The 72089-nt window shown below is 24.6% G+C and overlaps 6 protein-coding genes across 6 annotated transcripts; 1 reads left to right on the top strand and 5 right to left on the bottom strand.

Annotated features, from left to right (window-relative positions):
• Positions 1-8683: 8683 nt before the first annotated feature.
• On the top strand, positions 8684-10010 carry LOC134836858 (uncharacterized). The gene is made up of 2 exons (XM_063852115.1): positions 8684-8999; positions 9650-10010. Exons 1-2 carry the CDS (start codon positions 8684-8686, stop codon positions 9919-9921), a joined length of 588 nt encoding a protein of 195 aa, XP_063708185.1. The 3' UTR covers positions 9922-10010.
• Positions 10011-23685: 13675 nt separating this feature from the next.
• On the bottom strand, positions 23686-24842 carry LOC134836766 (pickpocket protein 28-like). The gene is made up of 4 exons (XM_063851984.1): positions 24588-24842; positions 24347-24538; positions 24209-24296; positions 23686-23975 (listed from the first exon to the last, which is right to left on the bottom strand). The coding sequence occupies exons 1-4, from the start codon at positions 24840-24842 to the stop codon at positions 23686-23688; spliced, it is 825 nt and encodes a 274-aa protein (XP_063708054.1).
• Positions 24843-25725: 883 nt separating this feature from the next.
• On the bottom strand, positions 25726-26897 carry LOC134836759 (pickpocket protein 28-like). Its single transcript, XM_063851972.1, has 5 exons — positions 26628-26897; positions 26469-26564; positions 26236-26320; positions 26067-26180; positions 25726-26015 (listed from the first exon to the last, which is right to left on the bottom strand). Exons 1-5 carry the CDS (start codon positions 26895-26897, stop codon positions 25726-25728), a joined length of 855 nt encoding a protein of 284 aa, XP_063708042.1.
• A 2775-nt stretch (positions 26898-29672) lies between these two features.
• On the bottom strand, positions 29673-31406 carry LOC134836728 (pickpocket protein 28-like). The gene is made up of 4 exons (XM_063851936.1): positions 31036-31406; positions 30695-30973; positions 30433-30634; positions 29673-30377 (listed from the first exon to the last, which is right to left on the bottom strand). The coding sequence occupies exons 1-4, from the start codon at positions 31404-31406 to the stop codon at positions 29673-29675; spliced, it is 1557 nt and encodes a 518-aa protein (XP_063708006.1).
• A 9434-nt stretch (positions 31407-40840) lies between these two features.
• Positions 40841-42428, bottom strand: LOC134827688 (rhodopsin-like). Its single transcript, XM_063840451.1, has 2 exons — positions 41889-42428; positions 40841-41666 (listed from the first exon to the last, which is right to left on the bottom strand). Exons 1-2 carry the CDS (start codon positions 42326-42328, stop codon positions 40994-40996), a joined length of 1113 nt encoding a protein of 370 aa, XP_063696521.1. The 5' UTR covers positions 42329-42428; the 3' UTR covers positions 40841-40993.
• A 12301-nt stretch (positions 42429-54729) lies between these two features.
• On the bottom strand, positions 54730-57008 carry LOC134836802 (rhodopsin-like). The gene is made up of 2 exons (XM_063852029.1): positions 56118-57008; positions 54730-55394 (listed from the first exon to the last, which is right to left on the bottom strand). The coding sequence occupies exons 1-2, from the start codon at positions 56829-56831 to the stop codon at positions 54987-54989; spliced, it is 1122 nt and encodes a 373-aa protein (XP_063708099.1). The 5' UTR covers positions 56832-57008; the 3' UTR covers positions 54730-54986.
• Positions 57009-72089: the final 15081 nt, after the last annotated feature.

Genomic DNA, 72089 nt, shown 5'->3' with positions numbered 1-72089 from the left:
AATTTGTTAAAATCATAAAAAAAAAGTTTGCTGAATTGCTGAAAATGAAATTTGCTGAATAAAAAATATTTCATATAAAAATAAAATAAATTCAAAAAATTATATTCAGCAAATTTTATATTTATTAAATTTTAATTCAAAGAATTTAAAAAAATATTCTCAGCAAATTTTGCTGAATTATAAAAATCTTAGCTGAACTACTGAATAAAAATTTAATAATTAAAAAGTTTTGAGTTTCTTAAACAAAGTTTGTTGGAAATGATTTTTTTTAATATTCTTTGAACAAAAATTAAATAAATATAAAATTTGCTGAATTCATAAAAAAAAGTTTGCTGAATAAAAAAATATTTCATATAAAAATTAAAAAAAAATTATATTCAGCAAATTTTTCAGATATTCAGCAATTTTTTACACAATTGAAAAAAAATAAATTCCTTAACTAAAATTTTTAATTCCATTACAAATCAAAAAACGATCAAATTTTCTATCAAATCAAGTAAAAGCCTCTCGAGACATCTTCAACAAATGCCTTCAAAACAATTCATGATTGATCCAGCTCCTCATCAAAAGGTATCTTCATCATGCCCTTTTTTTATAGCAATTCGAATATTTCTCTCTTTTGCATTTTTAACTACGTCCCAGACCAGTTTCATGTCAAATAAATAAATTTTTCGTCTGTAAATTTCTGTTTTGTGTGTGTGTGAGAATAAAAAATTTACATTTAAATGATAAATGTCAAAAATTTCAGACGAGAGTGAAACAATGAACGTATATAATATATAATTGAACAAATAACATTTGAATAATGGAATAAAATGATTAAACTAATTTTCTGGCTCCCTTGATAGAAAATGTAACAAAAAATTGTATTTCGCTCCGCGCGGGTATTCGAAAAAAAATTTTCAGTGCACTTTCTATCCACTTGCAGACATATGTTCAAACAAAATGATAGACAAGCATGAATGCGAGTTAAACCGTGACAGACTGAATGTTCTGTCGCGCTCACTGTACGCGAAGGGAGGCATTTAACTTTTTGTCTGTGCTCGGAAGGAACATGAAAAAACGATGATAATGATGACGAATGCTAAATAGATTGGTTCGTTTGTGAGGTTAGCATATCGTAGTTACCGTGAAACTGCGTTACAAATTTAATTTTTAGTTTTATTTAACTTTTTTTTTAACATGCGTTAATTTTAATAAGCTGCCATGACGATTTTTTCTGTTTTTATTTGCTCAGGAGTTCGTTCAACAAATCTCTTAGCTTGAAAATTTGGAAAGTTTTCAGACAGTCATTGCCTGAAGGAATTCTTCAAGTCATTCAAGAAAAAATTGTTTTTCTCATCCTTTCGTTCATATTTTCTGTCATTCGCAGGATTGTCTTTGCGACAAAACGAAAAAGATGAGAATCTCAGACATCAATAATATTGTTGATTTTAAAAATAAATACGGGCAGAGACAGAGACATAGACACCTATTGACACAAAAGAAAATTGATTCGGAAAAAATATATCAAATTTTTTCATTTCCAGACATTGTCTCTCGTGATGATGGCGATGATATTATGCCATCCACTGTTATTATCGTCATTTTTTAACGCATTTTGGAGAAAAAAAATTATATTTTTACCTCAAACTGAAGTCCGTCGTTTAATTTAATTTTAAAATGTGCATTGGGATAAAAATTTAAAATTTGCATTAGGAAAAAATATAAAATGTTAATTAGGTAAGAATTTCATTTTCAAAAAAAAAAAAAATAATAATAATAATTTTAAAAATCAAATTAAAAATGAAATAAAAAAAATTAAATTAAAGAAGTAAATCTAAAATATGCATCGGGTCAAAAAATTTAAATGTTCATTGGGACAAAATAATTTTAAAATATACATGGGGTCGAATATTCAAAATTTTACTTAAAATGTTAAATGTATTAAGACGAGATCCAAAATTTTATAAAATTAATTGAACTATATGAGATAATTCAAAATGTGTATTGGGTAAAAATTTTTAAAAAAGCAAAATTGAACTAAATTTTTTTTAATTTTTTAAAAAATTTGAAATACGCTTTGGGAAAATATAATTTTTCCTTTTATGAGAATAATTAATATTTAAATAAAAATAAAAAAAAAATAATAAAAACTCTAAATTGTGCATTGGGCTAAAAATTTAAAATTTGCATTGGGAAAAAATATTAAATGCAAATTTGGTAAGAATTTAATTTTAAATTTTCATTAATTTTAATTTCAAAATTAAAAATAAAATGAAAACAATAAAATCAAATCAAAATTTTAAATAAAAAAGTAAAATATGCATTGGGTTAAAAATTTAAAATTAAACCTAAAAAAATATAATGAAACGAAATTCAAAATTTTCAAAAAAAAAAATTAATTTATGAAATATTTCAAAATGTGCATTGGGTAAAAAAATTTAAAAAGCAAAATTGAATTAAATTTTTAAAAATTTTTGAAATGTGCATTGGGAAATTTTTTCTTAAATGAAAATAATTAATATTCAAATAAAAATAAAAAAAATTAATAAAAATTTCAAAATTTGCATTGGGCTTCTTTAAATAATAATTTAAAAAAAATCAAAACCCGCTTTTAAATTTTTTTTCTTATAAAAACTTTTTTACTTTAAAATTTTTTTCACATTGACTGACATTATCGGAGGTTTTCCTTCAACTTTTCTGTCTATCTATGACAACTTTTTATTTTTTTGAATATTTTGTGTGTGACATTATCTAATCAAGACGACGCCGTGTCGTAACGCAAAACGACAAGAATATGACGAGTGCAATGACATCTTTTTTTTGCAATTTTTTGGTTGACTGTGCGATAAAATTCATATTTATTAAAGAATTTTTTACTCGTTGACGCTTGATTTGAACTCTGTCTAGACGACATTTTATTTATAATTTTGGGTAATATTTAATCATTTTCTCGTTTTTTCTGTGCAAAAAATAATTTTAATTTAATAGAAATTTTTTTATAAAAAGGATTTTTTTGTACAAAGAAAAAAAAAATAAAATAAATAAAAATCAAGGTGAAAAGGTAAAAATATAAAATTATATAGTTCAGTTAATAATAAGTAGTTAATATATAATAAAGTCCGATTTAATCCTAAACAAGAGTCTTTCTTGCATTAAACGATATTTTAAAGAAAAAAACTTACAGATGTGTCAATCAAGATTTTTTTCCTGTAGCATTAAAAAAATCTGTATTATTTTTCAATTTAAAGGTAAACAACAATGGAAGCTAATAATATTAGAGTAAAAAGTTTTTTATTGTGTCTCTCAGTTAATCTGTAATTTTTTTTTCGGAATTTGTTGTTGTTGTAAATAAGTAGATAAGTATCGCACTAATAGGACATAATAACCCTAATGGAGTTGAACTTTAAAAAAAAAATAAATATGTTTAAAATTGAATGATGAATGAGAAAAGAATTGTTGTGAGAAATGCTGGAATGCTTTTAGACACACAAAGAGTCTACAAATAATTGGTTCGAAAGGTGTTTCTGATGCAATGAAGTTGAAGGGTGATAAACAATTTTATCTCTCGGCAGGATCTCATTTTTTTATTAAATCATTGAGACTTTTAGGGTTCTCCATAAATTTCTACATGATATTCCAAATACGAAGTATCACGTCCTGTTACTTCAATCGTTACTCGGTCTTTGCCAATGCCTCCTTTGATAATTCTTGCTTCGATGTCTTTGCTGTCGCTTGTGACTTCGAGTTGGATTTCTGTGACTTTTTCAATTCCGTCGTATTTGATGTTTAAACGTTTTGTTCCGTTTCCTCCGCGGCGAGTTCGATCATTTTTTCGCATGATTCGGTAATCTCCTGAATTTTTTAAAAATTAAATTATTTTTTTTTTCACAAAAAATTAAGAAAAAAATTCTTACTTCCATGACGACTTCCCCAAGTGAATTCTTTGGTTTTAGAAAATAATTTTGAAACTTCAGGAATTTCGTCTTGAATTGTTTCAAGGGAGTTTGAGTCATTTTCTATTGTGAAAACGTATGTCCTTGCGGAACAGACAACGCCTAAACTGATGAGAAGGAAAAAAGTTAATGAGTTTTTGAAGAACATTCTGGATGAACTGAAGTTCAATTTTTAATTGATTCGACTTTTTATGGGAAATTATAGAGGATTTAATGAGATTATTGTAAATTTTAACGGAAGCACGAGTTTTTTTTAGATAAAAAATGATGTTAATTAATCATAATTAGGGTCGTTAGAATATTTTTTTTAATTTTTATTTATATTGTTTTAAAAATAATTTTTGTAAATTTAATAAAAAAAAGTTAATTAATTATAAAATTTAAATAATTTAAAATTTTATATTAAATTTAATTATTAAATTTATAAAAATTATTTTTTAAATATTTTTTAATATTTATTTAAACAATTTAATTAATTAGTTAAATTTAATTTAATTTTTAAAATATTATTATTAAAAATAAAATTAAATAATTTTTTAAATTATATTTAATTTTAGTATTTCGCTTTTATTTTTATTTTATTATTTAATTTAAATATTTTAAATTTCAGGTTAAAAATTGAAAAATAATCATTTCTTTTATAAATAAATTTTTTTAAAAATTATTTATTTATTTTTAAAATTTTTAATTTTTTAAAAAAAAAAATTTTTTTTTATTTCAAATTATATTGATTAAAATAGTTTTAATTCAAATTATAAATTATTTAATTTAATTTAAAAATTTTTAATTTTAATTTGAAAGTTTTTAATTTAAATTTAAATAATTTTTTTAAATTTTAATTTAATTTTTTTTTAATTTTTTTATTTAATTTTAAAGATTAAAGAAAAAAAAAAAAAAAATAAAATTTGTAACAACCTTACCTCCCATTTCCTATCTGAATCTCTCTCCAACACAGGAACAATTAAAAATCCCCACATTCCAATGGCGTTTCATCCATCGTTAACCGCCTTTCTATGCACAAATTCATTTTAATTTATTTTATTATAAATTATCTGACCAGAAATTGATTGACGTGAATCAATACAAATTGACCATTTCTGACCAAATGTTAATATTTGATGCGATGTACCTACTGCATGTTTGAACACGGAATCGATCCGATTCATAAAACACGAGATTTACACCGAAAAAAACTGCATCAACTGCATTTGTGCGATTGCGAACAAACAATTAATTAAAATAAAGGCACGAACAATGTAAATATTAGTTGGAAAAATTTTTGTTTTTTTTTGTCTTCGTGTTGCTTTTATTGATTTAATATATCAGTCTCTGCGAAGCACAAAATTTTTCATTTTTCATACATAATTAATTTTTCGATTTTTTGTCGTTATTTTTGGTTGTTGTTGCGATATTTGCCCTAAAGACCCAAATTATTCAAATATTTGCGAGTTATATTCGTGACGTGGTTGAATGTTTGAGTGCATTCAATTACTGCAGACATTTATTTTTTTTTTGTGAGTGTCGATGATAAATTTTTAAATAATTATTTATTGTTTAAACTTTCTTTTAGGCAAATTTTTTAGAATAATATTTTAACAAATTTTTTCTTCTAAGTGCAAAAAAATTTTTTTTCCAAAATTTTCATAAGAAATTCAAATTTTATTTTAAAAGCGCCCTCTAACGTATGTTTTTTTTATAAATTTTTCATTAGAAATTAAATTTTGATTTTAAACACCCTTTAAATCAAATTTTACTTCAGAAATTCAAATTTTTTTCGCCCTCTACAAAATTTTATCGAATTTTAAAAATTTATTTAAGCGCCCTCTAACGAGCATTTTTTGTTTAAAGTTTTTTATAAAATTTTAAAAAACTTAATTTTTTACATCAAAGCGCCCTCTAACGAGCATTTTTTGTTCGAAATTTTACATAAGAACTTTAAATTTTATTTTTAAAGCGCCTCTGTAAATTTTTAATTAAAATTTAGGACATAAAACTAAATTTTAAATTAACAGCGCCCTCTAACGTATAATTTTTAACAAAATTTTCATTAAAAATTAAGTTTTGATTTCTAAAGCGCCCTCTATTTTATTTTTTAAATAAATTTTACTTCAGAAAAGCAATTTTTCACTTTAATGCTCCTTCTACAGATTTTTTTATGAATAAAATTTCACTCCCTCGCAATATCACGCCTCACCAAATTAACATGATCAGCAATGCAAATAACTCCAAAGCAAATTAATGACTTTGCACCCTTTTTTCATGCAATTCCGCATTAAATTCGTCACAATTCCTGAGAGAAATTTCAGACTCAAATCCCTGATTGATATAAATTGATGTCGAAATTGGCTTCCAATATCATTAATTTTTTCTCTATTTACTAAATAAAGCATGGCAAATCAACACAAAATTTATATATGACTTATTACTTATCCCTCATTTCGTCTCCCGCACTTTCTCGATGTTACATAACAAAAAAAAAATTTAAGGTAAAAAAATCGAATTGTGACAAACCACCGTCGTCCTGTCATTGATTACAGCAGAACATTGACTTTTTTTGTGCTTTGATAAATGTTCCGAACGTATGCGTTATAAATGTTACAATTTATATATATTATAATAAATAATGGTTATTGCATTCTGTGACGCAGTACAAGTCGGGCAAAGCAAAAAATGTTCATATAGGGGTTGATGCATGTCCCGTACGTACAAAAAATATTTCGAATCAATACAGAAAAAACGCACACAAGAGGAAACCAAAAGCATGTGTGATCTGCTCTATTGCATGTGTCGTATTGCAATATTGCCTACAAATTATTTCGGAAAAAAAATGTTGAAATCGATTTTCAATGTTTTTCAGCCAGCGAACTGCCTCAATAGCGCCAAAAGTGACTGTATCATGTTCATGTCCATTCATGCATAAATTTTCTCGTTCGTGGAAGGATTTTTTTCTTTTTCTTTTTTTTTGTGATTGGAAGCAAGCACGAATAGTCATTCTCTCAATCATCGAGAACGATGACGACGAAGGCACGTGGCAAATATGATTCTTCTTTTTTTTAACAACTCACTTTTGCTCTGTGGAAATGGCGGAACACGAAATGAAAGTAAATTAAGAGTCGAACGTTGGTAGAATTCGTCATAGGATCAACTTTTGCCGTTATTAATCGACTTTTTTATGGTAAAAGTGAAATTGCAATAAAATATTGTGAGAATTAAGGATTAGAAGTGCATGAAATAATTTTTGATATTAAAAAAAATATTTTTATTAAATTTAATTTTGAATTTAATTAATTTTAATTTTTAATTTAATTTTTAATTTTTGAATTAATTTTAATTTTAATTTTTCTTTTCAAAAACTTAATTTTTTAAAATATTAGGTGAAAAATAGTAAACATTTAAATTAAAATTTAAAAAGACAATTATTATATTTAATTTTTTTTTATTATTAAAAGTTCAATCTTTTGATCAAAATTGAGTATTTTAAAATTTTTAAATGATATTTTTTTGAATTTTTGAAAATAAATTATTTACTTACAGTCAAAAAAGAAACGAAAATAAAATTTTTATTTAAAAAAATCATTTAATTTAATTTAAAAGAAAAAATTAAACAAGAATTTTTTTTTTAAATATTTAAAAAAAAAATAAAATAAAAAAATAAATATTCATTTTAAATTAAAATAAAATTTAAATAATAAGAAAAAAAAATATAAATAAATGTTAAACTTGAAGAAATTTTAACTATAAAAAATTCATAAATTAAAAAAATGAATAATTTAATTCAAAAAATTATTTAATTTAATTTAATTTTTTTAAATAATTAATAATTTAATTTAATTTAATTTAATTTTATTATTTTTTTTTAAATTACTTTAGTTTTAATTTTTTAAAAATATTATTTTTGTTAAAAATTTATTAAAAATATTATTTTTGTTAAAAATTTAAAAAAAATTTTTTTTTGAAATCAAAGTAAATTTTTTAATATTTTGTCACTTTTTGTTTTGATTAATTTTCAAACACGTTTCAATTTTAGGCTGAATTTTGACACACAACAAATCAAAATATTATTTTCTAATCAAAAATTTCCAAGAAACATCCTCCATCAAAGTCCTCTAGAGCGCCATATGACGTCAACTTCTCATCTAAACTGCACCAAAATTTTACATGTCAAGTAAATTCCTCGAACCATTCGATCGAACGAGAACAATTGAAAACTTTTTGAGGTAGGTCCACGTTTTATTTTTAACAAAATAATTATTGGGTATATCTCTCATTCATTTGTCAGATACCATTCAAATGCATTTTGCACTCTCGTCGTAATTTTAACGCAGCAACAACAATAAAACTGAAATAAATGTTGTTGAAAACAGGGGGGTGTAATATAATATTATTTTGAATGATTGGACAATTTTTCCATTGTTGTCCAATGTTGACTCTCCTCGTCTTTCTCCGTGCATCGAATGACATGCAACAAACACAAAAGAAATTGCGGTCATATGTTTCGACTAAAACCAGCATTTTAAATCATTTTTATTTACCTTGTTAGCGTTATTTGAATTTCATGACGAGGTTTGGGTTTTTTTTTTGATAACCGCAATAATTTGTTTTATTTTTTTTTTCGAGATATCCGTTGATGATGACGAAGCAAAGTGCTCAGGAAATGTGATATCTTCGCCCGAATGATAAAAAATTTCGCTCCGCGTGACTTTTCTACGATGATGAAACACGGGGACAGTTGATTTATGGCAACAATGAAAGCAAAACACGACGTAAAGTACTCGCAACTCGACATGAAACCCGTCGTTATCGAACGTGTGGTTCGCCAAGAACGACAAAAACCTGTTCAAGGTTTGGGCATCTTCAAATGGTTGATGCTGATTTTAGCAGTTTTTGCGGTTATGATGGTTTGGAAGCATAAAATGGTGAGATTTCAAGTAGAATTTGGCGATATAGCGATGGAAAAGGCTGAAAATAATGAAAAAATTGATAAAAATTTGTTGAATTTTAATTCAGAAGTTGCTTTTAAGCGTTACAATTTGACGTATAATCATGGAAAGAGAGTTAAAGGTAAGAAAATTTTAGTTTGATTAAAAAATTTAATTTATAAAAATATTTTTGTGAAGAATCGAATTTTTTTTTTTATTTTTCCAATAAATTTTTCAAAATTATTAAGAAATCTTAAAAATAAAAATTTTAACTTCTAAATAAAAAATTAATTTAAATTTTAAAATAATTATTTTAATTAAATTATAAGTAAAATATTGAAAAAAAAATAAAATGCTACTTTTTTTATTAATTAATTTTTAATTTAATTTTTTTACATTTTTTTATTTTTAATTTATTTATTTATTTTTTTTTAAATTAAATTTTTTTCTTTTATTTAAATAATAATTTTTTTTTTTAATTTATTTTTTTATTTATTTATATTTTTAAAATAATTTTTAATTTTTTTTTAAATGATTAATTTTAAAAATTTTTTTTAAAATAATAAATTTTGATTTATTTTTCAAATGCTTTTTTTTAATTATTTTTTTTTAATTTTATAAAAAAAAAAATTTTTATTTATTTTTTTTTAATTTTTTCAAATAAATAATTTTTAATAATTATTTTTTTTTTTGTATTTTTGATTTATTTTTTAAAATTATTTTTTATTTTTTTTTTAATAAATAAAAAAAAATAAATTTTTAATTAATTTTTTTTTAATAAAATTTTTTTAGGCGACAGATTAATTTACCATTTGCGAAAACATCACGTTTTTCCGCACATTCGTAACTTTTCCTTCGCTATTCGTTATCCAAAGCGCAGGCTTTTGGGCAGAGCAACAATCTCCGCAATCAAGCTCAATGTGCTCCAAACATCGAAAGCTGGACAAGCGATCATTAGAGGCGGCGGCGTCGGTTATCGCAATGTCACCATGGATGTCACTTCCTACAATACGACACAATGCAGATACACAATTCGCATTTACGGGGTGAATAAGCGGCAGTGAGTCATTTTTCATTCGCGTGCAATAAGTGATAATATGGTGTTGTTATCAGGGATCAGCAGTTGTCGTTTCTTGACTCGCACGACGACGACGACGACATAATTGAAATAAATGGAATTTTGCATGAAATTTATTTATTTATAGTTGTTGACTTTCCTTCAGATGGCTTGTTTCATTCATTTATTATGATTAATTCGGACCTTTTTTCGTGTCTCCTGTTTTGTCGCACAATGGGGTTAAATTATTTTTTAAGTTAAAAAATTTTTTTTTAAATTTTAATCGAAAATTAATAAAAATTTCCTATTTTATAGTTTTTTATATTCACAGTGGTCAAAAATTGAAAAAAAAATTTCAAAAATTATTTGGTTATTTTTTTTTATTTTTCAGCCCACTGTGCGAATATGAAAAAAAATAAAATAAGAAAATTTTTACAAGTTTCGATTAAAATTTTATTATTTATAAAATTATAATTTATTTTAAAATTATATTTCAGCCCATAGTGAGTCTTCAAGAAGCTTTAATTCCTCGAAGATTTCTCACAGAAAGACAACAAAATTATCATCAAAATTTGATCTCCAATTTAAATTAATACAGAAATATTTCTTGCACCCGTATCGCCATCAAATTCTCACATATTCGAGTGTTTGTTGTCGCATCATCTTCGTCTGTGTCTGTGTCTCTTTGTTAATGATTTATTGTGCAAGACACATCAGCACCAAATAAATTTCTCTGCATTCGACGACGATAAATATCAAAACTTTCAAATATGCATGAATAACAAGTCGCTTGATTATTTTAAATTATTTCGAGACTCGTGTGACTACATCGAGATATGTTTTAATGACTTGTTTTGTAATTATTGCTATTATATGAAATTCTATTCCGTGATGTGCCATATTGTGACGACACGACGCAACTCATGCATGGAAACACGTCAAATTTACATAAAATTTAATTTTATACCAAAACGTGTGTTTTTTGACGTTTTTCCCGAAAAAAGGGATCCAAAAGTCAAACGGGAACGTTTTATGATTAATGCGGAATTTATTTTTGTTGACTTTTAAATGCAGTGTGATTCATAGATTTACGTGGAAAGGAAAGGGAACAGTAGCAGGAAAGTGTTTTATCGTGACATGCGAACCGCTTTAATGTGAGTAAAGGTCAACATTTTTTAGTTTGAGGGAAGTTTTTAGACTTAAATAAATTAATTAATTAAAAAATATTGAAAAAATTCATATTTTTTGACCCAATGCACATTTAAAAAAAAAATTATCTATTAAAAATTTCAAATTTTTGCCCAATACACATTTTAAATATCAATCTAATTAACGTTTTGCTATTTTTCAATTAAATATTTAAAATTTTCTGTCTCGATGCACATTTTAAATTTTTAGCCCAATGCACAATTTGATATTTTTGCTTTGTTTTTTTTTATTTTTATTTTATTAAAAATTATAAATTAATTAATTATTATAAATATTATATTTTAAAATATTTTTTTTTATTTATAATTATTTTAAAATATAAAATTTGAATAAAAATTTAATTTAATTAAATTATAAGAAAAAATATTTAAAAAAATTTTGAAATGCTAATTTTGTTAATTAATTTATTTTTAATTTAATTTTTTTTAATAACTAATTTCTAACTTTTTTTTTTATTTTTTTTAAATAATTATTTTTTAAATGCTCAATTTTTAATTTATTTTTATAAATTATTAATTTTTAATTAAATTTTCTGTCCTAATGCACATTTTGAAAATTTTAAAATTCTGTTAAAAAATCTTTGAAGAGTAAATTTTTGAAAAAAAATTTATCTAATTTACAAAAATTAAAAAATTATAAGAAATAATTATTTTTTAATTTAAATTATGATGATTAATTATAGAAAAATATTTTTGGCGCCAAAATATACTATTGGCCTTAAAAATTTAAGTTCATTTAAATTTGAACTCCAAACGCAAGACTTTAAAGATATGTTTAACTTTAATGAATAAATTTTCCCTTAAATCCCATTTTAAAGCCATTTCGCGACTTTGTCATTAATCGATTTTGTCGTGTCTCTACCTCAGAATTTAAAACTCTCTTAACAACTCCATTAAAAAGCAACAAAAAAGTCACCCAAATACATTAAATTTAATTTCGGGAAACCCTTTTTCTCGCAACACAACATCTCTTTCTCCATTTCATAATGACTGTCTTTAATAAAGATAATTGAATTCGTCACCTTTTTCGAGTCACATGTCAGACAAAATTACACACACACTCTGAAAAACATCAGGATATTTAAATGAGAACGAGCAAAACTTACAACATTTTATCGAAAAACGTTTCCGCCCATGATTCATCATCATCATCACGAGACACAATGGCATGGAATGAAATGAATTGAATTTAAATCCAAAACGTCGATGAAGGGCAACCGACCTTGAAAAAAAAAGTTGATGGGATAGTAAAATAAAATGAAATGTCAATTGCAGAGTTTACTATCGAACAGAGTTTGAGCAAAGAGTAGGAGGTAGAGGGAAGAAAGTAGAAGGAGGAGTAGGAAACATGAAGATAAAGGCACAAACAATGTCATATCCATTTGAATTTTTCATCAGACGATACGCGACGGAAGCTAATGATGATTGACAATAACATCACATTGGCGACGATGAGGAAAAAATTTCGAAAAAGTTGTCATTAGAAGAAAAATCCGATTGCTCAATGCACATTTTAAAAATTTCTCCCAAGCTTTAATTTGAATCTTCTTAAATTTATTTTTTTAACTTAACTTTTTGAAATTTGAAAAAATTTGACCCAGTTAGCATTTTAAAAAAAATTATTTTTTTTTGAAATTAAGTTGTAATGGATTCTTGTTTTCAAAAAATTTTTAATTTTAATGACCCATTGCATATTTAATTTTTTTTGACCCAGTTGACATTTGAGAAATTCGATTTTAAAAAAAATTTTTACAATTTTTCAAATCTCAATGTACATTTTAGTAATTTCAGTTTTGTAAACATTCTTAATATTGCCCCTATGAGCATTTACAAAATTTTGACCCAATGCACATTTTCAAATTTTTGCAAAGATTTAATTCAAAATTTTGAACCCAAGACACATTCTTAAAGTTTCGTAATGCATTTTTTTTTAATTTTGTTTTTATAGCTTTTTGAAATTCGACCCATAGCACATTTGAAAAATTTTGACCCAGTTAGCATTTTAAAAAAATATTTTTTTTTAAACTTGTTAATTTTTTGAAATTGCGAATTTTAAATAAATTTTTGTTTCAAAACATTTTTAATTTTTTTAAACCCATTGCACATTAATTTATTTTTTTAACCCAGTTTACATTTGAAAAATTCGTTTTTTTTACATTTCTTTTTTATTTTTAAATTCTTATAAATTTTTTACCTTTTAATAAAATCTGTTTTAAAATAATTTTTAATATTAACCCAATGAGCATTTATAAAATTTTAACCCAGTGCAAATTTTAAATTTTTTTTTGAATTTATAAAAAAAAAATTAAACTGACAAACTTCAAAATTTTTCCATAAAACAAATTTTTTTCTTTGAAATGCGGTAAAAATTCGTGAGATAAGTGAGATATTGATAAAGCTAGTTGACTTTTTGGGAGATTATGCAATTTATTTAGTGACTTTTTTCATCGTTGTTCGCGTGTCAAACGTGTGTGTTAATAAAACGCACAATGAAACGAAACGAAACGAAAAAAAAAATTGATGATGATGATGAAAATTGATTTTCCATTTCATTTTAGTACGGCAAACTAATACAAAAGGCAAAAAAAAAGTAAACTAGGGACTGTGAATTTTTTTCATTGTACGAAGTAATGTCATGGCATCATCAGGGGACACAAATTTGATAGGAAATGTATTTTTTTTCTTCAATTCCTTTTTAATTTTATTTTATTTCTGCATTTATTTTCGATTTGTGACGGTGTCTGACTTGTTTTTTTTTTGGTAGCATAACAAAGCTGTCATTGGGAAAGCAAGAGATAAAATGTCAATGACTTTTTACGGGGAATCGATGGAAAAGTTGCCGGATTGAAATCACTTTTGTTCATTATTATTTAATAAATCTGCGAAAAAAAGTGAGCTTATGATGGAAGGACGTGTGTTCGACTTGTTTATGAACGGAAAAAAATATCCTTTCATCAAAAATCTTTTTTAGACGCAATTTTCTTTCATTTTCACGATAAACCAGATCATGTCTCGCATAATAAATGGAGAAAATGAAGAAAGACAAAGAATGAAAAAAAATCTTAAACCAAACTCAGGGTAAGATTTACGTTTCTACACAAAAATAAATAAGATACAAAATTAATTTTCTCCTTATATGAAAAAAAAAAAATTTTTCTCTCTTTTCTTTAGTTTTGTCCCAATTTTTCAAAGGATGGGAATTTATTCTTTATTGTCGCCTTTATTTCTGATTTTTTTTTTGTTAAAATCAGAACAGGAACGGAAGCCAATGGAGAATTCACAAAAAAAGGTAAGAAAAATCAAAAACTAATGAAAAACTTTATTTCAACAATGACCTACTTTTTTTTCGCAGGAACACGTGGCTTTTCGTGTAAAAACCAGATACATCAGTTCCTCGAGTCACATCCGTGATTTATTTAGAAACGACGGAAAAAACGGATTTACCACAGAATATAAATTCACTATATATTTTCGCTCATAAATGAGATTCGTGTGAAGGAAGGTTGTGATTTTATTAAAAATGCTGAATGATATTTTTTTCTGTTCGCCTTGTTGTGAAGGAAAAAGCTTAAGTTATTATATGAGAAGAATAATTTTCACGTACCATTCATAATGTACATGAGATTAAACATGAGACTTAATTATTATCATGTGCGTTGCGCGAATGTAAGAGTTGTGTCTCTGTTAGAAGCGGGAGGTACCGTAAAGTTGGTAGATAATTACATAAAAAAAAAATTTAAAAAATATTAAAAAATAATAAATAAATAAAAAATAGAAAAAAAATCTAAAAAAAAAAATTAAAATAAATAAATTAAAAAAAATATAAATAAGAAATTAAAAAAATATAAAGAAAAAATTTTTTAATTAATTAATTATTTTTTTAAATATTTTTAAAATTTTTTACAAATAAAAAAAATTACAAATAAAAAAAATTTAAAAAAAAAAATAAAATTTAAATTTAAAAAAAAATTTCATAACTTCAGAATTTTCAAATAAATTAAAAATAAAAAAAAATTAAAAAAAATAAAATAAAATTAAAAAAAAAATAAAAATAAAATAAAAAATTAAAAAATAAAAAATTTGTAAATAAATAAAAAATTAATAAAAAAACTAAATTAAAAAATTTAAATAAAATAAATAAAAAATTTTAATTACCTAATTAAAAATTAAAATAAATAAATTTTAAAAAAATAAAAAAAAAATTAATAAAAAAAATAAAAAAAAAATTAATTAACTAATTTAAATATTAATTAATTATTTATTAATAATTAATTATTTAAAATAATTTATTAATAATTTTTTTAAATTTTTTTTAATTTTCTAATTTTTTTTAATTTTTTAAAATATTTTAAAAATATTTTTAATTTTTTTACAAAAAAAAAATATAAAAAATATTTTTTTTTCTTCAAAACATCAACAAATTTAAACAAAATTCATAAAGTATGATGAAAAATTTACAAAACTCTATATTTTTGAGCTTCTATTAAATTAATTTTAAATTTCTTAAAAAAACTTATCTTTTGACTTTACAATAATTTACTTTACGGTACTTCCCAAAGTTTCCTCCTTCATTGTATCATTTGTGTTGCACATGAAATCCTAAAAAAAAAGAGAAAAAACACAAGAAAAGAAAAACATTAATTATTTCGAAACATTCCTTAAGCGTCAGATTATGAAATATTTTTCACCTTCTGTTATGTTGAGATACTCCAAGCTCCTTCTTAATAATTTTTTTTTGTTTTTATTTAGTTGAAATTCCTTTCATTTCTACATTTTCCTCTCTTTTTTGTTTATTTATTAATATTGTGAGCTTTTATGAATTATGAGTTGTTACATTGCAATCCTAACTCAACTATCCTCTACTAAATTTTCTCTTTTTGTTTTTTCGTGCAACATATGCCATCGTCCTTCGTCGTCGTCGCATCGTAAAAACCTGCATGATTATTTCCATAATTTATGACACTTTATTTCTGTGGTTCGCTTCTTTTTTTGTTAGACAGATATTTATGTAGAAGTGTTCGTTACAACTCGCATTACAACATTCATATGTAAATTTTTTAATAAATTAACTTTGCATTTTTTATGATGAAAAAAAAATTGAAATCGGTTCCTCTCTAAAAAAAAATAATAATTGACTAACAAAAGAAATACTTTTGATTAAAATAATAATTCACCTCTTCAGATAAAAATACGCATTTCGCAGCCCTTTTTTTCTGGCGGTGTGAATTTAATGTCACATTATCATGACAAAGGATGAAATCGAAGTGCGTTGCGGCAATAAAATGAAATAAATAGATGGTTGGTAATATTCATGCCTATTGTGCTCATTAAAATACGATTTATTATTATTTTATTATTTTTTTTACGCATTTATTGATTTTCGTTCAATTTCTCTCTCTACTTTTTTTTTAAAACGAAAAAAGGCTTTAATATAAATTGATTTGCCTAAAAGGGCATTCAGAGTTTTTTTCATAAAAAATAAAATATAAAAAAGTCGAATATATTAAAAAAAATAAATATTTAAAAAAATAAAAAATTATAAAAATTAAATATTTAAAAAATTAAAAATATTAATTTTTTAAAGATTAAACATTAAAAAAATAAAATAATTAATTATTTAAAAAAAATAAAATATTAAAAAAAAAATTCAAAATATAATTTTTAAAAAAACAATGAAATTGAAAAAATAAACCAAAATGAAAAAAAAAATAAAAATTTTATAATTGAAAAATATTTCAAAAAATATTTCAACATTATTTTATTTATTTTTCTGTTTAGAAAATTTTACATATTGATTATTTATTAATTTTTTTTTCATATATTTTTTCTAAATTTTTATTTCTTTTTCATAAATTTATTTTTTAAATGTTTTTTATTTTATTTATTTTTTTTAGAAAAAGTTTTTAGTTCTTTATTAAAAAATGATTTGTTAAAAATAAAAAACAATAAAAAAAATAATTAAACTTTAAAAAAATTAAAAATTTTAATACTTGAATTTTATTTATTTTTTTTAGACAATTTTACATATTTTTTATTTTTATTTGTAAAACTTTTTAATTATTTTGTTCAAATTTTTTTTTTTTATTTTATTTATTAATTTTTTAATATTTTTATTTAATCCAAAAAATTAAAATATATTTTAAAAAATAAATTTATTAAACAAACAAAAATAAAAAAAATTGCAAAATTTTTTCGAAAAAGAAAAATAAAAATAAATAAAATATTTTTGTTAAATAAAAGAAAAATGAAAAATTGTGAAATTTCCAATAATAAAAAAAAATCTGAACAAAACCTCCCCGCACTATAAAAGGGCAGCGATGCATGCGATAACTAAATTAAGCAGTAACACGACCAATTCAATTATATTTTTCTAAATTTTTTTCGTTGATTGTTTTTTTTTCTGTGATACTGCGCTCAATATTTTTTATTGTGTGTGAGGGATTTTTTTTGTTAGTTGTCAATTATCGTAATTTGAGACGCACACACACGGCAAAACACAGAAAAACGATAAAAAAGCAATTTCGTTGCCCTCTAATAGCATTTGCAGTCGTTCGATGCACACGCACTGAACTGCTCTATTAATCCAAGTGTAATAAATATAAATATTTTTGGGAATTTGAAGGAATTACGAGATTGTTATCGGTTTATTACTGCGATTTTTATCGATTTATCAGAAAATTGATGATTGATTGGAAATTTTTTTATAAAATTTTCAAAGAAAAATGTCTTTGAACTTTAAAGAAACGCAAAAAAAGACGAAAAATAAATAATTTCCCGTATAAACAGCACCCTAAATCATCAAATCAACCACATTTGCACCCTCCGTGTATCCGGATTCCGGCTTATTTGCTCACGTTTGATGTTCCTCGTCGCTGGTTCCTCGTCTTTATTGTCGCAAAAACACATAAAAATTATGAAGCTGTTAATATAATGATGACATTATTTGAGGAAACGGCAAAAAAAAATGTCAAAATGGAACAAAGACTTTTTTCCTGCAGTGACCATTGATTTCTTTCATTCATTCACGAAAAATGTGCCAAAATTACCATCCCACAATGCGCGAAGGGGACAAAAATTCACGTCGCACACTCACACAGGAAATGGACTTGGCAATGCATGAACGCGCTTTTTTGTTCCTTTTTTTTCGAAAATTGCAAGAAAATTATTGAGGCGAGTTAAAACTATTATTTATTTATTTTTTTTTTTTTTTTTTTTTGAAAGAAAATCTTACTTATTAGGGGACTTGATTTGTGTCTTCATCACAAAAATTAACAACTTTTGTACCAAAAAAAAAATTAACGAGTCACGATTTGCGTTGACATGACATGACACGAGAAGCGGCACGCACGACAAAGAGCGAAAAAGACCATCAACGCGTCATTATCACCTCTTTCTTCGGACTTTACAGCACGCCATCCATTTTTACATGGTTATCAACGCTCATGATGATTAGAGAGTTTGATAAATTAAACAAAATTTTTTCGTTATTTTTTTTGGGAATGGCTTAATCTGACACCAAGCCATTAGTTTCTTTCGTTTCGAACACACACAATTTGCATATTAGACAAATTAATTTTAGTTGTCTTTGTTCCGTGTTTCATGAACGCAGGGCAATAAACGACAATGTCAACAAATAGTTAAGCCAACAAAAAAAAAATATTAATAAATGAGGTAATTTGTATAAAACTAAAAAAAAAATAGAGAAATATTTATAAGCGATTACAATCGGAGAAAAATTTAAAAGCACAGATTAGCGTGGAGAGTGTGACAAAATGACGAAACAGGTTTTTTTTCTCGTATGAATTTCTATTTCTTATCAGTTTTTGTTTATTTTAATTTTTTATTGGAGGTATTAAGATGTGAACACGGAAAGACATTGACTATTAAAAGTGTTAACCTTTAATAGCTTAAAATTAATTTAGGTATTAAAATTTTTTAATTAATAATCCGTGTCGATTTTTTTTTTGATATTTTAATTATTAGTCAAATATTTGGAATTTTTCTCATGTAGAAGGTGACAAAATATTAATGAAGAATTAAAGTTTTAATTGTTTTTTTTGTTTAAGAATTATTTTTTTTTAATTTTTCAGAATTTTATATTTTTTTTTCTAATTTATATATTTTTATTATTTTTTTTTAATTTATTTATTTAAATTATTTTTTTATTAATTTGAGCTTTATATAAATTAATTCAATTTTTGTAAAATTATTTTTTTTTTATTAAATTTAGAAAATTGTTTAATTAATTGTGTTTGAAACATTTTTATATTTTTAAAATATCTTAAAAATTAGAATTAATTAATTACACAATTAATTAAATTATTTTCTAAATTTATTAAAAAAATTCTTAAATTAATTTATCAAAAAATTAAAAAAAAAAATAATTAAAATAAAATAAAAATATTTAACAAAAATTTTTTAGTTGAATTTTTTTTAAATTTTCTAACAAAATTTTTGTAGATTTGATATTTTTTTCTAATTTAAATATTTTTATTTTATTTTAAAAACTTATTTAAATGAAAAAAAAATATTACTAATTTTAAAAGTAAATTAAATTAAAATCAATTAATTGAATTATTTTTTTTTTCATTTTAATTATTTTTATTAAAATATTTTTTAATAAAGTTACTTCAAAAAATTTGAAAAAAAAAATTATTTTAATTTTTTAAGAAATTTTATAAAGAATATAATAATTTAAAATTATTTTAAAAATAAAAATTTCTTAACACGAATAAATATTTTAAAAAATTATGGAAAAAAATTCTTTTAGTAACTTAAAAATATTTTTGGAAAAAACTACTTATTTCGTAAATACATCTATCAATTTTCATCAAAAAAATGCAATTTTTCAAGTAAACGTCATTCATTTATTTACCAAAAGTGATTTTCCGTGTAATTTTTTCCGTTTTTACTTGAACACAATTTTAGTTTTATCTCTAATGACACAAAAAGTAAAAATACAACGAAAAATTCATTTCCCCCCTTGAATGAATGCACTTTATCTCACACTCCAAAATGTATTTTTTTTGGAAACGTCAAACGATGAAAGACATCAAGTATTAATTACGCACATTCCAAAAATACACTTTTTTGATCTTTACTGAATTTTTGATTAATTAGGGAAGTGTCGTTCTCATTCACGGTTGAGAATGAATTTTTAAATGAAGAGATTACGGTTTTTTTTTTCTAACTAATTTATTGCTCCATCAAAAATCTCTTAATTTATTCAATTTTAATGACGACGACAAGATGCAACGACGATAAGATTTTTGAATGCGATGAATATGCAAATCTCGTCAGTTTTTGGATTTTGTGACAAAACAGTCTGGACCGACAAAAGCACACAAAATATAAATAAAAACAATGTTTTCACATGTGTTTCCCGGAAATTAATAGAATGAACACGCCTCGCAATCACATGATGTCCGTGCGAGCCCAAGCCAAGGAAGGAAAAACAAACAAAACCGTCCCACACAATCAAATTGCGAGGAGACAGTTTAGTTGAAAGAGGAAGAGAAACAGAATGACAAGTAAAATGTGTTTTGTGTGTTTTTTGGGCAGCCAGACAATGTCGCTCGCTTCGGTTTCTTTATAGCTGATGTACGTGCGGAAAAGCCAAACAAAAAAAAAAGAAGAAACTGAACGAAGGGAGCCAGACTGCTAAGCAAATAATCAAAATACGAAAAAAAAACCTAAACCAACAACAAAAAATGGAGCTGTGTGGTTTTCGAGCACGACGGAGATTGCATTATCTAACAGTTTATGTGAATGAGACATGTGAGTAAACAATCAACAAACTACTACCATGAGGACAGTGACATTGGGATTCGTGTTCAGTGAAGCAATAAACTGTGAATTTTTCTGTGTTTTTGTTTCAGGAAGTTTCCGTTCGTGATGTTTAGTTTTCGTGGATTCGGTTTTCACTTTTCATTCGATTTTTTTGAAATTCACATAGTTCACGTCGATATTGAATCCGTAACGCATCATGTCATTCAACAAATTTACTCCCTTGTAAAATAAACAATTCTGTGCGAATGCTGATCTCATTGGAGGCAACCTCAGTTCGTTTTCGCTTTTCAGCAAATATGGTTGAACGTCTTTCACATATTTCAGGTTTCTTGACAGATAATCTGGCAATATTTGATTCTTCATTTTGTAAACAAAGACCAGAACTTCATAATAAATTCTGTGCTTCACTTAAAGGATACTTAACTTGACTTTAGATACTTCAAATAACGTTCTTTTGATGAAACTTCCTTCAAATAAGAAAAATTTTGAATTTTTTAAGTCAATGTTTTAATTTGTTTAAATGTGAGACAAAATATCAACTGTTTATGTTCACGCAAATAATTTTTGATTGAAAAATGGAATCTTTCTATACAAACTTTAAGTTGATGCTAATTTTTCTACTGTTTGGAACTCGGCTTGGAGTTCATCAATCCTAAAAATATAAAAAAAAGAAATAATTAAAAATTTTACTTGAAAGAACTTACGTTAATTAATCCTTAGATGGTTTTCCAACAAGTTCGATGATAATTTTCACTGTGAAGAAGTAAATTAACTCCAAAATGCTCATGACAGATGCTCCAACAAACAATCCAAGAGTTCCTCCAAATGCTGAAAACAAATCAAGTGTAGAGTACGACTCTACAAATCGTTTTTCGGGGAGCTGAGAGGAGCTAAATTTAACTGTGATGTCGGTAAAATGCATTGAATCGTTCGAAGATGGAAGTTTTCTAACCAATGTTTCAATAGTGTTATAAGTTACGGATGCACATGGAGGAAAACAATTGCCTGAAATGAAGAAAACCATAAATTTAAAAAACCAAAAAGAAGTAAATAAAATTTAAGTAAAAATTACATTTCAAATTTGTGTAATTCATAGCTTGAATCAAAAAAGCTTCTCTCATAAGCAATTCGGGTATTCCTTTGGTATAAAAGTATTTATGTCTGCCGGTTCTTTTTCCACAAATTTCAATGTTTTTTGATATTGGGACATAGAAAGGTACACATTTGTCAAATTTAGCATATCCGTCAAAATTTTCATATCCCGCTCGTCCTTCACATTCTAAGAGACAGTTACGAAGTGTATATTCCTTCAACAATTAAAAATTTATTTTTAATCATTTTTTTTTCTAAAGTTATTGAAAAAATGTATTGAGGTATTTTAATTTTTACCTTAAAAACTGTGCTTTTTTGTAACTCTTCTTCCGTTATGAAACAGTTTCTTGCTTTCAATGGATAGTTTTTCAACTCTTTGCTGGCTGTTGTTATTTCCGAAGCAACATTTACGGTATAATGTTGATCCAACCGAAGAAATATCCGATTCAGCTCCCGATCATGAGGATAATCCATTGGATGTATAATATAAATCTAAGAATGAATGAATATTAATAAAACTAATTTGAAGCAAGGCTGCAAAGAAACAAACCCAAAATCCATGAAATGTCTTTATGTTAAAAGAATCTATTGCTTGATCTGCGTTTGCAAAATCCTTAGCATTAATTTGAAGACGAAGTTTCAATTCGTTATTTTTCGTATATGAAGATCCACGCAATGGATACACATTTGTGTCGGAATCGCTATTATATCCATGTTTAAAAGACCAACCTTTCGATGAAGTTCCTTTGGCTTTGTATTGTTTATGGCTAAAATTTGGTTGACATATTTCTGTTTAACATCAGAAAATCATCATTTGAATTTAACTTACCTGTTATTTTGAAACATGTCTTCGGGAGAAACCAAGTTGAAAGCAAAACAAAGTCCATCATATGTAAGAATTTCTGACCAATTACATGACTGTCCTCCAAACGAACAAGACTTTATTAAATCCTCTTTTTTAATCGCTATATCGTAAATCATATCGACAACATTATTTAATATAGGTATATGCATTCCTGGGTTCCCTCCACTTTTCCCAACACCATGAAACACTCGAGAGCTCAACACATTTTGAAACAAGTAAAAATTCAAAAACCTAAACATTTAATTTTTCAATTAATTTATTTTTTTTGTATATTTTTATTAATACTTACTGTTTTTCTGATAAATTATAAAATTGAGTTATTGCTGTTTCGAGGTTATACTTTCGATGATCAGCCTTTGCAGTCGAACAAACAACAATTGCTGGAAAAGGAATGTCAAAGGTAGTCTTTGATGACTTTTCGTTCAATATTAAGATTTCACGGGAACGTAAAAGACACTTCGTAACAAAGCAGCATGAAATTATTGAAGTTACAAATATTAGAAACCAAAAATATCGACGAGAAGTTCCATGTACTGTTAGATAATAAAGTCCTCCAAAACTGCTAACAGAACAATAATTCAACAAAAAAGTTTTGAAACTCTTTGGAGGCTCATCTGCATCTACAACTTCAATCTCTGGTATTGAATTTGTCAGATCTCGTTCAATGGCATTAACATCAGTAGAAGTCATTTTCTGTTGAAATCTAAAACTAAACTGAGACCAAGTATTTCCCAAGTGTGCATCAATTCAAAATCAATCGACATTTACAAAATTATTTTAACACCAAATTATAGATTAATTTTGTTAAGTAACACGCTTAATGAATTTTCGTGAATAGATCAATTCCAATTTTGACCGTGAAGAAAAATATTAACTCCATAATGCTCATGACGGATGCTCCAACAAAAAATCCAAGTAATCCTCCAAAAGCTGACAAAATATCCAAGATACTGTAAGATTCCTGTCGCCTTTTTCCAAGAAATTCAAACAAATTGAGTTTTACAATAACTTCGCTGTACCGGAATGAATTGTTTGAGATTGGCAAAGCTCCTGTCATTGTTTCGCGAACGTTGTAGGTAAGAGATGAACATGGCGGAAAACAATTACCTGAAAAAAAGAGTAAAATAAAGAACTTTTTAATGATTTTATGTCTTCTTACATTTCAAGCCCTCGTAATTCATTTGTTTCAATAAAAACTCTTCTTTTAAGAACAGATCAGCAATTGAATTTATGTAACAAGATTTAGAATGATGATCCAAACTTCCACAAACAGATACATTATCTATTAATAAAAAATTGTAATATACCAAAGCATGAACGAAAAGTTCTCAAAAACTCACGATATGGAATGAAAAATGGAACGCAATCGCATTTACTTTCAGAAAATACTGCCCGACATTCTAACAAACAATTTTCCTCTGTGTAATGCTGAAAAAATGTTTTGATTAGATCTTACTTTAAATTTAGATGAATTTTACTTTGAAAATTGTAGAGTTTGTTAATTCTTTCTCCTTAATGAAGCAGTTGCGACTTTCAAATGGATAATGGTTCAATTCTCTTTCAGCAGAAATCTTGTCTGGTTCAACGTTCAAAGTCATCCGTGAATTCAAAGGGATAAATGTTTTTGTTTCATCATTGTGAGGATAGTTCATTGGATGATGAACATAAACCTATTAAAAATTAAATTTTATAAAGTTTCATTTTGATCTCATTTCTTACCCAAAATCCATGAAATTTTTGAATGGTGTATAGCATGTTATTGGATATAACTGTGAGACTTTCTGAATTATTGAAATCATTTCGATTCATTTTCAAGCGAAGTCTTAAATCAACTTGTTTATTGAAAGATGCGCCTCGCAAAGGATATACATCTGTATCATAGTTGTTATCGTATCCATCTTCAAAAGACCAATCTTTGGAAGGAAAGCCCTTAGCTTTGAATATTCCATATGGCAAGTGTTTCATTTGTAACATTTCATCAGGAGCAATTAAGTTGAAAGCGTAACATAGCCCTTCAGGAGTCAAAATTTCCGAGAATTTACATGGATTTCCATCAAAAGAACAGGAATCGATCAAATCATCTTTCTTAATTGCCAATTCGTATATTTCATTGACAATGTTGTATGATTGAAAACTATCACTTGTATATGAAGGTTTACGGTGTTCAACATTATATCTTAAAACACGATCCAATACGTAAAATTTGTTTCTACTTCATCGAAGATAGAAATTTTTATATAATATATTTCGTATATACTGAAACTTCATACTTACATATCCTGAGATACATTTACTTCATTCATATACATTATTTGTGGCTTCAAAACTTCATGGTCAATAACTCGATGATCTGCTTTGATAGTTGTGCAAATAGTAACTGCCGGAAATGGTAGGTCAAAAATATTTGAGTAAGCTTGTTCGTTTTTGATCAAAATTTCACGAGAGTTCCACAAGTTTACAGTTTCAATGAAACAGAAGATCATTGATATCATCAACAATGTCAGCCACAAGATTCGACGAAAAATTCCATGAACAGTGAGATAGTAAAATCCGCCTATGCTACTGATGGAAAAATAATTGAACAAACAAGTTTTGATCCTTTTAAAATAGCTCTTGAAAATATTTGGAGACTCATCCGCATCTACAACTTCAATCTCTGGAATTGAATTTGTCAGATCTCGTTCAATAACATAAATATTGTTAGAAGTCATTTTCATTTGAATTCTCGAGTTGAACTGACAATCTTCATCAAATGCTTAAAAAAGTCATTGCATCACATATTAATAGAATAGACAAACAACAATTATTTCACAACTAACGACACCAAATTAGATTAACTTTGGTTAGTAACAAACACTTAATGCTTCTTCGTCAATAGATCAATACCAATTTTGACAGTGAAGAAAAAGATTAACTCCATAATACTCATGACGGATGCTCCAACGAACAATCCAAGTAATCCTCCAAAAGCTGATAACAGATCTAAAATACTATAAGATTCCTGTCGTCGTTTTGCAAGAAAATTCGGTGAGCTGAATTTTACAGTAACTTCACTGTAGCGAAATGTGTTGTTTAAAATTGGAATAGATCCCGTCATTACTTCATGAACGTTGTACATTATAGATGAACATGAAGGAAAGCAGTTACCTAAAACAAAAAAAGATTAAAATTTAAAATTTTTTACCTTGATATTCTTACATTGTAAATTTGTGAAGTTCATATTTGACATTTGGTGCAAATCTTTTACAAGCCGATCGTTGATGGAATACACGTTGTAGCTCAGAGACTCTTCACATATTGAGATATTGTCAACTTGACAAAAAAATATAAAAATTAAAACATGATTTAATTTTATCAGAAAACTTACCTGATGGTGCAAAAAATGGAACGCATTCGAAAGCTTTAGAAAGTTTTACTCGACACTCTAAAAAGCAGTTTTCATGTGTGTAATGCTATAAAAAAAAGTTTATGAAATAAGTATAAAAGTTCATAAAGGAATTTTACTTTGAAGATAGTTAAATTTTGTAAATCATTTTTTCTTAAAAAACACTTTCGGGCTTCCAGAGGATAGTTTTTTAGTTCATCATTTGCATGAATTACATCTGGTTCAATGTTCAAAGTCATTCGAGAATTCAAAGGAATAAAAGTTTTTGATTCTTCCATGTTGGGATAATCCATTGGATTTCCAATGTAAACCTTTGTTTCAAAAAAAAAAAAAATCAAAACTGGTAAGTTTTAACAAAATGTTATATTGTTTACCCAAAATCCATGAACTTCTTCATAATTCCATTTAAGGTCTTCTTTTTTCGTTTCAACAAACTTGACAGTTTGACTCTTTGAGTTGCTGAAATCATTGACATTCATCTGCAAACGAAGCTGTAACTCAAGTTGTTTTGTGAGGGATGAACCTCTATATGGATAAACATCTGCATCGAATTCATTTTCATAGCCATCTTCATAGGACCAACCCTTTGATGGAATTCCTTTTGCTTTGTATTGTTCATATGGTAAGTTTTTATTTTGAAACATTTCATCAGGAGCTATTAGATTAAAAGCGTAACATAGTCCTTCAGGTGTCAAAATCTCCGACCAATTGCATAGTTTAGCATTAAAAGAACAGAATTTGATCAAATTTTCTTTGGTTATGCCTATTTCACGAATCACATCGAAAACTCTATAAAAAGATGGAATTCTCGTCTTTATTGCACCGCCGAAATAATTTCTCTTTTTTAATACACGATCCAGTATATGAAATCTATTTGACCTTTACACAAATTAAACTAATTAAAACGAACTACTTCTATTAATTCAATGTTTAAATTTACATGTCTTGCGAAACATTTGAACCAAAAGTTAAAGCAGCTAGTTCAGAAGAATAGGTAATTACTCGATGATCAGCTTTCACAGTCGAGCAAACAGTAACTGCTGGAAATGGAATGTCAAAAGTATTTGTATAAGCTTTTTCGTTCATTAACAAAATTTTACGAGAGCTCCATAAGTGTTCAATGCCAATGAAGCAGAGAACTATCGATATCAAAAACACAATGAACCATAATATTCTACGAGACATTCCATGAACAGTTAGATAGTAAAGTCCTCCAATGCTGCTGATGGACAAATAGTTAGATAAAAAAGATTTGAAACGTTTAAAGGAAGTTAAAAGTTTGGATTCATTAGCATCAACAACTTCAATTTCTGGAATTGAGTTTGTTAGATCTCGTTCAATGACATAAATATTGTTAGAAGTCATATTCACTCAAATCCTCAAATCGAACTGTAACATCGATGGAAGCTATGAAGCAAATTCAAGTGAATTTAAGGTAATTGCTTAATAACTTAATGATGATTTGAGATAATTTTTATTGACAAAACAATTAATGATCAATTCAACAAAATATATTCAACCAAATTTTGATCAAAAAATAGTAGAGAAACTCCAAAATACTCATCACGGACGCTCCAACAAACAAACCAAGAGTTCCGCCAAAAGCTGACAGCATATCCAAAGTGCTGTAAGATTCTTGTCTCCTTTTTCCAAGAAATTCAGATGAACTGAATCGGATTGTAACCTCGCTAAAGCGAAATGTGTCGTTTTTGGAAAATGGAATTTTTCCTGTTATGCCTTCTAAAACGTCGTATGAGAGTGAAGTGCAGGATGGCAAGCAATTGCAATACAAATTGTTTAAATTTAGTTTTCCAAGTTCTGTTGTTTCTTTGAGAAATCTATCAAAAAGGCTTTCACTGCTACAAATTCGGTTACTTGATTGTTCATGAAATCCGCAAATTGTCATTTCATCTTTTATAACCTCTAAATTATGAAAAATTAGATTATAATTATAAACAATGCAATGTTTATCTCACGGGGAATGAAAAATGGAGTACATCTACAATTTTTATAAGAATGATTTGCAATGCAATTGAATAGACAGTTTTCCATTTTGTAAAACTGAAAAGAAAAAAAGGTTGATAGGATTGAATTATTTTATAATATTATACAAGTTATAAGCAGAGAAAATTAATAATCTTACCCTAAAAACATTCATATCAACTTCATTGAAGAAACATTTTCGTGAATTTTGAGGGTAGTTCTTCACAGCTTCATCTGATGAAATCTGGTTTGGATTAACGATCAGCTTAGATTTAGCATTCAAAGGTATAAAAGTTCTTGACTCCGGATTATGAGGATAGTCCATTGGATGTGTAACATAAATCTATAAAAAAACTAAATCTAAAAACTATTTTCGAATATTTTGCTTTTTGTTTTACCAAAAATCCTTCAGAATTTTCATTAAAATATGCATTTTTTGAATTAATAAAATCTTTGATATTCATTTTCAGACGCAGCTTTAATTCAAGTCGTTTTGTGATAGATGAACCTCTTTGTGGATAAACATCTGTGTCGTAGTTGTTTTCGTATCCATGTTCAAAAGACCAACCTTTGGTAAGAAATCCTTTAGCTTTGTACGAATCATATGGCGAGCCCTTGTTTTGAAACATTTCATCAGGAGCTATTAGATTGAAAGCATAACATAGTCCTTCAGGTGTCAAAATTTCTGAAAAATTGCATGATTCCCCCCCAAATGAACACGAAACAATCAAATCATCTTTCTTTATTCCAAGCTTGTAAACTCGATTTGGTATTTCAGTAACGTTTGGTTCAATTTCAACCAGCTCTATAGTCGTTTTATAGTTCAAATTTTGGAACACTCGAGAAAAGAAGTAAAAATCATATCGTCTAGAACAAGTAGAATGAAAGATAATATTTACAAACTAATCGAAAGACTCACTCTTCAGTAGATACGTTTTTGTCCCTTACTTTAAGAGGCATCATATGACTGTCAAACAATCGATGATCCGCTTTGATGGTTGTACAAATGGTAACAGCTGGAAATGGAATGTCGAAAATATTTTGCACATAACTTTCATGTCTCACCAAAACTTCACGAGCCTGCAACAAACTAATGGTAACAAAGTAGCATGAAATCATCGCAATGATCCATAAGATCAACCACACAATTCGACTTATCATTCCATGAACTGATAAATAGTAAAGCCCTCCAATGCTGCTGATGGAAAAGTATTCGAGAAAAAACTTTTTGACACGACCAAAGAATGTCAAAGGAACATTTTCAGGAGCATCAGCATCAACAACTTCAATCTCAGGAATTGTATCGGTAAGATCTCTTTCAATCACGTCAAGATTACTATTTTCCATCCTGTTTAGGTACCTTCTGATAATAAACTAAAAGCTTTTTTTTTTTGAAAAGATTACTTCAAAAAAATAAACGAGTCTCTTGGGAACAACTAATCTAAAGAAACTTTATTACCAAAAACGATTCGCATTGACAATTTGAACGAAAAGTAATAAAAGAACTCAATTATGCTAATAACTGACGCCCCAATAAATAGTCCCAAGGCGCCTCCAATTGCTGCCAACATATCCAAGTCACTGCTCGACTCCTGACGACGCTTCGGAATAAACTTTGTAGATGCAAACCGTATTGTGACATCACTGAATTGAAAAGAACCATTTGAAATTTTCAAATCTCCAATCATACTTTCGTAAACTGTATACGATAGATACGAACATGGCGGAATGCAATTACAAACACTCCCTGAGAAATTAAAATTTTGCATCTTCAGTAAATCGAGAGTTATCATATTGTTAATTGAATGTCTGTAACAATGTTGAGTATGACGTTCGGATTGCCCACAAATTGTTTTGTTTTCATTTGGCATGAAAAATTGAACACATTCACAGAATTTGAGAGATTCTTTAGCAGCACACTCCAAAAGACAATTATTAATTGAAAAATGATTGAAAAATTTTATGTTCGTCTCATCAGAATCTCCAAAGCTACATTTTCGTGTTTTCATAGCATATTTTTTCAAAGACTTATCGGCAAGCATAAGATCAGGAATGATCTTTAGATCATATTTTGAATTAGTTGGAATGAAAACGCGATTTTGAATATCATATGGATAGTCCATGGGATGATGAACGTAGATCTAAATTGAGACAAAAGAAAAGTTATGAATATAAAAATTAGATAAAAATATTTACATAGAAACCCTTAAAAACTCCTAAATTCAAATAAATTTTCGGACTAATATTTTCAAAGTCATTAGTATCAAGTTTAAGACGAAACTTCAATTGATGTCTTTCAGCTCTCATTGGATATGTATCTTTAGTATGTCTATTAGCATATCCTTCATTTGATGACCATCCTTTGGAACTGATGCCCATATCCTCGTATTGCTTATGCCTTATAAAAAACCCAATTGAACAAGTTTTTAACAGAAGCTCAAAATTTGTTGAAGCTTACTCAATATTTGGTTGAAACATCTCTTTAGATGAGATTAAATTGAAAGAATAACAAAGCCCATCAGGAGTTAAAATTTTAGTCCATTTACATTTCTTCTGATTATCAATTGAGCATTGTACGATTAAATCTTCTTCTTTAATTCCCAACTCATGAATTCTGCTTAAAGCGCCATCTATTGGAGGTCTATGCAAAGTATCGCCTCCTATAGCTGGATTTATTAAACGTCTACTTGTGACATCAGGAAACAAAACTCGTTCTAATAACAAGTATTTGATAATCCTTCAACATAAAAAAAAATAATTATTAAATTTTCAATTAAGTTCTAAAAAATTAAAAATTACTCTTCTTGGCTAACATTGTAAATTCTATTAAAAGTATACAAAAATTTGAATTTTCGATGATCTGCTTTGACATCCGTGCAAACTGTAACTGCGGGAAAAGGAATGTCGTAAGTCGAAAGCTTTTCTTCTTCATTTACGATGAAAATATGTCGTTCCTGAAAGAGTTTTACGTTCATTAAGTAACAAGCAATTACAAGTAGAAAAATTATGAAGATCCACAAAATTCGTTGAATACGATTTTTGATTCGAAACAAATCGAAAATGCTATTTTGTTTGCAATATTCGCAAAGGCAATCTTTGACATCAGCTGAAATGCGTGAAAAACTGCTGTGATGAACTTCAACGACAGGAATTTCAGGTATATCGTTCATTTTTTCTAAATATTTTATGAGCGACTGATTTCTATTGAGGCGAAAAAAAAGTTTTGTCCTTCAATGGCTTTTAAAACTTTTCAGACACTCTAATATTTATAAAAGTTAATGCCCAACATTTTTTTTTGTGAATTTTAAGGGTAATGGAGAACACCCTCGAATAAAAACATTTCATTTATTGTAATTAATTAAATTTTTATCTAATTTGTTATCCTCCTCTTTAATATTTTTTTTTGTTTTTTTTTCTTGTAAAATTTTGAAGGAAAAAAATATTAAAAGAATTATAAAAAAAAAAATATGAAGAAAGAAAAAAATAATAGGACAATTTCCGTTTGTAACTGCTAATAATAATGCGAAGGTTCTCCGTGCCTTTGCTAATATTTTCTTACTTGCCTTATCTAATTAGAGATAATTTTTTTGCTTCTTGTTTGTTTTAATCTTTCTTAATTAAACCTTGGAGAAAATGAGAGAAAAAGGTAGATGCCATGGCGATTTATCTCAAACAAAAAAAATGTAGAATTTGTAAGTACTCATAAAACAAGGAAAATTACTTGTAAGTCTTTATGAGGTATCTAGATAGTCAATTGCTTGTAGAAACTGTGCTTGAAAAAATTTTTAAATAAATAAAAAATTATAGTTTGAGCGCTTTTTTAAAAATAATTTTGTAATAAATTTTAAATAAATAAAAAAAATAATTATAAAAAAAATATAAATTTATTTATTTTTAAATTTATTTATTTTTGTTTTTACAAAAATTCAAATAAACCAAAAATTTTATTTTATATTTTATTTTAATTTTTTTTTATATTTTCAAATTAATTAAATAAAAAAATTAAAAATATAAAATTTTAAAAAATAATTAAATTTAAATGAATTAAAATTAATTATAGAATAAAAATAATTTTTTTTAAATATTTTTAAAAAATTTAAATAAATCAAAAATATTTTTTTTATGAAAATTATTTATAATTTGAAATAATTTTTAAATATATTTTTTTAAAAAAATTAAATTCGTGAAAATTTAATTTAAAAAATTAGCAAACATGTTCAAATAAGAGAAAATTATGTTTATTTAAATATTTCTACAATTCCCGAATAATTTCTAAAATAAATAAATAGACAAGACTGCCAATCAACATTTTCACATTCATTAAAAATTAAACTTGTTTTCGCAAAAATATCGATTTTTTCGGTATCACAGTACACAAAAAGTGCATCAAAATTTATTTTTAATCGAATTAAAACTCTGAATAATTGTTTGACGTCGTGTCGTTGTCTTCAAATGTCCCCCGAATGACATCACTTGCTTGCCTGAGAATGTAATTTGAAGCTACAACGAAAAAAGAGAAAAATATTAATAATATTTATTTTATTTTAAACGCTATTATGATATACCCCTATCCCGAACAGAAAAAAAATTGGAAACATTAATGCAACAACTATGCGTCATTCAGTCAAAAAAGAGTGAGCGCTATGAAATAATGATGATGAACGTAATGTCAAATAAAGTGAAATTAAACATTAGAATCCCCCTTTATTTTTGAACCCATTTTCGGATTTTTAATATGAAAAGCAAGTACATCGAAAAAAGTTTAAAAATAAACGGTAATTGACTCATGTTGATGTTGAAACATTGATTAACCAAGCGACGAAGACTAATGCGATATATTTATTATTTTTAATAAAATTTCTCGAATTAACGTTTAATGCAATTTATTGGAATTAATAAAAAATAATTGTTAGTCATTAATTTCTTTTTTTTAGATTTAATTTTTAAGATTTTCGTTAATTTAAATTAAAAATAAAAAAATAACTTTAAAATTGAAAAATATCCCTTTAGTGGGTATTGACATCCATTTTTTTCAACATCCGCAAAACCATTCATTAAATATAATTTTGTACCACAATTCTCGTTTTTAGCACTTTTGAATGTTCATGTGCGAGAAATGTGGCAATTTTTTATAAAATATTCAATTTTTAACAGATGCATCCCCTGTGTGTCATTAATTTTGCATTTTTTAAAATAAATAATAATAACAATCATGATATAACTTCGATGTGCAATACCAAAGAGAATTTATTTTTTTTTCTTGTGTTATTTTAAAAAAAGGAAAAAAAAATATTTTAAACCTTAAATTTAAAGTTGAAAAAATAATAAAAAAAAATTTACATAATGAAAAAATATAAAAAAATAATTTATAAAAAATATTTGACATAAATAAATCAAAAAAAAAAAAAATAAATAAATAAATAAATTTAAAAAAATATTTAAAAAAAATTTTAATTTATAATTAAAGTTCAAATTATTAACAATAAATTAAAATTAATTTGAAATAATGCAAAAAAAATATTAAATGAAATTTCATCTTAAAAAGATTTTTTTAAATTTTAATTTTTTTTTTACATATTTTTGGAAATTAAAAATTGGATTATTTTTTAATTTTAATTAATTTTTTTTTTATTATTTTTTAATAATTTTTTTTATTTAAATTATTCCTTTCCAACAGCAAATTTTAAACAAATTTTAAACGAAAAGTAATAAAAGAACTCAATTATGCTAATAACTGAAGCTCCAATGAAAAATCCCAAAGCTCCTCCGATCGCTGCCAACATATCCAAGTCACTGCTCGACTCTTGACGAATTTTCGGTAAAAATTCTGAAGATGCAAATTTTACTGTAACATCACTAAATTGAAAAGAATCATCTGAAACATTCAAAGTGCCCAAAAATGTTGGAAAAACTGTATAAGCAAGAGATGAACATGCCGGCGTACAATTGCAATAATTGCTGAAATTTTGATTTTGAACTTCGATCATGGATTTTGCAATTTCGTAATTTGCAACTTCTTCATAGCAAAAAACTTTATCAAATAGCTTTTTGCCGCAAGTTTGATTTGTTGCACTTGGAACGAAATATTGTTGGCAATCGCAATACTGATTCGAGAATTTAGCTTTACATTCTAATAAGCAATTGTTTAGAGAGTATTTTTTGAAGACTTTCAAATGATTTAATTCAGAATCTCGAATTAAGCAACCTCGTTTCTTGAAAGGATATTTTTTTAAAGTATCATCTGCTGAAATCATCTCCGGCGAAACTTTTATAGTATAACGGGAGTTTGTTGGAACGAAAGTATTTTCTTCTTTATTATGAGGGAAATCTATCGGATGACCAATATGGATCTGAAAAATTAAAAAAAAAATAAATTAAAAAAAAATTATTTTGAATTATAAAATAATAAAAATAATTCAAAAATTAAAAAAAAAATTAAATTAAATCAAAATAAAAAAATATAAAAAAAATTAAAAAAAATAATTAATTTATTTGAATTAATTAAGTTTTTTAAAATAAAATTCTTAAACTTTTTTAACTTTTTGTATTAAATGAAAAAAAAAGAAATTTAATTAAAAAAAAATTATTTAAAAAATAATAAAAACAATTAAAAAATTAAATTAAATTAAATAAAAAAAAATTAAAAGAAATTAATTCATTGATTTAAGTTAATTTTTTAAAAATTAAATTGGTAAAATTTTCAAACATTTTTTTTTTTAAATTTTGATAAAATGAAAAAAAAAATTAATTAAAACTTACATAAAACCCATTTAATTGAAAAGGAGTTCTATAAAAGCGTGCTTTAGAGTTTACCGAATCATTCAAATTAAACCGAAGACGAAATTTCATCTCATGGTTTTTACTAACTCCCATTCCTCTTTCAGGATAAACTTCTTCATCAAAGCTATCCTCGTATCCATTCTCAAAAGACCAACCTTTTATCGGAATTCCTTCAACCTTGTACTGAACATGATCATTTTCAATAAACATCTCATCCGGCGAAATTAAATTCATCACGTAACAAACGCCATCTGACGTCAAAATTTTCGAAAAACTACAATTTTTCTCATTAAAAGTGCACGAAACAATCAGATCTTCTTCAGCAAGACCCAAATCTAAAATTCTTTCTTGTATATCGTTAAGTTCAAAGCTCAATAGGTTCGGATCAGGTCGCGCATTAGATTGATAAGCAAACAAAACTCGATTAAACAACAAATAATTCATCGTTTCGTCAGTTGTTCTGTTGGAAGAATAACCAAAGACGTACTTTCTATGATCTACTTTCACTGTCGGGCAAATTGTTACAGCGGGAAATGGAATGTCAGAAGTTGAAATTACATTTTCTCGATTCAATATCAGTATTTCACGTTCTTCGAAAATTTTTAAGTTCGCAAAGTAACAAGAGATAACAGAAACTACGAGAATTGAAATCCAGATGAGGCGATGATAATAACTCATGGTAAGTAGACCACTGACACTATTGTTCGAACAATATTCCTTGAAGACAGATTTTAGGCAGAAAAAGATTCTTTGGGAAAGAGTTAAGTTCATTGTGATAACAGGAATTTCCGGAATTGAGTCTTTTTTGATCATTTTTATTTGAAACTTGACAATTGACTGATTTTTAAAGCGGAAAAATTATTTCATACTTGGAAGTTAATTAAAGTTTTAGTTTCTAACTTTTTTTTGTTAGGTAATACTTTCTCCTTAATTTCAGGAAATATTAAATAATAATCAAAGTTACAAAACTTTACTATGAAAATTTTTTTTCTTTTAAAAGTTTTTTTTTTTCAACCACATTTTCTAATATTAACAAGGGATCAATGACAGTATAATTGATACTCGCATGTCAAAAAACTAAAATAAAATTATAAGGAAGCTTGATTCAATTTATTATTAAATTAGAAAATCAGCTGTTGAAGTTTTTTTTTTATTTTTATAAAAAATCATTAACAGAACTATTGAAAAGAGATCTAATTAAGTAAGTGTCAAAATGATGAAACATCATGTCATTAAGAAAGGTACGAAACAGCATGAAAGTTATAAGATAACATCTTCCGTAAAATTTTTTGATCGATTTGTCTAATGAAGGTTAAATTATATATCAAAGACACTTCTGTTTTTTCTTTTTGATAAATTTTTTGTTAATAGAATTTAATTCAAATTGTACAGAAAATAATTTTTGTTTTTTTAATGGTAAAAGTTCGAATTTTTGTTCAAGGTTATTTCAAGGACAATACACAAAAAGGCTCTTAGTCTTAAATATTATCATTTTAGTAAAAATTTGACAGTCTCAGAGCTTTTTGAACTTTGTCCTTGAAATGACCTTGAATAAAAAATCAAGAGATCAAGAGATGTAAAAACAATTATTTTTATTTCAGGATTGATAAATAAGTAAATTCAATTTTTGCTTGGTTTGGATTAAAAAAATTTTTTTTGTAATTTTTTAAATATACCGCTTTTTGAATTTTAAATAATTTTTTATTACTTGATTTTAAGTTGAAATTTATTTTTGTATCAATCCTGAAATAAAAGTATGATTTTATATTTTAGTAAAAATTTGACAGTCTCAGAGCTTTTTGAACATTGTCCTTGAAATGACCTTCAACAAAAAATCAGGATTGATACAATAACAAATCTCAACTAAAAATCAGGTAAGTAAATTGCAAAAAAAAAATTAAAAATTATCTTTTTAATCCAAACCAAGCAAATAAAACTAATGACACAAACCGCTTTTCAAACTCAAAATAGCGGTAAAAAAAATTAACAGTACAATTCTCTTGAAGCGCCATAAACCGCCTGTTTTTGACACCCAAATTTACTTTTAATGTTCTTCCGGACATATTTAACCAACACGCAGCTAAAAAGTAATAATCAACACAAAATCATCAACAATGAAGATAATAAAAACACTTGCAGAGAAGTTAATCGACCAACCAACCTGGCATTCGAATATTTTTTTTGTACTTTTTGTAAATATCCACACCCCAAAAATCTGCTTCCTTTGTTTCCTTTAAACTTTGCTTCCTTCAACACATTTTCGAACAAAAGAAACAATTTAAAAAGTTTCGCTAAAAAAAAATTTTTTTTTTTGACAATGAAACTAACAATTATTTGTTGAAATGAGATTTTCTCTCTCTCGTAGCAGAAGGACCCTTATTACGAAACAAACACGCACCGAGAGACATTTTTAATAATCATAATCATATATTACGGCACCTTTATTACAACTTTGCGCATTCTCCTCGTTCTCTCTCGTCTAACTGGCAAATTGTAAAGTGAGTTCATTTTCGTACCTTGCCCAATATTAAAACGACATTATGACTGTAAAATTTCATAAATCGAGACAATGTGTTTAATTTTTTGTAAAACACACCACGAACGCAATAAAAAGGGACGACTCAACTCCGTAGTGTGTTAATCATAATCATAACAGGATAAAAAGAGTGTGAAAAGATTCTTTTGTTATGCATTTTTGTGTGTATGGAAGTCGATGGAAGTGAAGTGAATGGAACCCGCATCGCATTTTGTCATCCATTTATTGTGCGTTTCTCGTTTCGTTGCGTTTTTGCCCTTTAGTTAGTTATTATGTAACAATGCAATAATGAGATAGTATCATCATCAATGACGACGACGACAAGTCATTTAGCAGAACGACGTGCGGTACTATTATTAGATAAGTGCCTGCTTATTGACTTTGATTTTTAGTTGAAGGCAATTTTTCGAGTGCAATGCGCTTTTTTTGGGAGTTGAATGAAGTGAAGAAGAGATAAAATGTTCGATTTCCGGCTTTTTGTTGAACGTCAAAGGAGGAAAATGAAATATTTGCTTCCGATTTTGGTTTGGGTAAGAAATATTTTTTTTTTAATTTACACAAAACAATTTTAGGAGTTTTTATAATTTTTTTTCTATTTAAATTTTTTTAAACTTTTAATTTTACAAATTTTTTAAAATTTTATTTCTTTTAAAAAATTTAATTTTTATTTTTAATATTTTAAAAAGTTAATTAAAAATTTGATCAAGAAAAAAATTTTTTTTTCATAAATTAATAAATATAACTTTTTTTTAATAAAAAAAATTGAACAAAAAAAATAATAAAAATTTGCTATTTTTTATAAATTATTTTTTTTTCTTAATTCAGTTTAAATTAAAATAAAAATTGAAAAAAAAGTAATTAAAATTATAAAATTTAATTTTTTTTTATACAAAAAATAAAAAAAATAACTTAAAATTAAAATTGAAAAAAAAAAATAATATTTTTAATTAATTTTTTTTTTTAATTTAAATTTTAATTAATTTTATTTTTTTTTAATTTTTATTTGAATTTTTACTAAATTGAAAAAAAAAATATTTATAAAGAATTGCAAATTTTTATAAAATTATTTTTTTTTTCAATGAATAATTTATTAAAAAAATATATTTATTAATTTTTGAAATCTTATTTGTTGAATGATTAAAATTTAAATTAATTAATTAATTTATTAAAAAAAAAATTAAATTAAAAAAAATAAAACTTTAAGAAATCTTTAATATTTTTGTATAAAAAAAAATATTTTTTTTGAAAAATTTTAACATTTATTTAAAATATTTTTTTTATGTAAATTATTTTTAAAAGTATTGATAAACTGACTTTAAAGTTATTTCATCAAAATGTTCATTAAATTTTTTCCACTCCATTGTCAGTAATTTCTTTTCTATTTGCATTAATAAATAAACTTTTCTCCTCTCTTTTCACTCGAATTCTCTTCCATTTTGCCATTCATTTTATTCAAAACTCATCACACTCAATTAATATCTTCATTATTTTTTTTTCTTTTCCATAATTTTACAATTGACGACAAAACGGAACCAACCTCATCGCGTTGCAGCACGTGTGAAAAGGAAAAGAAAAAAAACGGGAAGTAGAAAAATATTATTTATGAGCGGTAATTGTCCATAAATGGAATGACACTCTTGGCAAAACGCTTTGAGCGATTTCTTTTTTCCATTTTTTTTTTCTTTTCATCACTAAAATGTCAAGTGCAAGGGGGTGCGTTGGCTTTTTATTTAAATTTAAAGATGTGGCAATTATAATTTTTTTTCATCCCCCTCGTGTACGTTCGTTGTTTGCATTTACATTCATTAATGTATCCGGGCAGAAAAATGAAAAAGAAAAAATCCGATGCTTATTAGTAACAACGCAAGTTAAACAACGGACGATGACGCTTTTGTTCCTCTTTTCTCTTGTATTTTGTATTGTTGTCTTCTTCTTCATGAAAATAATGAACAGATTTTTTGCTTTTCTTTTCTTTTATTTTGCGCGTAGTTTGTCTCTAATGAATGCACAATTTTTTTCTTGTCGTTTATTACAACCAGCAGCTAATTTTTATTGTATTAAAAGTAAAAAGAGACGAAGGACAGTTTAAAAAATAAGTAAAAGATAAAGATGATTGTCCTTCTTCGTCTTTTTTCTTGTGAATTTTTCTCGTCTTTAATTGCATTAAATTATTCGTAATTTTTTCCTTATTTTTTTTTTTTGTTTTAAAAATTTTATTGAATTTTTTTCATATTTTTTTTTTATCTAAAATTTTTTTCAATATAAATTGCATAATTTAATTTATTTTTTGAATTTCAAAAATATTAAAAAATTAATTTTTTTTTATCAATTTAAAAAAAAAATTTTTTCTCATTAAACATTTTTTATTAATTTTTTAAAATATTTTTTTTTTAATTAAAAAAATTTAAATTTAATTTTAAAAACTTTTCAAAAATATTTTAATTAAAAATATTAAATTTAATTTTTAAAAATATTTTTTTTAATTAAAAATATTAAATTTAATTTTTTTAAATATTTTTTTTTATTAAAAATATTTTATTTATTTATTTTTTAATTAGTTTAATTTTTAAAATATTTATTTTAATTAAAAAAATTAAAATTCAATTTTATCATTATTTTTTTAAATATTTTAGACAAATAACGAATAATGTTCCGCTTTAAAGCAATAATTAGAACAGAAATTTAAATTACGGGGCGTTTATGAGACATTAAAGTGAGAAAAACGCGAGAAATGTAAGCAAAAGCTTTTATGATACGACCACGCGCAGTTTTATTACTCTACTTTATAATCATTTTTCTAGATTTTAAAACATTTTATGGCTCATTTGAAAGGAATTTCGTGTTTTTGACGCTTTTACTCACTTTTTGTTTGTCTTTCCGAGATTATGATTTTTTTCACTCTTACCGCTCAGGATTTTTGTGAAAATTTTTAAAAATGAATTAAATTTGGGTTTTAAACAAAATTTCATTCAAAATTTTGAAAAACTTTTTATTTTATGAAAAAAGTATTTTTTATCTGAAAAATTTTCTTTTGAATGGAAGAAAAAAACTTATTTGGTAAGAAAATGCGCTCTTTGTAAGTTTTTCATTAAAGAAAATCCTTGAATTGCAAAATCTGATGCAAAAACTTTCTTTTTCTCTTTTGTGCCATCAATTCTTTGTACATCATTTGGAAACATTTTTAAATATGTGGGCTTTGAAGCAATTTGTTTAAATATTTTTCTCTTTCTCAACTTTCTTTCACGCTCCATAAACAACGAAAGACGAAGAAAATAAGATTTAATTGCTCTTGCTAAGTTTATTTGGTGCTAAAATCTCGCAACAAAAATAAAATTCAACTTAATTATGTGAAGAATACTTTGATGATGATCAACTAACTATCTGTTTATTTTTTTTTCATTAAAAATTTTTTTCGGAAGGAAAAAAGGCGGGAAACAAATTTTAAGCTTTTTCTGTGGTAACAGCAGTTCCTTCCGATCCAACGGAGATATTATCATCCGCATCTGGAGCACAAGCCAACGACGGAAATTTCTTAATAAGCGCTTGTCGATACTTCGGATGACTGATGCCATAAACAATCGGATTGTAAACCGCATTGGCTTTGGCAAAAACTGATCCCCAAATTGTCGCCAATGGACTAATATTTGTCGCTTCAAATATTCCCGCGAAATTTATGATCAAATATGGCGTCCATGCCATAAACCATAACGAGATCGTGCAAAGGGCGACTTTTGCGAGTTTACATTCCGTACTTTGTTGATCAGTATCTGCAGATCGTAAAGAAGCAACGTTCATCTTTTTTGCTTGTTCTCGCATTGAACGTTCGTGAGCAGCAACTGCCTTCAGGATGAACGTGTACGAGAAAATGATGAGGAAAAGAGGCATCCAATAAACAAAAACGGAGTAAACGAGAATGTAGGAACGACTAACGAAATCTTTGGTTAAGTAATCCGTGCCACAAGCTGTCATATTGCCTTCGGGAACGTAACGATTCCATCCGAACAAGGGGAAAGAAGTCCACATGAGACAAGCTGCCCAAACGAGGAAGATGCGAATTTTGGCGCCATTTACTGTCATTGGTTTCGCGCTCAAACCATTGACGATGATGTTGTAACTGAGAAAAAATTTTACAGGGTCTGACTCTGGCGGTGAGAATTGTAACTAACGAAAATTTGTTAAAATCTTTATGAAGCTTCGTATTTTTTTTTTCATTAATTGACGAAGCTCCATAGAGAAAAAAATAATTTTGACAAATTTTCTTTAGTTACAATTCTCACCGATAGAGTAAAATTCAAAATAAACGTTAAAAATTTCATAAAAAGTAAATTTTTCTTACCGATCAAAGGCAATCAAGGTCATTGTCCAAATACTGATGCATCCAAATAACGATCCACACATCCCGTAAATTGTACAGAACAAAGGTCCCAATGCCCATGTCTCCATAATGCAGTTATAAACCATCGGCGGGCACATCGTGAACATCATAAGAAAGTCCGAAAATGCCAAATTCACAACCAACAAGTTACTCGGAGTCCTTAACGATTTCGTTGTCGTAAAAATATAAATCACAATCGCATTTCCAACCATCGAGATAACTCCGAGAACAAAAATGCTGAATCCCAAAACGGAGTGCCACAAAGGATTCATCGGAGCAAATTGATACCAATGCGCATCAACGAGATACCGCATCTCCTCGGGAACTTTATCGACAACAGTAACGTTGGTTAGTCCTTGTTGAGCCCATGTAAAAGCTTGAGGAACGGGAAGTAAAGCCATGATTCTTTGAAGAAAATCAAATTAAAATTTTCTTTTGAACTACTTTTAAAGAATCACAAATTTAAAGCAATTTTTCAATAGGTCTCTGTTACTACTTGACCAAATCTAAAAATTGGAATGAATTTGCATGGAAATGGGAATTGGCTTTTATAGCGGATCATAAATTATGAATTCAACGAATGTCTAATTAAATTAAGGGTAAGTATCGTTAAGCAGAAAACGTAGATTGAAAGAAATGGTGTGAAAGTTTATTAATAACTAAGAGTTGAAAGATTTATTGAAGGGCTGTAACTTTTTAATAAATTGAAAAAAAAATTTTTATTTAAATTTTGAAAAAAATGACTTATGACATGCTAAAAAATTTATAAAAAAAAAGAATTAAAAAATCTAAAATTTTTTAACACAAAATATTTCGACATTATACAAAAAAGATTAAAAATAATTTATCATATATTAAAAAATTAAAAAATATTTATTTTAAATAGTATTAAAAAAAAATAAAAAAAATTGAAAAAATTTACAAAAATATTAAAATAAAAATATATAAACAGAAAAATTAAAAAAAATTAAAATAAATAAATTATGCAAATTAAAAAATTTATAATTTGAGCGAAAAATATAAAAAAAAATTAAACAAATTTTCTTGAAAAAAATTTTTTTTTCATATTTTCAATTAACAAAATTTTAAATTAATTAATTAAATTTTTCAATTATTATAAAAATTTACAAAACAAAAAAAAAAAAAAAATAAACAAATAGAAGTTCGTAATTAAAAAAAATTATTTACTCTGAAATAAAAAATAATTAATTTAAATAAAAAAAATTAAAATTTTAATAAAAAATATAAAATAAAATATTATGAAAATTAAAAAAACATTTCTTAAAATAAAAAAAAAATTTTTTAATATAAAAAAAAAAATTAAATAAAATTAATTTTTTTAAATTTTCGAAAAATAAAAAAAAAAATTTTTTTAATAATTTTTCAAATAAAATAAAAATAAATAAATAAAATTCAATTAACAGCCCTCAAATTTCAATTTTGGCAAACTACGCCAATCCTCATGTGTGAAAGAATTATGACAACATTCCTCTACTTTATTGCTTTATTTATATCGATTATGAAATTTGATATCATTCTAATGTCGCGTTTTCTTGTCTATTGTTGAATTTCGCCCATAATTAGACGCCAAATATGAAATAATCTCATTATTGTTCAACAAAAAATCAATATTTCAAACAAAAAAAAAACAAGAAAAATCTCTCATTTTAAGTCATGTAAGTCTCCCTCAAAAATTACGCCAAATAATAGAGAAAATAATCCTCGTTGTAAGAAACTCGAAAATATGTGTCGTATGTAAATATTGTATAATTGTGCCATTAGGTATATTAAAATAAGCCAACCAAGATCCCCTGCAAGAAAATATGTCTTCGCATAGTTCTGCCATTTCCTTTTTTTCTTCTTCTTGAAGTTTATGAAGAAACCGTGGCAAGGGACGACACAGTAATTTATGCAAAGAAAATATTACAGAAATATTTTATTCCTTTTTTCTTGTCCTGCAAAAAAAAAAGTGGGAGAGCACAAAAAATTAGTTCCATTAAAGTTCGAAGCCAGAAATTTAAATAAATGGAAAATGGGACAATTTGGTCGTTAAATTCACAAGTAAATGTCTGGAAAATTCATTGACATAAATTATTTGGCGTGTGTGTCTCTTGCGGCGTGCCACAAAATTGTCCTTTGTCTGTTTCTTGTTAATGCATTAAATCAACTTCAAGCAACTTCAACAAGAGAGAAAGTTTGATATTCAGTAATTTGTAATGAAAATCTGTTTTGTAACAAAAATTTTTTTTTGTTCATAAATTACATCAAAAAACGAACAAAAAGGGTAAAAAAAAACTTTCCTTTGATCGTTTGATGACAAATACTTGAACAAAAATGATGAAAACAAACATTGACTTTTGTCGAGAATTTCTCGTTTGAGGAGGGGTCAATTTTCGTTCATTAACTTAATTAATAATCGTTGAGTGGATTTTGTCAAAGTTATGTTGGCAAATATGTTTTGTGTGTGCTTTTATGTTGAAAATGCTTTGAAAGCATGGATGGATTGTTAATTAATGAAACAAAGACCAAACATTTTTAAATAGGGGTGCATCCCTTCAACAAAGAAATTTTTATATGACATTTTCATTATTTTTCAAAATTAACAATTCAGTTGTTTGGATAAAAAATTATTTTTTATTGGTGAAAATTTGTTGTTGACATTTTTATTTTTATATTGAATTTTAGTCAAGTTAAATTTAAAATTATTTTTTTTTTATTTTTTAATTTATATTTTGGGTAAAAATAATTAATATAAAATTATTTTAATTAATTTTAATTAAAATTTTAATTTTTTTTAGAATATTTTAAAGATTTTTTTATTAACTTTAATTAATTAAATTAAATATTATTTTTATGTTTTTTTTTAATAAAAAATCCATTTTTTTTATTTAAATTAAAAATTAAAAAAAAATAATCAATTAAAATAAAATGAAGAAAAAAGATTTAATTTTAAAAAAAATGAATTTTATTTTTTTTTAATTAAACTTTTATTTTGAAATTTTTTAGAATTAATTTTTTTAAAATTAATTTTTATTTAATTTAAATTATTTTTTTATTTTAAATTAAATTATTTAAAAATTTAAAAAAAATTATTAATTAAATTAAATTGACAATTACATATTTTTTTTTAAATTATTTTAATAAAAAATATTATTTTTTTAATTTTAAATTTATTTTAATAAAAAAAAATATTTTTCTTAATTTTAAATTTAATTTTTTTTAATATATTTATTTGATAAAATTATTAATTATTTTTATTAATTTTTAATTATTTTTTTAAAATAAAAATTAAGTTCTAAATTTCCCATATTCTCAAAAAGTAATTATTTTGAATAAAATTTACCAAATTGAATAATTTTTGAATAATAAAATCTCTTCAAAACTAAATAAAACGATAAAAAAATAAAATTTTATTAAACTACCATTATTAAGCCATCAAACGTCGTCAAAACTAACAATAAAAATCCAATAAAAAAAGGAAAAATATTTACAACGTGATAATTACAGAACAAAAGAAACGCAAATAAGCCAGCATTAAATTCCTTTGTGTTTATTAAATTACTTCACTATTCACATGAATTTATGCCCAACACGCGTCAATTGTCTGCAGAGAAAAGCAGCACTAATCAGTATCATCGTTATTATTATTATTTTATTAAACCAAACTAAAAATGAAAATAAAATAAAATAAAATAATGAGAAGGAAAACGTAGAAAAATAATAAAATAATCAAAACAATAAAGCGAAAGAAAATAATAATAATAAAAAAGCATACGGAAAACTTCGGGGGGAGTAACGCGCACGTGGTCTTACTTTTTTCAACGCAGATCAGTAAGTAACCAGCACCCGTAATTTATGTTTGTTTAATTAAAATAAAAAACATTTGCATTCCAAGAACTTTATTTCTGTTTTATTCTGTGAAAAAAAGCATAATTTTTTATTAATTTATATTTATTTTGTATTTATTACCGATGCAGTGTCTGGTTTATAATTTTTTTCGTAAGTAATATAGGAAATTAAAACAGAAAAAACGAAAGAAGGATAAGGAAGGGCCGTATTTAAATTATGAAGGGTGGCAAAAAACAGTACAGGCATGATTTAGTAGCTCAATAACGCAATAAAATTCATAAACACTCCTTTGGAAATTTTATTTAATAAAATATTTTATCTGGATTTCGAAGAAAAAATTACTTCATTTATTAAAAAATGTTATAATGTGCATTGGGTAATTTTTCTATGAAGATTTCATGGGGAAATTTTAAAGTTTTTTTAAAGGTAAAAAGTTACAATTAAGTTTGAAAAACAATTTTAAATTTATTTTGAAGAAAAAATTTCAAATGTGCAATAGGCAGAAATTTTAAATTGTGCATTGGGGCAAAATTTTAAATGTTTGGTATGACAAAATTTTCAAATTTATGAAAATAAAAAAAAAGTTAAATTAAATTAGTTCATTGAACGAAGTTTAATTTAATAGAATAGTTAGAATTTGCAATGGGCAAAATTTTTAAAATATGCATTGGGTCAAAAAATTAAAACGTAATTTAAATCAAAATTAATTAAAACAAATTATCAAAAATTATTAAAAATCTTAAAAATAAAAACATAAAATTTAATTTAATTAAAAATTGAAAATATGCAATAGGAAAAATCTAAAAAAATGTGCATTGGGCTAAAAATGTCACTTATTATATTAATTTTTTTTTTAAATTTTTTCTGGAAGGAAAATCAACCAACTCGAATTCCAAATGAACATAAATCGAAAAAAATGCAACAAGAGAACGACAGAAAAAAAAACTTAATGTAATGAAGACAAATCAGGAGAAACGAGAACTGAAGAAAAAAACACACACAACGAAATAAAATGAAAAACCCACAAAATTACCGTGCAACTTCTTTTATGAGATTACCGGCACAAGAAGCAACATTTCTAATATAATAGATTAAATTACAAAAGTTTGTTTTGCGCTGCGAGTTTTTTCCTTGCATGAAACGAAGGCGGACAAAGTATTAGGAAAATTCACTTTAATTTACGAGTTTCTTAGTTGTTTTTCTATTCTTTCAACGGCAAGGTATTTTTTCAGAAACCGACAAGTAAAGTTAATCCCGAATAAAGGCGAAAACGAAGAAGAAGTGAGTATTGCATGTGACTTTTATTACTTTTTCTAAACTTTTTTTTCCAATGTCGAAGTAAAACAATCGAAATTTCTTCTTTCGAATGCAATTTGAGCTCGTTTTCGTATTTTTACAAAAGAAAAAAGATCAAAGAAGAATTGAAATGCAGTTCAATCCATTTTTCCATTGTCACCAGTTTTCTTGTGATTTTCCATCTCTATCAATTTCAAATAAATAGTTCAACAGAGTAAAAAAAAGTTTAAAAGTAATCATTTACAAAAAAAAGAAGAAAAAAAAACGAACGAAATACAATCCATTGATTCATTCAATCAGAAAGTACAAGACAAGTAAATGACAATAATGTGCAACTCTATACAACTTTTGAACAAACAGACAAAGAAAAAGGAAAAAAAAAGTTTTTCAATAAAATCAATCAGATCAAATTAGCAATCTATTGAATTGAGTAAATACTTTTTTTTATTTAACTCTGAAAAATTTTCCTTTGTTTTATTCGACATCTCATACGAGAAAATGGACAGTAAATTGCTAATATAAATAAGTAGGAAAGGAGAAAAAAGGAAAAAAATAACAGAGAAAATTTAATAAAAGGGTCGTTTTGTTTACGACTCGAATGGAATGGATGAATTGAAAAGTTACGTAAATGCATCAACTTTTTTTTTTGAAAAGTAAGTAAAAAATTTCAATGAATTTTTTTGTATGGATAGCTATTAACATATTATCAATTATGTTAATGGACTAACATGTATGAACTTTTGCTTATTTTATTTTGAGTTTTGAACTGAAAAGTTTTTTTTTTGAGGTTATTGAGATGAAAAAGTTTTGGTTATCTGTTTAATTTATTTTTTTAAATTAAATTTTAAATAATTTTTTTTAATGTTTAATAAATGTAATAATAATTAAAATTTTTAATAAATATATTAAAAAAAATAAAATGAAAAATAAATAAAGTTTTCAAATAAATTTTAATTAATTTAATAATTTATATTTAAAAAAAATATTTTAAAGATTAATTATAATGATTTTTCTATTTCTTTTAAAATAAATTTAAAAAAAAACTTAATAAATTAAAAAAAAAATAATAATAACTAAAAAATTAAAATTTTAATAATTTTTTTCTAATTTAATTTTTATTTTTTTTAATATTAATTTTTAAATAAATCAAATAAAATTAATTCAAAAAAAATAATAAAAAAAAATAATTTTAAATTATTTTATTATCATTTAATTATTTTTAATTTAATTTCAAACGTTTTAAAATATTTTTTTTTTAATTATAAAAAATTAATTTTCATTTAAAAAGTTTTATTTATAATAAAAAAATATAAAAATCAATTGTAAATAAAAAAATTAAAAATATAATTAATTTTAAAATTTAATTTTTATTAATTAAATTAATTTTAAATCGAATATGAATAAAATTTTAATTCAACAAAAATAATGGGAATAAAAAAATTATTTATAAAATTATTTTTTATTTAATTTAATTTCAAAAGCTCTAAAATAAAATATTTTTTTAATTAATTAAAATTAAATATTTATTACAATTTAATTTAGGTATAAATTAAAAAAAAATAAAAATTTACAAATTTTAGTAAAATAAATTAAACCAAATATTTTTCATTCAATAGATCAATTTTAATATTTTTTTTTTCAATTTTTAGTTTAAAAACGAAACCTCATTTTGATCATTAAAAATTGAATAATAAAGCAATTTTCAATTACATTTATGACTATTTTCCAACTAAATCGCAAAAAAAAAATTATTCATCACAAAGAGAAAATTTGCCAGATATAATCACAAAAGAGCAAAATCCTCTATGGAAAATTCTATGTAATAAAAAGTAATCAATTTAATGAGTTTCGCCACATATCAAGCCAATAGTTCATTGCATTTGGCGCACAATGATGATGAAAAATATGATGAAATGCAAATAATCTGGCGGTCCAATTTATTTTCCTTTCATGTGCTAATGAATTGATTTTCATATCAGTTTTTCAATTTATTCGAGAGTTAAAATTTTTTTCTCTGCGCAACGTAAATTCGAAAAACAGACGTGTCCCATGTTCAATTAAAATATTTTACATCAACGAAACCGATTAAAATAAAATGAGCAATTTAATTGAAGTTTATCAAGATTTTAACGAAACTTTTTTTTATGTCGTTTTCGTTTTAGCAGCAGAAAAATTACTTTGACTATAAAAGCGTTAAAAATCATCAAAAACCTTTTTTCTGCTCTCAAGTTACAACTTCATTTTTTATTCATTAACATTTTTTTTTTCGTTCCAGCGAATGCGACAAAGTTTCGTTTTCTTAAAGTGATAATTTAGCGCGGGACTTCAGCAAATTATTGCCATAAAAAAAGTAGAGAAAAACCACAAATATGGTCGTCGTCGTCGTCTGTTGCAAAAAAAAATGATGACACGAACGCGGATTTTAATTTTTTTAAGAAAAAAAAAAAATTTAATGGAAGGTATGAGATAGAAAAAAATAAGTGCGCGATGTCAAAGAAGAAAAAAAAAATAGTTTGGAAAGAATTTTGCTGTGAGCAGACACGAAAAAAATGCTATCATCTTCGTTCGTACTTTGAACGTATGTGAATTTTTTTTTTGTTTTCTACTTAAGGCATGAAAAGAAAAAATTGAAGGAAAAATGGAAACTTTTTAATGCATACCATTACAAAATGAAAATTTTATGGGCGGAGGAGAAACTTTTTTCTGTGTTAAAATTTTTATGATTAGTTGCTAATATGTTGAAAGAAATTCCCTTTTCCTTTGTTCTTTCACTTTTTCACGAAGAAAGAGTGTTTTGGAATGCAGAAGCAAAAAAAGGGGGAGAAGAATGACATTTAAAAAAATAAAATAAAAAATTACAAGAAGTTCATTAAATTGCTTTTCATCAGCAGATTTTTGCATCAAAAGTGTCAATCATTTTTTTTGCTTCAATATTTTTTATTGGAATTTTGATGAGAAAAAAAAATATTTTATGGATATATTTTTTTTTAATTATTTTTTTCTCATTTCTTCAATTCTCCATTTTTTAAAAAAAAAAAATTAAAAAAAAAAAAAAAATTAAAAAATTTTCAAAAAAAAAAAATAAAAAAATAAAAAAAAAAAATAAAAAATAAAATAAAATTTTAAAAAATAAAAAAAAAATAATTATTTATAAAATTTAAATATTTGGAATTTAAAAAAAATAAATAAAAGAGTTAAAGAAGTTTATTCAATTTTAACCATTTTTTTTATTTTATGTTTTTTTTTTGTTTATATTTAATTTAAAAATAATTATTTAAAAAATTTTATTTAAAAATAATTAAAAATAAAATTTTATTTAATTTAAAAAATTAATTTTAAATTTAAATAAATAAAATTAAAATTAAAAAATATCTGAAAATTATTAATTTTATTTATTTTTTATTTTCAACTATATAAAATTAAAAAATATACCGGGCGCTACCATTTATTTGCCACAAAACCCCGCTTTTGTATGCAATCAACATTAATAGAAACGAACCAAAGAAAAAGCGTCTAATGGATTGCATATATCCATTTATGAGCAACTTTAATACTGTCGCTCACCTTTTTATGTGTTTTTATGACGATTTCATGCTTATGTGTGCTCAGCGCCCGCGTCCCATTATTACGATTATTATTATATGACGGCAATAGTCATCAAAGCAGCTTAGAACACAACAAATACATAAATACTTGGCATTCAGGCCTGACCTGACCCAAAAAAACATTCGCGCGATTTTCCTTCGCATTTTCTTTCTTTTTTTTTCCATTCGTCGCTTTTTATTAGTATTTGCTTTTGATTGTGATAATAATCGCATATTTTTATGAGAGAACGAAGGCATTTTATTTTTAGACTAACAGCTTTTAGCATAATTATGGCGATCGAAAGGAGATTGGCAGCTCGTAAACAGACAAAAGTTGTCAAGAAAAAAAATGTTTGCGGCTTTTACGATGCTGAATTGGGTGTTTGATGAAGTGACGGAGGACATTTTTTTATTTGCGTTAATTGCTGCTCTTGAAATGGATTTTTGGAGGTAAAATTTTATGAATAATGTCGTAAAATTTGCAATTTTTAATTGAAATAAAAAAAAATAATTTTTTAGAAATTTTTTAGAGCTGAAATTCACACAAAAAGTTTTTTTTTTATTTTTTTAAGTCATTTTATGAATATTTCAATTAAATTTTGGACATTTAATTACTTTTTTGTATATTTTAATTTCAATTCTTACTCACAGCACGTTTTAAATAGAAATTATGTTTCTTTTGAAAACCACAAAAAGTAATTAGGACAAATAATTATTTATTTAAAATCCAATTTTGTTGAATCTTCTTGAGAAAAAAAAATAGAAATGAAAATTTTCTTGATTATTAATTAAAGATTTTAATACAGATATTTTTTTTTACAAAAAATTTAAATTTAAAAAAAATATAAAGGTAATAAAATAATATAATTAAAAAAAAATAGAATTATTTTAAAATCTTTAAAGTAAATTTAAATAATTTTTTAAAATAAAATTAATAAAATAAAATTTTAAAAAATTAAATTTATTTTAATTAAAAAAATAATTAATAAAATTTTAATTATTACTGAATTTTTTAAAATAATATTTTAATTTTTGTAAAATAAAAAATTATTTAAAAATAATTCAGGGATAATTTTTATAATTATTTTTTTTAAATTAAAATAAATTAAATTTTTTAAAATTATATTTTACTAATTTTATTTAAAAAAAAATATTTTAAAAATTTATTAATTTTTTTTTAAATAAATTTTTATTTTACAAAAAATTAAATAATTTAATTAATTAAAATTTTAATTTTTTATTATTTTTTTAAAAAAAAATATATTTCTTATTATAATTATTCAAAATTAAATTTAATTTATTGAATTCAATTATTATTTTTTTATTAATTATTTTTTTAAATAAAAAATAAATATTTAAATTTTTTTTTCATTTAAAATTCTATAAAAATTTAAAAAAATTAAAATTTTATCACAAAAAAAAATCAAAAGAAGTATTTATCACGCCACAAAAGAAAAACTAAAAAGTACTTTATAAATTTTTCCACTAATTAATATTTTTATTAACACACAACTAGCCTCATATTTTACTACATTTTAAATACTCGTGATATATTTATGCGATAACTGGATTATTCCCTTTATACTTTCCTCTTCATCAACGCGAACTAAAAGCGACGTCAGCATATTATTTCAATTACTTCAACAGTTGTTAAATAAATAGAGTAGCAGCAAACACGTTTGGAAAAATAAAAGCAAACAATAATAAAATCACTTAGGCGATATTTCTAGTTAGCACGCAAAGGCAAAAGAAAGCGAGTCAAAGGAAAGGCAACATAAAAAACGGACTTGCTCAACTTACTTTGCATTAGAAAAGTAAAATTTTATGTGTATGATTTACCTAAGTGGATGGCGAAAATGAGTGCTTTCGTCTTCTTTACATGACTTTCGGTATTAACATTTATAAATACATTCAGAGTTAATGGAAAAAGCATTTATGGAAATTAAATTTTATTTATTTATTATTTGAAGCATTAAAATATCATTTAAAAAGGAATTTTTATTTCAAGGCACGACGACGACGACGATGAATTTTTTAATCATCCGCATGAAAAGGAATTTTCTTTTTTTTTTTGAACAAAAAGAAATAATAGAACAGAAAAATTGTTTATATACCTGCGAGCGAAATTATGGAAGAAAAGAACGCATATGACGACACATATTTGCCATTAAAATGAAACATGGAAACTTTTCAATCGTATTCGAGGAAATTCACGTGTGTGTTATTTATTTATACATTTCTAAAGAGCTCGTTTCGCGGTATTATTTTTCTTTTTTTTTTGAATGAGGAACGAAAAATAGCTTCGGAGGAAATGACTTACAAGACATCGTTATTATTCAGGTTTTAAGGGATACACTTCAAGAGCGAAATATTTAAAAGTTTTCTTCAAGAAATATTTAATTTTTTTTTTTTTGTTAACTTACCTGTCCTTTGTCTTAATTTTTGGGTTATAAAAGTTAAAAAAGCTTTTCTTAAAATTATAAAAAAAAAAAAATTATAAAAAAAATAAAAGTTATTTAAAAAAAGTTAAAAAAAAATTAAAAATTATTTTAAAAAAGTTAAAAATTATTTAAAAAAAAAAAAAAAAATAAACTTGCATAAATTTTTTTTTTATAATTTTTGCCCCAGTTTACATTTTGATTTGTTCACATGTAAAATTTTCATATTTTAAAATAATTTTTTTCATAATATTGAATTTTTGTCTCAAAAATGTTAGTTAAAATGTTAAATTAGTTAAAATTTTAACCCAATGAGCATTTTGAAATTTTGCCCAGTTCACATTTTAAACATTGCTTGTAAAATATAGGTGAATATTTAAAATTTTTTGATTGGTTAGAATTAAATATTTTTCATATGAAAAAAAATTTGAAATACGCATTGGGTTAAAAATAACTTTCAAATATCTAACGAATTAAAAAATTTCAAATATTCACTGATATAAAATACATTTTTTTAAAGCAATGTTTGAAATGTGAACTGGGCAAAATTTCAAAATGCTTATTGGGTCAAAATTTTCAGTAATTTAACATTTAAACTAACATTTTTAACACAAAAATTCAAAATTATGAAAAAAATTATTTTAAAACATGAAAAATTTTCATGTGAAAAAAATCAAAATGTAAACTGGGTCAAAATTTAATTAAATTATTAAGAAATTTATCCTTTGAACAAAACTTTCAATATTTTGCTCTTAATATGTATCCCTTAATATTTTCAAATTAATTTTTTTCTCGATATTTTGACCCAATGTAAATTTTATTTTTTTAGATCGTATTTTTTTTAATCCCAGTTCACATTTGGAATTTTTAATATAATTTTTTATTTAAAGTTAAATAAAATTTATTTTGAAGAAAACTCATCAAGAATCTCAAAACTTTAATTCTACTGTTAATTTGGAGAAAAATCCAAAATATGCATTGGGTAAAATATTTTTTTTTCTAATAGAAAATTTTCCCAATGCATATTTTGAATTTTTCTCTTAATTGACAGTAGAATAAAAATTTTGAGATTCTTAAAAATTTTTCTTCAAAATTAATTTCACTCAATTTTAAATACAAATTTATATTTTAAAAAATTTCAAATGTGAGTTGGGATAAAAAAAAAATCTAAACTCAATAGAATCTTCTGTTCATTTTCTTCTCAGTGTAAAATTTAAAATATTTTTCCATATAACACGTGAAACTCTCAGCAAAAACAACAAGAAAACATTTTACGACCCATTTACTTTGTATTTGTTTAAACCATAAAATGGACTCTTGATATTATTTGTCTTTCCTCGTCGTCGTCATCATCATCATCAAATCCATTCTTTCACGTAACATTTTTATTTTAGAGCGAGGAATGAAACATTTCAACTACTTTTTCCTTTCATTTCCTTCCTATTGTTTGTCTTTTATTTGCTGTTCAACATCTTTATAATAATATAATGTTTCCTGAAGTGTGATCCTTTTGTTTCCTTCCGCCTTACACGACAACGTGCTGCTTCTGAAGTGGTTTCACGTTTTTTCAGCTAAATTGTTTACTTAGTGTTTATTGTTTTTCGAGGATATCTCGAGGAAAAGGTACAAAAAAACTTTGCTTTTATAGTATGCTTGCAATTAAATGTGTTTATTTATCTATTTAGCCATGTTTCCACGGCATTTCTACGAAAATTTAAAATTCCAATTATTTTTACAATTTTTTTTCTTTTCCAAAAACGACAAAAAAAATAAAATCTCTAATCTAATTTATCTATGAAGTAACAGCATCGCATACACAAGAAGATACGCTAATGATAAAATAAAATATTTTTTCCCAATAAATATGATATTTAGTTTAATCCGGGAGCTTCTTAGGCTTTCTCGGCGGTAGCTTGAGTAGCGTCAGAGGCAACGGATTGGCTATCGTTAGCGTTGTTGTTTCCGCCTCCGCATGCAAGAGATGGGTATTTCTTGTACAAAGCTTCTTGGTATTTAGGATGGCTGATGCCATAGACAATTGGATTGTAGACGGCGTTAGCTTTGGCGAACAAGGATCCCCAGATTGTAGCCAAGGGGCTGATCTTGGTGCCTCCAATGACTCCGGTGAAGTTGATGATCAAGTATGGTGTCCATGCCATGAACCACAAGGAGATTGTCATGAGAGCGACCTTTGCCAATTTGCATTCGGTGCTTTGGTTTTGTGCTTCCGATGAACGGAGTGAGGCAACGTTCATCTTCTTGGCTTGATCACGCATAGATTTCTCGTGGGCAGATACGGCCTGTAAAGAAAAAGAGTTTCGATGAGAAAAACAAATTTATTTGAATTCAAAATGTGCATTGGGACTAATTTTTTAATATGAGAAAATTAAAATTGTGCATTGGGATTTTTTTCAAATTTGAAACTTTGACAAAAATTTTAATTTTAAAGTGAAAATTTTGCTTTTATAACGAATTTTAAAATATATTTTATAATTTAAAATGTGCATTGGGCAAAAATTTATTTGAACTTTGAAATTAAAATTTTTCATTGCAAATACTTTTGAAATATGAGAAAAGTAAATAAATGTGCATTGGGCGAAGAAAATAAATTTATAAAAAATATTTGCCATGAAACAAAAAAAAATAATTTTAAAATGTGCATTGGGAAAAATTTAAAAGTTCAAAAACAATTTTTGAAATATTTTAATATCAAATTTAAATTAAAATAATTCACAAGAAAAAATTTTGAAATATTTGAAACTTCAAAATGTGCATTATGCAAAAATTCAATTAAAAAATATTTGAAATATTAAAAAAAAAATATAAAATGTGTATTGGGAAGATTTTGAAAAAATTCAGAAAAAAATTGAAAAATATTTGAATTAAAAATAATTTAAATAATAAAAGGTTTAACATTAAAACTTTAAGAAATTCAAATTGTGCATTGGGATCAAATTTTGAATTTGTGAAACTTTTGAATGTGCATTGGGGGAAATTTTTAATTCAAAGAAACAAACTCTTACCTTAAGGATGAAGAAGTACGAGTAGATGATCAAGAACAAAGGTGTCCAGTAAACGAAGAGGGCATACAAGAAGATGTATGATCGGCTGTTCCAGGTTTTTGTGATGTAGTCAGTTCCGCAAGCAGTCATGTTACCTTCAGGTACATATCTGTTCCATCCGAAGAATGGAGCAGCAGTCCAGAGAAGCGAAAGCACCCAGATGACGGCGATTTTGGTAAGAGCTGAGCCGTTGGTCATTGGCTTGGCGGATAAACCCTTGACGATAACGTTGTATCTGTCGAAAGCAATCATGGTCATGCTCCAGATGGAGACACAGCCGAACAAAGAACCGAAAGCAGCGTACAATTGGCAATAGAGAGGTCCCAAAACCCAGGTTTGCTTCATGCAGTTGTAGACCATTGGGGGTCCCATGAAGAACATCATGAGGAAATCCGAAACGGCCAAATTGACGACGAGCAAGTTGCTTGGGGTACGCAAGTTCTTGGCAGACGTGAAAATACTGATGACGACATAGTTGCCAGCCATGGAGACCAAGCCAAGAACGAAGATGGCGAATCCGAGGATCGAGTGCCACAATGGGTTCATTGGGGGAAATTGGCTCCAATGGGGGTCAACCAAGTGACGCATTTCGGGGCGAACCATGTCGAAGACGGTGGCATTGCCGAAGTTGGCTGCCTGATAGGCATCAAAATGAGGCTCAGAGAATGCTGCCATTGCGTTGCTACAGAGAGATTTGTATTTTCACAAAAAATTTAATTGCTTCTTAGTATTTTGGTCTGAAGAAAATCGCTATGAACGAACTACTTCAGAGATCACTTTTAAAAATTTTAAAATTTTTATTGGGTTTGGAATACTTTAGTCTTAAGACTCAGTAAACTACATGACTTCTTCCAGCGAAAGACGACGCTTTTATACTGCAAATTTCTTTATTCAATTAACGTACTTTTCATGCCGCTTAATTGGATTCGAAAATTTTAAACAACCTTAAGATACAAAAATATTTAAAACCGCAAAGAATGCTGAAAGGGCTGCAAAAATCAATAAAGATTGTCTACAAAGTCAACGACGGAAGAAAATTGTTTTCTCGCTTTACTGACCTGAATATTTTTCACTTTAACGGATTATCCCAAGTGAAAAATCATAACCATAAAAAATAATCAACAATTTTATTGCCTTGTGTGACATTTACTGGAAGGTAATAATAATCGTCGACAGTTAAACTGGGCAACTTTTTAACCAACAACAACTTTTTATTGAGCGAACATAATTTGTCCATGAAAAGGGGAGCTCAAAGTCATTTATCCTTATGAACATTACGAATTTCACAGAATTTGAATATTTTCACGAATTATTTTTTTTTTGTTTTAGTTTTTACTCTTTAAAGGTATTGAGATGATTTTTATTAAATTAACTTAATAATTAATTTTAAAAATAAATATTTTAAAAAATTAAATTTTAAAATTTAAAAAATAAATTAAAAAAATTAACTATTAAATTTAAAATCTTAAAAAAAAAATTTTTTTGTTGATTAAATTTAAAAATTAAAAAAAATAAAGAAAAAAATAAATTATTTTTTATTTTTTTTAAAATCTTTCAAAAAATTGTTTTTATTTAAAAACATGATAAAAAATAAATTTTTAATTTTGTATAAAAAATATTTAAAATATACTTTAAAAAAAATATTTAAGAAAAAAAAAATGCAAAAACAAATTATTAAATTTTAATAAAATTTAAAAATAAAATAAATTACTTAAAAAAATTTAATTAATATCAATGAATAAAAATTTATTTTTTTTTTTAATTAAAATATTTTATATACGAAATTTAAAAATTTTAGAATTATAAAATTTAAAAAAATTATTTAATTATTTTTTTTTTTAATTGAAAGAAATATATTCAATTTTCGTTTAAAATAAAAAAATTCTGTTTATTAAAAAAAATATTTTAAAAATTTTTTAAGTAAGAAATAATTTTTTAATATTGCCTTAAAAATAAAAATGTTAATAAATTATTAAATTTTATAAAATAATTTACAAATTTAATTAAAATTAATGAATTTATTAAAATTATTTTTTTTTTTATTTTTAATTGAAGCTTTATTAAATAATTAATTTAAAATTTTAAAATAATTAAAAATTTCTATAAAATAATTTTTCGCATTTATTTTACTCCAAAATATATTTAATTAATTAATTAGTTTAAATTTTTAATTAAAAATAAAAAAAAATAAATTTTTATAAATTAATTAATTTTGATTAAATATATTTTGGAGTAAAATATATGCGAAAATTTATTTTATAGAATTTTTTTTCAAAATTAAAAACCTTGTAAAGGGTTTTAAACAATTTGCATTGAAATTTTCAGCTTAAAGACGGATTTGACAAATTATGCTTTATGACGCAGAAAATATTTCAAAGAAGATTTTTCGGGTTCAAGCGTCATTGTGCTTCAATTGTTTCCATTCTCGTCCTTGATTCCCTCTCTGGACAGCGATATCTCGAAAAATTCATCCACGTCGCGTTTGTGGAAAAAAGTAATAAACGAAGAAAAAAGTTTTCTAACGACACTTTGTTGTTACAAAACATCTAAAATCGCACATAAAGCTTTACCATTATATTACTTTTTATTTTTTTTAAAATTTTTACTTTGCTGATAAAAATTGCACACAAGAAGTAACACACAATGGAGCGTTTATTAGACAAAAGGGGCTAATTATCACCGACAAAGTATACAGTACAAAATTTTTATCTTAGACTTGGCTCTGGATGAATATTTTTCTTGTCATTCTCACACACACAAAGAAAAAAAAAAAATAAAAAGAGAGCATTATATTATAAAATATGTCCTCAAGTAATTTTATTTTATTATAAATATTATTATGAAAAGAACAAAAGTCAGTGCCTGCGATGCAAAACCTTAAAATTTGCTCAGAAAAAAATTTCGAGCTCCATTCCTGAACTACGATGGAGGAAAATCTCACAGGAAGACTCGCACGAAGAACATCATTTCCAGATAAAAGAAATTTTATAATGGGGTTTGTTAATGGTTTGGATAATATTATTGTCGAGCAAGTAACATCACAGCAGTGTGACGTGCAAATGCAAAGGACAGTCTGACGTTTGTTTAGTTTTTAAAGTGTTCTGGTTTGCCTTTTCTGAGTGAAAGAAGGGGGAAAATATGAGTGTTGCAGAAGTTTTGTTTTATTAAAAAAAAAAATTAAAAAAATGAAATAAAATATTACTGCAGGAGATGTTTGAAGCATGCATGTAGATTATTAGAGCAAAAGTAAGTCTCACATGAATTATGAGTTCAAATGATTAGAAGTTGAATGTAATTTATTGTTCTTTGTAGCGAAGGAAAAATATGAGACAAAAGTATGCAATGAATTTTACAACACGCAGAAAAATTTATTAACTAAAAATTTTATTAAAAATTCGAATAATATTTTTTATAATAAAAAAAAAATATTATTTTTGCTTATTCACTTTTTTTTATTAAATTAAATTAAATAATTATATTAATAAATTAAATAATTCAATTAATATTTATTTTAATCTATTTAAATAAATTAAATATTTATCAATATATTATTTAATGAATTTTATGATAAAAAAATTTAAAATTTTTTAATAAAATTTTGTTGTAATTAAATTTATTTCATTAAATTGCAAAAAAAAAATTGATTAAATATTTACACGAAAAATTTAAATTAAAAAAATTTTTATTTATTTTTTAATTTTTTTTTTTGTGATGAAAAAATAAAAAGAATTTTTTTCTTTTAGATTAAAAAAATAAAAATAATTAATTTAAAAAAAGCAAATAAAAATAATTTATTTTTATAAATATATTCTATTAAAATTTAACAAAATATTGAAAAAAAAAATATTTGAAGTTAGCCCATTATAAGAAAATATAATAAAGCAAAACAAGTTTTAAATCATTTAATTTTATTTCAAAAAAAAAATAAATTTTAATTTAAAAAAATCATAAAATTTTTTTTCGTAAATTACGGTAAATTAAAATTATATTAAATATTTTTTAAAAAAAAAAATTAATTTTGTCATAATTAACATAAAAAATTTATAATTTATTTAAAAAAATTAATTTAATAAAATTAAAATTTACCTTAAATTTAAAAATATTTTTATAAAAAATTTGATAAAAATTTATTTTTCTAATTTAATTATTTGTTAAATTTTATTTTTAAAATTTTAAATTAATAATTTATTTTTAAAATAAAATTATAAATTTAAAAAAATTATTAAATTATTTATTTTTAATTTTTTTATTAATTAATTATTTTATTAAATAAATTATAAAGTTAAACCCAATAGTAAAAATTAATAAATTTTTTTCACTATAGATATTTCTTTGCGTGTATGAAATATCGATTGCATACTTTTATTCTTTATCAAAATAAAATATTAAAACTTGGTTATGCAATCAACTCTACATTTTACGTCAACTGACACATTTCGGATGAAAAGAAACTTTTTTTTTTAATTTTTACCAAAACCGAGATAAAATTCAACTTCAAAGAACAAAAAATGTAAATTATTTGAAAGCTTTCACAGAAAAAGAAACCATATTGTCCATTTTTCTGTAACCATTAAAAAGTTTTAATTTCCCCACTTTTTCACGGTAAATAAATTCGTTTGACTTTTTTTGTGTGTCGAGAATTCCATAACAACCCGAGATTATTATCAACTTCAACAACACACCTGCTTTCCAAATCCGACAACGTTCAGCACACTTCAAACTTTTTATTTTTATCCTTCAACGAACGCGATAAACTCGGAGAAAACATTTAATTAGGGGGTTCTTTGTGCATTTTCGTTTGCATTTCATGACGACAAAGCGCATTAATTAACGGCACTTTTAATCCTCCTCAGTTCATTGTTTCTAAAAAAAAACTTTTCTATTCATAATCGGCCTAAAAGTGCATTTGAGAGGATTTAATGTCCTTCACCGCGCGCTGTTTATTTGTCCGAAAACCGCTTGTCATTTCCGCTGTCGTGATGCGGTTTGTCGCAGTTTACAGATCAAAAGACCGCAGTTTGACACTAAAACTGACAGAAAATGGAGTTTTTTGTGTGAAAACTTTTTTTTTCAGTTTAAATGGACAAAATTAAACAAAAATATGTTTTTCAATTACGGAGCAAACACGAGAGTTGAGAAGGAACACAGAACAAGACCTCCATATAAAAATAAATAAATTAATATCCATATGTGGTTTTCCAGCCCATTATCAGTCGTCTCGTTGTTGTCGTCTCCTCCCTTGATGTTTGTCTGTGGATTTAGGTAACAAGCAAATAGTACGAAAAGGACTTGTTTGAGGAAATTTTTCATGAAATGAGCGCTTTTGTCGACTTTTGAAAATATTTTCCAAATAATTAAAAAAAAATAATTTTCAATTAATTAATATGTAAAAAAAATATTAATTTTTTGAAAATAAAATATTTTTAAAATAAGTTTTTTTTTAATAAAAAAAATTTTTAAATATTTTTTCTTTTATAATTTATAATTTTACGACTTATGACTTATAATTTTAATAATTTTTGTAAAATTAAATTTTTATTTTAACTTTATTTAAAATATTTTTTTTTAATTAAAAACAAAATAATTCAAATTAATTTTCAAATTTTAAAGAAATTTTTTTTTTGTTAAATAAAAATATTCAATTTAGGTACTGAAAATTTTTCTTTGATTTTAAGTAATTTATAAAATTTATTTATTTTTAAGGAAAAATATTTAAAGTAGTCATAAATATTAATTTAAAACAAATTTAAAAAAAAATATTAAATAAATAAAATTTTTATGAAAATTTAATTAATTAAAAATTAAAGTATTTTTTTATTTAAAAAAAAATTAAAAAAATATTTTTTTTTTAATAAAATTTAATTTTCATAAAAAAAGTAAATTATATTCCTAAATAATTATTAAAAAATAAAATTTTTTATTAAAAAATAAATTAAATTTTTTTTCAATGAATTTTCAAACTTTTTTTAATAAAAAATAAATTATTTTACAATATTTCGCAAAAAAAATATTTTTTTCTTAAAATTTAATTTTTATTAAAATATTAGTTAAAATATTTTTATCTTTCAAAGTAAATTTTAAATTATATTTTTTTATTTAAAAATAATTATTTTTTAAAAAAATATTTTTTTTTATTAAAATTAATTGTTTTATCATAAAAATAAACAAAATATGTTTTTATTTAAATTTAAATATTTTAGATTTTTTAATTAATAAAATAAAACATTTGAAAAAATTGATAAAAATCATAGAAACCATTTTTAAGCAAATTTTCTCCCGGAAATGCGTTTAAAACAATTAACGTACCTCTCGTGCCTCCCCGAAAAAAAAACCTGACACACACACAAAACAGCAAGAGGCTTAGCAAAGGATTTGGCTTGTATTCAGGTAAAACTCCTGTTTTCGTGTCAGTCGTGTGTGTGTGTTTGTGTTCATTCATTCATCGTTTAAATGAATCGTAATTGTTTGCTTTTCAGCAAGAGCAACAACGATGGCGCTGGCGGTACCGTGAAATGGATTTAATTCCTCTTTCCTGCACATTTCTCAGCCCAACGAGATGGATTTTCATGCAAATATTTGAAAACTGCAAAATAACATAATTAAATCTTGATCATTATTAAACTGCACGAGACGCAAACGGACGACAAACATTTTAAATTAAATGGGGACAATTGAAAGTTTTTCAATTATTTTTGTCTCCTCTCTCGTGTGTGTGTGTGTGAGTCGAACATGTGTCCTTTTGCCTCTAATTCTAATGCGATGACGAGTGAGAAGAAAAGCAGAGGAATTTTTAAATAGATTTTAATTTCAATTCATTATCCGGGTTTTTTGTTCGCTTTTCGTCGGAATTTGCCTCGTTTTAATTATATCCAATTGCGGAACGAACGCTTGACGATGCGATGATGGAAAATACACGTGAATGAACAATTGATTACAAAACAAATACTTTTCGAGCTATTAATTTTCCACAGTATTGACGAAACAAATAAGGCATCTTTTCAAATCTCTCTCGTGTGTGTGAGTGAGTGTTTTGGGTGCAAAGACCTGATGAAATGTATTTTATTGAGGAGAAAACAAATCCATTGAAATGTTTCGTAATTCGAGGAATTTAACTCTTTACTCAGTGAATATCGAGAAAATATCGAGGGAAATTTTGTTTAGGGAGAATTTTCGACAAAGATTTTAGTGCTGGAAGCTGTTTTTGTTAAATAAATTAAATAAAATAGATAATTAAATTTGCAACCGAATTCAATGGAAATGGAACGATTTTACTTAATTTAAAGTAATTTTTGTCAAAAAAAATAAATTTTCATTTTCATTTAAAAATTTTCATTTGCATTTAAAAATTTAATTTTATACAACAAAAAAAAATTAATAATAATTATTAAAAACTATAATATTTTTTTAAAATAATAAAATTTTAACAAAAAAAAAAAATTTTTTCAAAAAAAAATTATTCAAAAAAATTGTACTTCGAAACGAAAAAAATAAATTTTTTTTCGAAAAAAAAATTAAATTAAAATTTTTTTTTAAAATTTTATTTTTTTAAAATTAAAAATCCTTTGACATAATTTAACAAAAAAATCAAAAAAATAATTGCTCAAAAAAAAGCAATTTTTCAAATCTTGCTCTTGGATAAAAATTTATCAGAGGGCTCTAATTTATCATTTTTAATCATTTTTTAACTCAAAACTGCTAAAAAATTGAAACTGAAAAAAAATTTTCCTTTGACATAGTTTTGTTTTAAAAACTAAATCAAGAGCAAAAAAACTGTGTCAAAAACTGTGTCAAAGCAATTTTTGTCAAATCTTGCTCCAAATGGAAAATTTTTTCTAATTTATCATTTTTAAACATTTTATAACTCAAAACTTCCAAAAAATTTAAACTGAAAAAAAAATTTTTCCTTTGACATAGTTTTGTTTTAAAAACTAAATCAAGAGCAAAAAAACTGTGTCAAAAACTGTGTCAAAGCAATTTTTGTCAAATCTTGCTCCAAATGGATAAAAATTTATCAGAGGGCTCTAATTTATCATTTTTAAACATTTTTCAACTCAAAACTGCCAAAAAATTGAAACTGAAAAAAAATTTTTCCTTTGACATAGTTTTGTTTTAAAAACTAAATCGAGAGCAAAAAAAACTGTGTCAAAAACTGTGTCAAAGCAATTTTTGTCAAAACTTGCTCCAAATGGATAAAAATTTATCAGGGGGCTCTAATTTATCATTTTTAATCATTTTTTAACTCAAAACTGCTAAAAAATTGAAACTGAAAAAAAATTTTTCCTTTGACATAGTTTTGTTTGAAAAACTAAATCAAGAGCAAAAAAACTGTGTCAAAAACTGTGTCAAAGCAATTTTTGTCAAATCTCGCTCTAAATGGATAAAAATTTATCAGGGGGCTCTAATTTATCATTTTTAATCATTTTTTAACTCAAAACTGCTAAAAAATTGAAACTGAAAAAAAATTTTTCCTTTGACATAGTTTTGTTTTAAAAACTAAATCAAGAGCAAAAAAACTGTGTCAAAAACTGTGTCAAAGCAATTTTTGTCAAATCTCGCTCTAAATGGATAAAAATTTATCAGGGGGCTCTAATTTATCATTTTTAATCATTTTTTAACTCAAAACTGCTAAAAAATTGAAACTGAAAAAAAAATTTTTCCTTTGACATAGTTTTGTTTTAAAAACTAAATCAAGAGCAAAAAAACTGTGTCAAAAACTGTGTCAAAGCAATTTTTTTTAATCATCAAAGCAATTTTGTCAAATCTCGCTCTAAATGGATAAAAATTTATCAGGGGGCTCTAATTTATCATTTTTAATCATTTTTTAACTCAAAACTGCTAAAAAATTGAAACTGAAAAAAAAATTTTTCCTTTGACATAGTTTTGTTTTAAAAACTAAATCAAGAGCAAAAAAACTGTGTCAAAAACTGTGTCAAAGCAATTTTTGTCAAATCTTGCTCTAAATGGATAAAAATTTATCAGGGGGCTCTAATTTATCATTTTTAATCATTTTTTAACTCAAAACTGCTAAAAAATTGAAACTGAAAAAAATTTTTTTCTTTGACATAAATAAATCAAGAGCAAAAAAACTTGTCAAAGCAATTTTTGTCAAATCTTGCTCTAAATGGATAAAAATTTATCAGAGGGCTCTAATTTATCATTTTTAATCATTTTTTAACTCAAAACTGCCAAAAAATTGAAACTAAAAAAAAAATTTTTCTTTGACATAGTTTTGTTTTGAAAACTAAATCACGAGCAAAAAAACTGTGTCAAAACAATTTTTGTCAAATCTCGCTCTAAATGGATAAAAATTTATCAGGGGGCTCTAATTTATCATTTTTAATCATTTTTTAACTCAAAACTGCTAAAAAATTGAAACTGAAAAAAAATTTTTCCTTTGACATAGTTTTGTTTGAAAAACTAAATCAAGAGCAAAAAAACTGTGTCAAAAACTGTGTCAAAGCAATTTTTGTCAAATCTCGCTCTAAATGGATAAAAATTTATCAGGGGGCTCTAATTTATCATTTTTAATCATTTTTTAACTCAAAACTGCCAAAAAATTGAAACTGAAAAAAAATTTTTCCTTTGACATAGTTTTGTTTTAAAAACTAAATCAAGAGCAAAAAAACTGTGTCAAAAACTGTGTCAAAGCAATTTTTGTCAAATCTTGCTCTAAATGGATAAAAATTTATCAGGGGGCTCTAATTTATCATTTAAAAAATGTCATCATCTCAAAACTGCTAAAAAATTGAAACTGAAAAAAAATTTTTCCTTTGACATAGTTTTGTTTTAAAAACTAAATCAAGAGCAAAAAAACTGTGTCAAAAACTGTGTCAAAGCAATTTTTGTCAAATCTCGCTCTAAATGGATAAAAATTTATCAGGGGGCTCTAATTTATCATTTTTAATCATTTTTTAACTCAAAACTGCTAAAAAATTGAAACTGAAAAAAAATTTTTCCTTTGACATAGTTTTGTTTTAAAAACTAAATCAAGAGCAAAAAAACTGTGTCAAAAACTGTGTCAAAGCAATTTTTGTCAAATCTTGCTCCAAATGGATAAAAATTTATCAGAGGGCTCTAATTTATCATTTTTAATCATTTTTTAACTCAAAACTGCCAAAAAATTGAAACTGAAAAAAAATTTTTCCTTTGACATAGTTTTGTTTTGAAAACTAAATCAAGAACGAAAAAACTGTGTCAAAAACTGTGTCAAAGCAATTTTTGTCAAATCTTGCTCTAAATGGATAAAAATTTATCAGGGGGCTCTAATTTATCATTTTTAATCATTTTTTAACTCAAAACTGCTAAAAAATTGAAACTGAAAAAAAATTTTTCCTTTGACATAGTTTTGTTTTAAAAACTAAATCAAGAGCAAAAAAACTGTGTCAAAAACTGTGTCAAAGCAATTTTTGTCAAATCTCGCTCTAAATGGATAAAAATTTATCAGGGGGCTCTAATTTATCATTTTTAATCATTTTTTAACTCAAAACTGCAAAACTGCCTTTGACATAGTTTTGTTTTAAAAACTAAAAAATTGAAACTGAAAAAAAATTTTTCCTTTGACATAGTTTTGTTTTAAAAACTAAATCAAGAGCAAAAAAACTGTGTCAAAAACTGTGTCAAAGCAATTTTTGTCAAATCTCGCTCTAAATGGATAAAAATTTATCAGGGGGCTCTAATTTATCATTTTTAATCATTTTTTAACTCAAAACTGCTAAAAAATTGAAACTGAAAAAAAATTTTTCCTTTGACATAGTTTTGTTTTAAAAACTAAATCAAGAGCAAAAAAAACTGTGTCAAAAACTGTGTCAAAGCAATTTTTGTCAAATCTTGCTCCAAATGGATAAAAATTTATCAGAGGGCTCTAATTTATCATTTTTAATCATTTTTTAACTCAAAACTGCCAAAAAATTGAAACTGAAAAAAAATTTTTCCTTTGACATAGTTTTGTTTTAAAAACTAAATCAAGAGCAAAAAAACTGTGTCAAAAACTGTGTCAAAAACAAATTTGTCAAAACAATTTATCATTTTTAAACATTTTTCAACTCAAAACTGCCAAAAAATTGAAACTGAAAAAAAATTTTTCCTTTGACATAGTTTACTAAATCTAAAAATTTTTGTCAATTTTTTAACTTAAACTTTATTTTGTATAAAAAAATTCGCCAAATTATTTTGTATAAAAATATTTAATTTTAATTTATTTTAAATTAAACTTGAATAAAAAATTTTTATATTAAATTTTTTTTTCAAAAAAAAAAAAAAAAAAAATTATTAATTTCAATTTCAATTTGTTAAAAAAATCAACTTTTCACCCTTTTTAACTTTTTATTACAAAACAAATCACCTTTTTATCTATTTTCAAACAAAAATCCTTTCAATAAATTTAAAACATCTGTCCTGCCAGCACGAAATTTTTTAATTAACAATATTTTCCTTACAAAATCTTCTGTTTCCTCAAAAAAAAAAAAAAGTTAAGAAACCACACTCGTTTATCGGCGTAAATGACTTAAATATGGGATAAACCTCTTCTAATAACACATTAAAAATACAAGAAAAAACGAAACATCTGATAAGATTCCCTAAATACCTCATGACATGACAGACATGACTGATATATGAAGTGCGATAGTCGTTTATTCATCATCTTCATCCGTCGTCCTGCGTCGAAAGCAACGAAAGGAAAGATCTAAATTAGTGATACGAAAAATAGTTCTCCCCGAAGAAAACAAAAAAAAAAAGATAAAAGCCGCACTGAATGGATGGATGAACGAATAAAATTATTGAAATTAATTGGTTTGGTTCTTCTTCGTTTTTTGGTTGAAGGAACACGTTTTCGAATTTCTAACGAGGCCTTCAACGATGCGGGCGATTAGAAGAAATTTTAAAAAGGACCAATTATGTGGTTTTTCCGTATTTTATCCTCGGGATGCTTCTCGTGTCTTTCTGCCTGAAAGATCTAAATTTAAATAGATTTGTGGCTGACGCTAGTTAAGAATTTGAAATGTTTTGTGTCTGTGTGTGTTTTATTGTTCCTTTTAACATTTGCTTAATGAATGGTTGGTTAAAAGGTTTTTCAATGTGTTAATTGAACGAAAAAATTTCCTGAAGAATTTTAAAATGATTTTTTTTTGAAAAAAAAAATAATAATAATTACTTAAAAATTAATTTAAAAAAAAATTTTTAAATAATTCGACTAATTTTAATTTTTTTTTTATTTTTAATAAAAAATAATTAATTCAAAGAAAATAAAATTTTGAAAATATTTAAAATTATATTAAATTTTTCAATATTTGAGGTTAAAAAATTATTTAATTATTATTTTTATTCAAAATAATTATTTAAAAAAAAATTATTAAATTGTAATAATTAAAATAAATAAATTAATTGCATTTAGTTTAGTAAATTAATTAAAATTATTTAATTTATAAATAATTTTTAAAAAAATAAAAAAAAATTAAAAATCAATTTAAAAAAATTAAATATTTTTAAAATATTTAAAATAAAAATATTCAATTAATTCTTTTTAATTTATTATTAAATAAAATTGTTTTAATAAAATTAAAATAAATAAATAAATTTAATTTAATTAAAATTATTTAAATAATAAAAAAAATAAATTCTTAAAATTATAAATTTATTTTTCAACTTTTCTTCAATTTTTATAAATTATTTTAATTTTTTTTTATTTTTTTTTTAAATTTTTATTTATTTATTTTATATTATTTATATTTATTTTTTTTTTTAGAAAATTTTTTTGATGACTCATCCAATAGAAAATTTTACATTTACGTGCTAAAAAGAGGAAAAAATCCCTTAAAGGCATCGTAAACCTCATTCATTATGAATCCAATATTTATTTATTTTTATGCTGCATGTTATCTGCAATTGTAAAAAAATGTTAAAAAATTCCTCACATCTCACAGAGAAAGGCAAAGGAATCAAAGGACGATACAGAAACATGATGACGATGATGAGAACGATAAAATAAAATAAAAAGAAGAAGTAAAAGAGTAACACACGTCCCTAAAACATATCCATTACTCTCTCTGATACGATGCGATAGACATTGCATTGGAAAATTGCCTGTTGGTCATTTTATCAAATCATTTGGACGAGAGACTTCTTCTTTTCTGTTTGATGTGCTGCAGTAAATTATAATGTGGCACAATTGAGGCAAAATGTTACCGGAAATTGGGGTTGAAATGATTTCTACTGTAAAAAAAATAAATTTTCATTGTAAAAAAATCAAATTTTTATTTGAGGAGTACTAAATTGTGAATTGAGGAGTACAAAAATGTAAAAATAATTAAAATTAATTAAAAAAAAAATTATTATTTTTACCCCAATCGACAGTAAACCATGTTCTGCATTTCAAATAATTTTGTAAAAAAAAAATAAAATAAAATGTTATTGATATTCCTTGGACTTGATCGTTTTTTAGATCTCTCTAAATTCGCACGTGAGACGAATTCGCAAACTATAAAAAATAACATGCGAACGGAAGAAAAATAGTTGCTCCATCGCAAAAATTGTTTCCATGCACAAATTTATTGAAGTAACTGTCCGAAATTCGTGTGATTTTGCTACCTTCCTTCCAACCAATAAACCAGTCATATTTCATCGTTCGTTCGTGCAACGTGTACAATGTTGTCCATTTTGCAAATTATTTGCCAGTTACTATTAATATTCATTCACATGGAAAGTCTACCTCCGTACGGAGAGAGAGAGACCTGTCTGTCTTATAATATAATAATAATTTATGGGATATAAATTTTACACCTTATGCTTTTTGAAATTATGCTTCGTGATTATTGGTGACAAATATACGGCAGTCTCTGTGATTAATGGAGACTTCTGCAGTTCATGATGAGGTCAAGGATATTTAACCGCATTGATTTTTCTCTTGCGGAGTTGACTTGAGGATTTATTTGGGCTGAAAAATTGATAAAAAATTTTTTTTAAGAATTTTATATTTTTTAAGATTTTTTTTAGTTTTTTTAAAAAATGAACTAAAATAATTATTTAATTAATTCATAATTAAAGTGAAATTAATTTTTTTTTAAATAAAAATTTTTAATTAAAAAAAAAAATTTTTTAAAATTTTTTTAAAATAAAAAAATATTAGATAAAAAATTTAATTTTTATAATAATTTTTTTTTCTATTTTTTTTTGATTATTTTTCAAAATTATTTAATTAATTTAAATAAATAAATTATATTTTAATAAAAAAATTGAATTAAAAAATTAAAAATTTTAGAATTAAAAAGTTTGAATTAAAAATAAAAAAAATTAAAAAATATTAAATTTTAATTTTTATTTAAAAAAATAATTTTAAAAAATTAAAAAAAAATTTTTAAAAAATTTTTAATTTTAAAAATTTTGATAATTAAATAATTAAACTTTTATTTAAATTTTATTTTTTAATTTTTATATAAATTTAATTTAACTTTAAAAAATATTAAATAAACATTAAAAATATTTTAAAAATAATTAAACTATTTTAAATATTATATTTTAATTAATTTTAATTTTTTATAAAAATTATTTTTGTTTGTTTGAAATTATTTTTTCAATATTTTTGTTAAAAAAATAATTTAATTCCTTGAAGAATTAATTTTTTTTTTTAACAAATAAATGTTAAAAATTAATTCAATTTTACAAATAAATAATTTAATTTTTTTCTCTTTTGGGAAACGCTGAAAAAATGATTATTTCAACATTCATTGACCAGAAAAAAATTTATAAGACAGCTAAGCAACTTGACAGTTTTCTGTCCTTTGTCATGGTTTGCGGTGTTTGTGGCGTTTTCTGTCACTTATTTCATTTCGCTTTTGGTGCGACGTTCCTGTCCAAACATTGTAGCAGCAGCAGCAAAAATAGTAATAAAAAGGAAAATACGATGGAAGAAAACGAGAGAGAAATAAAAGGAAAGTTAAGGGTTTTTTAATCTAAAATCCCTTAAGACTCTCTCTTTTTATAACAGTTTGCGTTAAAAACTGATGTGATGCGGCAAGAAAAAAAAGTGAGTGACATACTTTGAATTTGTTGGAAACTTATTTCAAAAAACAAAAAAAGAATTTAATTCAGTTATTTAACGTTCCCTCATCAAATTTATTTCATTTTTTTCTCGTGACAACTTCTTTAACTTTTTTTTTTTTTGAAACACTTTAAAAAATTGTCTTTATCGATTGCAGTTACTTTAAAAACGACACGAACTGCAATAAATATGAAACTTCAACGCTCCAATCCCTTTTCATGTTTTCCAACATCTGAGACTTACTTGTCTGAGACAGAAACATTGAAAATTTTCCATGTTCGAAAGAAAAATGAAAATAAGAGAATGACTTTGAACTTTATTGCCGCACATATAAGATTTTCCGTTTTGCAGGAAAAACACGACAAGACGTACTTTAGTCGTGAAAAACGAAAGGAAGTGAAAAAAAATGTAAATCTACGAAAAAACATGAATGAAAATGAAAAGAATTGAAGGAAAAAGCTTCGTCATCGCCCCTCAATATGCAATGCGATGACCCTTTTTGAACTATTTTTTTCGATGAAAATGACCTAAACACTCTGAAAACACGTAAAATATAAAATTTCCTCGACGACAAAGTAAATTTTTCATGTTCATGGACAAAAACATGAGAAAAAGTGTTCGTTAGAAGAATAATTTTAACGTATTTTGATAAAATTTAACAAAATGACTTAGCCCAGTTGACATTTTAAAATTTCTATCCTATTGCAAATTTATAAATTCTTATTTAAATCATTTTTTTATTATTACCCAATGCATATTTTGAATTTTTTTAAGGAAATGATTGAAAAATTTCAACCCAGTTCACATTTTAAATTTTGACCCAATGCACATTTTATTTTTTTTTTAAACATAATTCCTTAAAAAATTTTGACTTAATGCACAATATTAATTTTTTGAAT

Source organism: Culicoides brevitarsis, chromosome 1 (assembly GCF_036172545.1).
Source record: "Culicoides brevitarsis isolate CSIRO-B50_1 chromosome 1, AGI_CSIRO_Cbre_v1, whole genome shotgun sequence".
In the NCBI taxonomy this organism is placed as follows: Eukaryota; Metazoa; Arthropoda; class Insecta; order Diptera; family Ceratopogonidae; genus Culicoides; species Culicoides brevitarsis.
The sequence above is the reverse complement of the archived record's forward strand: the minus strand, read 5'-3'. Positions and strand labels throughout refer to the sequence as shown.

What these genes read in the sequence shown, in the direction of transcription:
- LOC134836728 (XM_063851936.1), bottom strand. Translation starts at nt 31,406, where the DNA reads ATGAACGATATACCTGAAATTCCTGTCGTTGAAGTTCATCACAGCAGT. An exon ending in ATGTTTCAACCAAATATTGA is followed by an intron (nt 30,635 to 30,694) that starts GTAAGCTTCAAC and finishes GTTTTTTATAAG; the next exon opens with GCATAAGCAATACGAGGATA. An exon ending in GAGTTTTTAAGGGTTTCTAT is followed by an intron (nt 30,378 to 30,432) that starts GTAAATATTTTT and finishes GTCTCAATTTAG; the next exon opens with ATCTACGTTCATCATCCCAT.
- LOC134836858 (XM_063852115.1), top strand. Translation starts at nt 8,684, where the DNA reads ATGAAAGCAAAACACGACGTAAAGTACTCGCAACTCGACATGAAACCC. An exon ending in TCATGGAAAGAGAGTTAAAG is followed by an intron (nt 9,000 to 9,649) that starts GTAAGAAAATTT and finishes AAATTTTTTTAG; the next exon opens with GCGACAGATTAATTTACCAT.
- LOC134827688 (XM_063840451.1), bottom strand. Translation starts at nt 42,328, where the DNA reads ATGGCTTTACTTCCCGTTCCTCAAGCTTTTACATGGGCTCAACAAGGA. An exon ending in ACCTTGATTGCCTTTGATCG is followed by an intron (nt 41,667 to 41,888) that starts GTAAGAAAAATT and finishes ATTTTTTCTCAG; the next exon opens with TTACAACATCATCGTCAATG.
- LOC134836766 (XM_063851984.1), bottom strand. Translation starts at nt 24,842, where the DNA reads ATGTTACAAATGAAACACTTGCCATATGGAATATTCAAAGCTAAGGGC. An exon ending in AAAAATTTCATGGATTTTGG is followed by an intron (nt 24,539 to 24,587) that starts GTAAGAAATGAG and finishes AATTTTTAATAG; the next exon opens with GTTTATGTTCATCATCCAAT. An exon ending in TCCATTTTTCATTCCATATC is followed by an intron (nt 23,976 to 24,208) that starts GTGAGTTTTTGA and finishes TCTTTTTTTCAG; the next exon opens with GTAATTGTTTTCCGCCATGT.
- LOC134836802 (XM_063852029.1), bottom strand. Translation starts at nt 56,831, where the DNA reads ATGGCAGCATTCTCTGAGCCTCATTTTGATGCCTATCAGGCAGCCAAC. An exon ending in CGTACTTCTTCATCCTTAAG is followed by an intron (nt 55,395 to 56,117) that starts GTAAGAGTTTGT and finishes TTTTCTTTACAG; the next exon opens with GCCGTATCTGCCCACGAGAA.
- LOC134836759 (XM_063851972.1), bottom strand. Translation starts at nt 26,897, where the DNA reads ATGTTTCAAAATAAAAACTTACCATATGAACAATACAAAGCAAAAGGA. An exon ending in AAGAAGTTCATGGATTTTGG is followed by an intron (nt 26,565 to 26,627) that starts GTAAACAATATA and finishes TTTGAAACAAAG; the next exon opens with GTTTACATTGGAAATCCAAT. An exon ending in GAACTTCACAAATTTACAAT is followed by an intron (nt 26,016 to 26,066) that starts GTAAGAATATCA and finishes TTTTTGTTTTAG; the next exon opens with GTAACTGCTTTCCTTCATGT.